Below are 72,089 nucleotides of genomic sequence, written 5' to 3'. Positions count from 1 at the left end.
GCAGCTGATGAATTGGCAAAACTCGGATCCACTCGGAGACCAGTCCCGAGTGACGTCTGCCTAGAGCACCTCCACCTTCCTACAGTTAAAGAAGATCCTTTCACCGAGGAACCAGTACAACCAAAGAGCTCGACAGATCTGACTGAAGTCGAAGTCCCTGCTGTGGTTGATTTGATTATGGAGATTCTTGCTATCATCCCCGATTGGACTGTGCCGTTTATTGCATACATCCTGAGGCAAGAATTACCAGAAGACGAAGTCCAAGCAAGACAGATCGTCCGCAGGTCAAAGTCGTTCACTGTCATTGATGGCCAGTTGTACAAAGAAAGCATTTCAGGCGTCCTTCAACGATGCATCTCCCCTGAGGAGGGACAGTTAATCCTAGAAGAAATTCACTCGGGAACCTGCGGTCATCACGCCTCCTCAAGGGCAATCGTCGCCAAAGCATTCAGAGCTGGCTTCTTCTGGCTGCAGGCGAATGAAATGGCGAAAGATATGGTCGACCGATGTGAAGGCTGTCAGTTTTACTCTAACAAGTCCCACAAACCAACATCTGCGTTGAAGACAATCCCTCTTGTTTGGCCGTTTGCAGTATGGGGATTAGATACAGTCGGTCCATTCAGGACAGGCCAAGGGGGATTCACACATCTGTTGGTGGTAGTCGACAAGTTCACAAACTGGATTGAAGCCAAGCCCATCAAAAAGCTCGACGGCCTTACGGCCATCAAGTTTGTTAGGGACATCATCTCCAGATTCGGGGTACCTCACAGCATAATCACCAACAATGGAACAAACTTTGACTCGGACAGATTCAAAGGTTTCTGTACAGGCCAAGGTATCCGAGTGGATTTTGCATCTGTGGCGCATCCCCAAACAAACGGGCAAGCAGAGCGGGCGAATGTACTTATTCTGCAAGGTTTGAAGCCTCGACTCTTGCGAGAAGTGGGACATGCCACCGGCGCATGGGTCACCGAGCTGCCTTCGGTGCTTTGGGGTCTCCGCACAACCCCAAATAGATCTACAGGGCGATCCCCGTTCTTCCTCGTTTATGGAGCAGAGGCAGTCCTTCCGACTGACTTGCTTCACAATGCTCCACGAGTTGAACTCTTCTTCGAAGCTGAAGCAGAGCAAGCAAGGCAAGACGGAGTGGATCTTCTAGAGGAGGAGCGCGAGATGGCACTCAATTGCTCAACCATTTATCAACAAGACCTGCGGAGCTTTCACGCGGGACACGTCAGGAGTCGTACATTCCAAGCAGGCGACCTGGTGCTCCGAGTGGATCAGCAGAGACCTCACAAGTTGGCTCCCGCCTAGGAAGGACCCTTCATCATCTCCAAGGTGTTGAACAACTGAGCATATCGACTCTACAACCTCGACAGGGAAACGGACGAGCCGCGAGCATGGAGCGGAGATCTCCTGAAGCGCTGCTACACGTGATCGTCGACTGAAGCAATGTAAAGAACAAGTATCGTTGAAGTAATACAAAGCAGATTGAGTTTTTGCAGATTCAAAATTCTTCCGCGTTCGCAGATTCCGGTCTCAAAAAAAAAAAAACTTAGCTGCGAACCAGAATCGCCTAAGTATAAACTTTCTCCGAGTGTGCACTAAACGTCGCACTCGGGGACTTAGCTGCGATCCAGAATCGCCTAAGTACTAACATCCTTCGAGTGTGCACTAAACGTCGCACTCGGGGACTTAGCTGTGATCCAGAATCGCCTAAGTAATAACTTTCTCCGAGTGTGCACTAAACGTCGCACTCGGAGACTTAGCTGCGATCAAGAATCGCCTAAGTACAAACTTTCTCCGAGTGTGCGCTAAACGTCGCACTCGGGGACTTAGCTGCGATCCAGAATTGCCTAAGTAATAACTTTCTCCGAGTGTGCACTAAACGTCGCACTCGGGGACTTAGCTGCGATCAAGAATCGCCTAAGTACAAACTTTCTCCGAGTGTGCGCTAAACGTCGCACTCGGGGACTTAGCTGCGATCTAGAATCGCCTAAGTAATAACTTTCTCCGAGTGTGCACTTAACGTCACACTCGGGGACTTAGCTGCGATCAAGAATCGCCTAAGTACAAACTTTCTCCGAGTGTGCGCTAAACGTCGCACTCGGGGACTTAGCTGCGATCCAGAATCGCCTAAGTATTAACTTTCTCCGAGTGTGCACTTAACGTCACACTCGGGGACTTAGCTGCGATCCAGAATCGCCTAAGTATTAACTTTCTCCGACTGTGCACTTAACGTCACACTCGGGGACTTAGCTGCGATCACGAATCGCCTAAGTATTAACTTTCTCCGACTGTGCACTTAACGTCACACTCGGGGACTTAGTTGCGATCAAAAATTGCCTAAGTATTAACTTTCTTCGAGTGTGCACTTAACGCCACACTCGGGGACTTAGATGCGATGCAGAATCGCCTAAGCACCCACACGCCTTCAACTGTATCCTACAGGTACACTCGGGAACTCAACAGACCCTCATTGAGGCTCATGTGGATGTCAAAACAACTGACAACTACATGAGTTACAGACCCTCATTGAGGCTCATGTGGATGTCAAAACAACTGACAACTACATGAGTTGCAGACCCTCATTGAGGCTCATGTGGATGTCAAAACAACTGACAACTACATGGGTTGCAGACCCTCATTGAGACTCATGTGGATGTCAAAACAACTGACAAGTACATCAGTACCAACTCGCCCCGAGTGCGACCTGATAGTCGCACTCGACAACCTAGCGGCGATCCTACCGATCCACTCGGTGACAATACAGATCCAATCGGAAATTCCACGGACCCTCAATGAGACTCATGCAGATGTCAAGACAACTGACATGTTCCGAATGTTTGCCTTTGGCTTCACCAAGAAATGCCAAACAAAAACTCGAGTCAAAATTGCAACAGAAGAGCAAAAGGTTCGATTCAAAGTTCAACCAAAGATAGTAGCTCGGTGTGGATCAAGCTTACCCACACCGAAACAAGAATGTGACGGCCAACAGCAGTGGCCAAAGTTTCTTACAAATCAACACTCGACATACCGAGGATAAAGAGGGCTCCACGAAGGTGTCCAGGTCGATTCCGTCGGCGATGCGGGTGGCACTTTCAAGGAAGGTTTCCATGAAGTCTTCGAATCGAAGTTTCTTCGTGTTGGCGACCTTCAACGCTTTCAGCTTCTCCTCGCGCACCTCCTTGCAATGCACTCGGACCAAGGACAGAGCAACATCTGCACCACAGCGAGCCGCAGATTTCTTCCATGACTGCACTCGGTTGGGGACCTCGTCCAGTCGACTCATCAAGTTGTCCATCTCCTGCCGCGACTCATCTTCCGGCCAAAGCTCCTTGTCGATCCGGCCGACGACTTCTCTCAGTCGACCGATGAAAGGACCAACTTTGCCCACGCGAATGTGCGCTGCGAGCAGATCTCGATTGGCATCCTCGCCGAGTGGAACGTTCTCATGAATCGACCGCTCCACATCAGCTGCTTCAGCTTCAGCGTCAACGCAAAAATCTGCAACAACAGGACAAGCAAACAATAAGCGCCGAGTGTGACGCACATACCACAAGCACTCGGAAAAAGCAGGACTTACCAGCCAGAGACGTCATCATCTGCCGAGCCCAGTCACTGACGTATTTCTCCTGCGCTCTGCACCGTTTGTTCAGCACGTCCATTTGTCCCATCAGAGCAGTCCTTTGTTTCCCCATCTTCTCAACTTCCTCAGTCGGCACTTTGTTCACGTCACGAGCCTGCTCCAACGACTTCTCTCGTTCTGCCAGAACCTCCTTCATACCAGCCATTGCAAGCAGTGCCACATCCCGCTCACCAGCAAACTGAATCTTCTCCGCCCTCAGAGTCTCATATGCTGTCCCCATTTCACAAGTTTTCTGCCAGCGAGCACCAAGAGACAATCAGACAATTCAACAATAAAAGTCTAAGTTCTTCAGACCCCTGCCGACGCAAGCAGTCGACAGCGGTCTCGGGGACTACACCCAGTGGAGAGTGACCCCACTGGCATGCAACTCAAGCAGGCCCGCCCTATTGAGATACATGTTACCACCTACGCCTACGAGGCTAATACTACCCGACCTGAGTAAAATTACTCTCGGGGACTCTTATAGTAAGTGCACCCCGACTGCCACAACTGTTTGCAGTCGACCATATTATTTCCAGATCTGACCAAGGCAAAGACAATATGTATAAAGCCAACTATCGGTGCAAGCACTCGACAGAAGTCTTGGGGACTACACCCACTGGGTTCACTCAGAGTGAACCCATTGCAAACATCATCCGATATCCGAGAACACCCAGTGGGTTACAAGAGAAAAGTAAATACTTACTAGCCCACTTACTCGGATATCTTCCCGCAACTCCAAACTCCGCTGGTACAGGGATGCGATGGAGTCGTATGCCTTCTTGGCTTCTCCCGCCATCAGCTCCGCCTGCACCATGGCCCCCTTGGCCGCTCCCACTTGCTCCTCCGGGAGACGCTGGATGTTGAACTCGACATTCGACGAGCCTGGCATCATTGGAAGTTCCTGAGGCATCCCAAGACCCGCTCCAGTAGGTTCATCAGCCACCAGCGCCATTTCAGTCGGCGGCATCGCCTCAGTCGGCAGCACGTTTGCGGCGAGAGCAGTGACTGGCGGGGCAGCCTCAAGAACAGGCTCCGCGGCTTGCTCAGGTCTCCCCTGGTCGCCGTCGTCCACGAAAATCGCCCCTGATAGACCGAACGAGATGAGATCTCAGAAAAAGAAAGAGGCAAGAGTTGAGATAGAATTCGCGACACGATAGTATAACACTCTCGGAGTCACTACAACGCACCTGGCTGGGACGAGACGACGTTGTCCGCGTCCATGGGATCATCCTCCTGGCGCGCCGGAGAGGTGGCAGAGGTGGCAGCCCTGTCGAGTGAAATTCATTCGACCTTCAAATAGGAGTTCAACCGAATATCATAAGAGGTTGGAGGAACAGAGCACTTACGTCGAGGTGACAGGAACGACGACCCTTATCCGCGGCAAAGCCTTCTGAGGTTTAGACCCACTCGGTTTGGCCACCTTGGAAGGCTGACCCACGGACTCGACAGCAGCGTCCCTGGCCCTCTTGGTGCTCCGAGCACTCGGAACCATGGGAGCAGCAGGTGGAGCACTCGAGGATGCTGGAGGGGCTGAGGGAACCGCGGGTTCGTGTCGGCGCTTGGTCCGGTGCTCTGGCAGCGGAGGCGACGAGTCCTGCTCTTCGTCATCCTCCTCTTCTTCACCAGACTCCTCCTCCGTCTCTCCACTGTCGAAGACATACTCGCCGCTCTCCACACTGCCCTCCTGGCTGCCTTCTTCCTCCTCCTCGTCCGGGTTCCCGTTCGAGACAGGAGAAAACCAGTTGGTCCACTTCTGCGTGAAATACAGTCGGCGACATCAAATGACAGGCAGAGATTCAAGAAAGCGATAGAACTAAAACAGATACGTGCACTCGACAAAGGGTACTCACCTGGTTCGGAGGAGGATTGTTCGCGCTGAAAGCCCTCACTCGCCGAGACCCTCTGGGGTTCTCACAGGCGCCTGTGATCTGGAGCACCCATGACGCCACCTTCTCCTCGGTCACGCTCAAGACGTTGGTCCGAGTGGAGTCTTCGGGCCCCGTGTAGTGCCACATGGCGTGGTCATGAGCCTGCAGTGGTTGTATGCGCCGACCAAGGAAAGTCTCCAGCAAATCCATGCCTGTGACTCCCCTTCTGACGACGTCTACGAGTGCGTCGACCAGAGGCTGGATGTCGATCTTCTCCGCCTTCGTGAGCGTGAGCCGCTTAGGTGGAGTGGGACGATCTAAGCTAAAAGAAGGCAACCCTGTCGAGGCATTCGGGCAGGCAATGTCTTGGCAGTAGAACCACGTCGACTGCGTGTTCCTAACCGACTCACTCAGCTGAAGAGAAGGATAACTACTCCGACTCTTTTTCTGGAAACCTAAGTCTCCGCAGAGTTGGAGAAGATGCGTTTTATCATCCGACTGACTGAGTCGTTTGATAGTTCGAGATCTAGCAGAGAATATATGTTTGAACAACCCCCAATGGGGAGGGCAGCCGATGAAGCACTCGCACATAACTATGAAAGCAGAGAGATGGGCAATAGCATTCGGAGGAAAGTGGTGAAGCTGGCCCCGAAGTGGTTCATAATGCCCTTGAAGAAAGGATGCGGGGGCAGAGAGAAACCTCGATAGACATGGCTGAGCAGCAGGATGCGCTCCCCCTCCCGGGGTGCCGGCTCGACCTCATTCTCCGTCGGCAGCCTCCAAGACTTGTGCACGATCATCCCGTGCTCCACCAGCTGCAGCAGATCCGGCAACGGCCGCTGGCGCCGCTGAGCAGGAGCCGCCGCCTTCCCCTTCTTCTTCCTCGCCTCCATCTTGCTGGTCTGACCCTTGGTCATGGCGGAAGCTGCGAATCCGCGGAAGGGAAGGAGGAGTTGAGAGGTTAGGTGCACTGGAGGCGGCGAGGAGGACGAAGCAAAGGCAAAAGATCTGGCGGGCTTAACGAAAAACCCTTGCCGCTGGGATTTAAGTAAGGTTCCGACTGGGTCGCTGGCAGGTGGCCCCGAAACCTTGTCCCCCGACCGACCGCGGCGATACCAGTGGAGAAGTTGAAAGTGCGAGAATCGAGGCGTCAGACGCTACTCGAGCGCGCTGGCGTCATCTCCGCTGAGCGCGCGGAAACCGAAATTTAAGGATCCCGGAAAATCTGCTACTGTCAGTTGACTAGTCGCGTCAAGAGATACCCTGGAAGCACTCGGTTTCCGACAGTTTGTTCCACAAAGATTTCCACCCGGATCGTTGGTCAGATAATTTACAATGGATCGAGGCAAGCAATGCCAAAGTCACATCCGTTCCAGTCGGATCCAAACTTCAAGCATCGCTTCGTCGTTCCAACCCCAATCCATTCAGGGACTAATGATGGGGTTATAGTCCTAGGGTAGGGTCATAGGCCTGCCCTGTAAGTCCTACCCAAGGACTACCCCTCATAAGGGACAAGGCCCTTAGTCAGTTCCGACTGAATTAAGGAGTCCCCATCGTCCAGTCGGTAACAGGTCCTCGACCATCCAGTCGGAGACTAGCATTCGGAGAGCATCCAACTAACCGACTGGATGCCACTCGGAACATCGTAACCCCCGTGGAGGGAAACGGTCGTACATTTCCCGGTGCATTTATTAGCATTTAGGACGTACGTTACCTGTAACGTACGCATTCAATCGCCACTACTCCACCCCTGTACCGGAACCGTTGTGGAGGGCAGCGCACTCTATATAAGCCACCCTCCCCCGCTGGTGCAGGGGTTAGCAAATCATTGTATTCCATATTCCACTCGACAACAAGCTCCCAGAGCACTGAGACATAGGGCTATTACCTCCACCGTAGAGGGGCCTGAACTCATACAACCTCGCCGTAGCTGGGACTCTGCCCATCCTTTTCGTACCCTACACATCTACTGTCAGGCTTATACCCACGACACTCGGTACACGTGACTGAGCAGCAGGACGCGCTCCCCCACCTGGGGCGCCAGCTCCGTCTCGCCCTCCGCCGGCAGCCTCCACGTCTTGTGCTCGATCATGCCTTGCTCCACCAGCTCCAGCATGTCCGCCACCGTCACCGTGGAGGGGAGGAAATCCCCCTGGATCCAACCCGCCGGCAATGCTCGCTGCCGCCGCTGAGCACGAGCCGCTGCTTTCTTCTTCTTCCGCGCCTCGAGCTTGCTCGTCTGCCCCTTCGTCATGGTGGAGGCTGCAGATCCGCGGGGGAGGAGGGGAAGGAAGGAGCTTGGGATGCACAGGGGGTCGCGAGAGAAGCGGGGCAAGTGCGAGTTATCAGGCGAGTGCAACGAAAAACCCTCGCTGAAGAGGTTTAAATAAGGTTCCGACTTGGTCACTAGAAGGTGGCCCCGAAATCTTATCCCCCGACCGGTCGTTGCGATATTAGTGGAGGAGATGAAGGCATGGAAATCGAGGCGATAGATACTACTCGATTACGATGTCATCATCCCCGTCGAGCGTGCGGCAACCGAAATTTGAGGATCCTAGAAAATCCGCCGTTGTCAGTTGACTGGTCACGTCAAAAGATTCCACGGAAACACTAACTCACTGACGGTTCGTTTCACAAATCCATCCACTCGGCTCACTGGTCAAGAGGATAAAATGGATCGAGGCAAACAACGCCAAAGTCGCATCCATACCAGTCGGATCCGTAGTCCACGCATCGCTTCGTCGTTCCAACCCCAATCCATTCGGGGACTAATGATGGGGTTATAGTCCTAGGGTAGGGTCATAGGCCTGCCCAATGGGTCCTATCCAAGGACTACCCTTCATAAGGGATAAAGCCCTTAGTCAGTTCCGACTGAATTAAAGACTTCCCATCATCTAGTCGGTGACGATTCTTACATCATCCAGTCGGAGATGAGCATTCGGAGCGTATCAAGCTTACCGACTGGATTCCAGTCTATACATCGTAACCCCCCTGGAGGGCAACAGTCATACGTTTCCATGTACCTTTATTAGCATTTAAGACATACGTTACCTGTAACGTATGCAGTTATTCGCCACTACTCCATCCCTGTGCACCGAACCGTTATGAAGGGTAGCACACTCTATATAAGTCTCCCTTCCCCATTGGTGGAGGGGTTAGCAATTCACTGTAATCCATATTCCACTCGACAACAAGCTCCCAAGAGCACTGAGACATAGGACTTTTACCTCCACCGTAGAGGGGCCTGAACTCATACAACCTCGCCGTAGCTAAGGCTCTGCCCATCCTTTTGTACCCTACACATCTACTGTCAGACTTATACCCACGACATCTCCTTACAGTGGACCCTGACGAGAGAAAGAGTCACATCAGCCCCACACCGAGCGGCTGATTTCTTCCACGCATGGACTCTCTCAGGAACACGACCCAGACGCTCTATCACAACATCCAGACCGACGAGGAACGTGTCTTCAGGCCATAGCTCTTTGTCGATTCTTCCCACAGCAGCTCGTAGTCCAGTGAAGTATCCTTGAACTTTAATGAGGCGGCAGTTGAGGCGATACATGTTCACGGCCAAGTCATCGGGAACAGGAAACTTGAAGGGATCCAAGTATGGCTCCACCTCAAAGGTCTCTTTTTCGAAATCAGGACAAAACTCTATAGAAGAAGAACAACGAAATATCAGATGCATATCAGTCGACGAAAAATGCTAAGACTCACTCGGTAAAGGGAACATACCAATGAGAGAATCAAGCATCTTTCCCAGGAAATCTTTTACAAAACTTTCTAAGGTATTTCCCCTTTTTGAAATGGAGTGAAGTTTCTTCGCCCATTCGTCTCTTTCGTTCTTCATCTGTTTATTTTGTGCCATCAACTTATTAAAGTACGCAAGCTTCAGTTCATCAGCTTCGGACTTGTTCTTCAGCTTGGCAAGGACTAGATCCTTGTCTTCCAGCAACTTTTTCATCGCATCACACTACAGCTTCAGCTTGTTCTTCTCAGATTCCACCTGGGTGTACTGCGACCCAATCTCGCAAGCCTTCTACAAAAAACATCTGAGTGGAAAAGTCAGTTTCATTCGGCACAAGTATTTTTCTACTTCCGAGTGGAGAAATACAAGTCATTCGACAAAATTATTTTCTACTTCCTAGTGGAGAAATACAAGTCATTCGACACAATTATTTTTCTACTCCCGAGCGGAAAATAAAAGTCATTCGACATTATACGTCTTAAACTTCAGACTCCTCATGATGCAAGCATTTAACAATAGTCTCGGTGACTACACCCAGTGGGTTCACTCGGCGTGACCCCACTGGTTTATCACTCGACAAGGTCCGTCCTGACGAGCCAAAAATATTATAAATTTAAGTGCTTAAGACTATTATCATTCACTAGCGATTAATAATAGTCTCGGGGACTACACCCAGTGGGTGCACTTAGCGTGCCCTCGCTGGATTCAACACTCAACCAGATCCGTTCTGGTTGACCTTCATCAACAAACAAAAATATCTCTAGTGATTAAGACCACTGCTAGTGCAAGCACTCGACAGCGGTCTCGGGGACTACACCAAGTGGGTTCACTCGGAGTGACCCCACTGGAACGCAAATAAAACAAAGACATTTCTACAAAAACACCCACTGGGTGTGAGTCAGAATTCAAACTTATGGTCGAATTTACTCGGACGTTTTCTTGGAGCACCACGTTGTTGTTGTACACCAAGACGATGGCGTCATAGACTCCTTTCGCTTGTTGCGTCATCAGCTCTGCCTGGATCATAGCCTCCTTGACGGAACCAGTCTGGTCTTCAGGGACACGACGTCTGGTGTACACGGTCGTGGGTGACATCAATCCAGAGGCTGCAGCAGAAACAACTTGAGCGCTCGACTGCAATCCAGTCGGAGTCGTGGTGACAACGACTGAACTAACCGACGGAGCACTCACTATAGCCATTTCCTCCACGGGCACCTCAGACACAACGGGTTCCACCGCAGCAGCTGGTTGCCTTTGATCATCGTCGTCCAGCTGGATGACCTCTCTTGCAGCAGGCGCGGCTGGCAGACAGAAACATCAGAAGTTACAGCCAGGAAACCATACACACGGAGGAATGTCTCGGAATGGGAAATCAGTTATACCTAGCTGCGAGGTGGCTGCGTTCGCGGTGTCAACCTCCATGGGATCTTCGTCCCCTCGCGGCGTCTCATTCGGACATCATCAATGAAAAAGTTCACTCGGATAAGAATAGAAGATCAAGTACTTACGCGGAGGCGACTGGAACGGCAATCCTCATCCTAGACAGAGCCTTCCGAGGTTTGGGTTCGCTGGGCTCGGGCACCTTTGTAGGCTGTTCCACTGGTTCTCCAGACGATCCCCTGACGTGCTTGGCACTCCTGCCACTTGACGCCAAAGGTTTGCTTGGAGTGCCCGCGGGGTCATGACGCTGCTTGGTCTGAGGCTCATGGCGAGAAGGAGATGAATCTTCCTCCTCGCTCTCCTCCGACTCCTCCTCCTCGGTCTCTTCGCTGTCATCGACATAGTCCTAACTCTCCACACTGTCCTCCATGCTCCCCTCATCAAGATCGAGTGTGTTGCCATTCGGGACCGGAGAATGCAAGTTCGTCCACTACTGCAAGATACGATCCACAAGCTCAGTCGACAAGGAAATTGCAAGCACTCGGTTCGAACGCAAAAATATTCAACAGAGCAGAACTAACCTTGTTTGTCGGCGGATTTTCAGCTGAGAAGGGCAGGACCCTTTTCGCCCCCATCAGATTATCACAAGGACTGGCTATTCCGCGGATCCACTTCGCTAGTGTGTCTTCATTCACTTCCTCGGGATGAGACCGAGTGGAGTCCTCAGGACCGGTGTAAAGCCACATAGTGTGGTCCCGAGCCTGGAAAGGTTGGATGCGTCTGCCAAGGAAGGTCTCTAACAGATCCATTCCTGTCACTCTGTTGCGGACCAGACCAATCAGCGCTTTGACCAAGGGATCCACCTGAGTTTTCTCCTCCTTCGTCAACACTAACGTCCTCGGAGCACTCGGTCGCTCTAGAGTAAAGGGAGGGAGTCCACTCAACATGTTCGGGCAAGCAACATCATTACAGTAGAACCAAGTGGCTTGCCAGTTGCGAACCAATTCAGGAAAGGTCATGGCAGGATAGCTACTTTTGGCTCTCTTCTGAAGACCTAAACCCCCACACAACTGGATGACATGAGTCTTGTCATCAGTCGGATTAACTTTCTTCACCGGCTGAGATCGCACGGTGAAGATGGATTTAAAGAGTCCCCAGTGAGGAGGACACCCCAAGAAACACTCACACAAGGTGATAAAGCAAGAAAGATGCGCAATGGCATTCGGAGGAAAATGATGCAACTGCGCCCCAAAGAAGTTCAAGAACCCCCGAATGAAAGGATGGGGCGACCGAGAGAAACCTCTTTCGATATGGGTCAGGAGGAGAACCCGCTCTCCCTCCCGCGGCTCGGGCTCGACCTCATCTCCAGGAAGCCTCCAAGACTTGTCCGTCAACATGCCATGCTCGACGAGGTCGAGGAGATCCTCCTTCCGCATAGTGGATCGGAGGAAATCCCCCTGGATCCAGCCCGGTGGCAGAGCTTGCTTCTTTGACTTGGCGACACCCTTCTTCTTCACCTTCTCCAACTTGTCGGTCTGCCCTTTCGTCATAGTGGCAGCGGTGAGATTGATTGCTTCGGTTTGCGTTGGTGGCTAAAGAGAAGGAAGAGCATAAGAGAGGAAGAAGACGATGTTGTTCCAAACCCTAGCACTGGAGGCTTTTATAACCAGCCAACTGGGTCACTAGCAAGTGGGCCCTCGACTTATCCCTTCGCAGGCCACCACGAGATATGTGGCGGAGATAGAGGCGCAGGAATCGAGGCGACGGGATCCACTTGATGGTGATGATGTCATCACCGTGTAACGCGTGGCAACCGAAATTTTCAAATCCAAGAAAATCCGGAACTGATGGGGTGACTGGTCACATCAAAAGATCCTGTCAGACGTGCCGTTTCGTTCTCTCACTCGGATCTTAAAATCCACTCAGATATTTTGTACCAAGCATAATTGATCAAGGCGAATGGCGAAGATTGCAATCGACATCCAATTCGACGAAACGTTGAAGAGCATTCAAATTCAGTCTGCTATATCAAGACTTACAGTTACACCTTCATCACTCGAACCTCTATCCATTCGGGGGCTAATAATGGGGTTATAGCCCCGGGGTATGGTCATAGGCCTGACCTATAAGTCCTACCCAAGGGCACATCATTATTAGCTTGAAGATCACAAGATACCAACCGACTGGATTAAGACAACCTCTGGTCCACTCGGTAGAGAACCACTCGGAGGATTATCTTATACTCGACGACTGGATTCCACTCGGTGAAGACTAGAAGCCACTCGACATAGAAGGCCATAAGCCACTCCAGTGAGGCTAACGGTCAGACGTTAGATTACTGTAGTTAATGTCATTTATGGCATACGTTACTTGTAACGTATGCATTCAATCTCACTTATTGCACGCTTGCAGGCTGGACACCTATGAGGGGCATCGCACTCCATATAAGCCACCCCTCTTCTCTGGCACAGGGGTTCGCATTTTGTAACACATGTATTCCACTCGACACAAAAGCTCCAGAGCATTGAGACGTAGGGCTGTTACCTCCACCGTAGAGGGGTCAGAACTCATACAACCTTGCCGTAGCTAGGACTCTGCCCTCTACTTTCGTACCCTACACATCTACTGTCAGACTTATACCCGCGACATCCTCCAGTACCTGTACGTCGCCCGACCGTCCGCTGGCGCCGTGGGGCTGACGCACATACGTTGGAACGGGGAAAAGACTATCCTGCCCTTTTTTATAAAAAGATATCATTTAATCTGAGCTGTCGTTGTAGCCGGGAGGGTTGTACTGAAGAAGAAGTATTTAGAAGTTTCTCCTGTGGGAATGTGTGCTCTGCCACTCTGACAAGGCAGTATTGGTGAAGTGTCGAGTATGCAAGCTATTGAATTTGAGTTCAGACAAACCTAGTCGGCCGGCCGGCCGGCCGGAGTTATCAAAGAGAGAGGAAGGCGCCAACAGCACTCGCATATCCCTACTGCATATTCCTGCCTCGACGGACATACCAAACACGCGCCAACACCAATGTTGGTGTTTGCTTCATCACTTAGGAGCGAGTATATGCTATATATACATGCACTATTACTATCAGATCATAGATGGCTAACGTCAACGACGGCGAGGGCAAGGCGGCGCCGGTGGTGCTCATCACGGGGTGCGCCAAGGGCGGCATCGGCTACGAGTACTGCCGTGCCTTTGCCGCCCTCGGTTGCCGTGTCATCGCCACCGACATCCCCGACCGCGTCCCGGACCTCGCGGGCCTAGATGACACCGTCGTCGTCGATCGCCTCCCTCTCGATGTCACGTCCGACGCCAGTGTTGTCGAGACCGTGTCACGCGTGCTGCGCGACCACGGCCGCATCGACGTGCTCGTCAACAACGCCGGGATCGGCTGCACGGGCCCGCTGGCGGAGCTGAGCGGCGAGGCCGTGCGCCGCACCATGGACGTGAACTTCCTCGGCCAGCTGCGGCTCGTGCATGCCGTGGCGCCCCACATGGCGTCGCGGCGGTCCGGGCGCGTGGTGAACGTGGGCAGCGTCGTCGGCACCGCCGCCACGCCATGGGCTGGGGTCTACTGTGCGTCCAAGGCGGCGGTGCACGCCGCCACTGATGCGCTGCGTCTGGAGCTCGCGCCGTTCGGGGTGCATGTCGTGAAGGTGGTGCCCGGGGCGGTGCGGTCCGGCCTGGGCCACGCCAATACCGCGCAGCTCGCCGGGGCGAAGCAGGGACAACAACAGTGGGGGATGTACCGTGAGTTCACGGCGGCGATCGAGGAGCGGGCCCGGGCGTCGCAGGGGACGGGGGCGACGGAGGCTTCGGTGTTTGCGAGGCACGTGGCGGCGCGGGTTATGCGGCCGAGGCCACCGCGGGAGATCGTGTACGGGAGCATGACGGGGTTGTTCGCCGTGCTTGCCATGTCGCCGGCCTGGGCCCGTGACGCCTTCTTCGCGAGGCGGTTCGGGCTCAATAAGCTTTAACAAACTCTAGCCATGCTTTGAGCATGGTCCTTCTTCTTGTTTCCATTCCCAAGAATATCTGATATCTGATACCAGCCTTCTTCAGTATATCTGATACATATTTTTCTTGACTAAGAAGTATACCATTGGTTACCTTCTTTACCTCCATTCCCAAGAAGAAATGCAAGTCACCAAGATCTTTTAGGGCAAAGTCCTTTACATATTTTTTAATTTGTTATAACCATCTTCTTTTCTTTTAAAATGTATGCTACTCCTTCCGTCTCGGTTTATAGGGCGTGCCCGTAGTTCTAGATCATCATTTTGACTAGCTAAATATAAGTTAAACTGTGAACCAAGAACGACGCAGACTGGGGAAGTGCATGAGACCCACACAGCCGCCTCTCGCACCCCCCCACCCCCTTAAGCCTAAGGTTCCTCTACCTCCCGTCGGCATCACCTCTTTGCAGCCACCATATTTCTTGAGCAGGGGATTAGCCGTGTCCACAGGGGGGTAATGATGGTGGAGCGCCTCTGACTGGACAGTAGGCTGAATGATGGAGGTCGGGGAAGAGCGGGACTGCGGGAGTCGAAAGAAAGTCATTTTTTAGGAAAAAAAGTGAGGAATCTGATCGGGTGGGTACTTCCGTTATTTTAGTCCGATGAGTCCCACGTGTAGTGGATGAAAATTGAGTGCACTCACAGACTCAAATCTTTAAAAGTACTCCTTTCGTCACATACATTAAAGTCAAAAACATCTTACATTTTTTGACACTTAAAAACATCTTGCATTATACTGTAGGGAAGGAGTAGAAAAAGATAAAATAGGGATGCTGCACTATTAGGAATATCAAGAGGGTCGATGGGGTTTGCAAGAGACGAGCTAAAACTCATGCTTTCTTTCACATATATTTCCTCTGAAACTAGACAACTTGCACCTTAACTACTGAAACTGTTATGAACCAACCGGCAGTTGGATGGTAGAGAGATTGTGGTATCCCAGACCATCAGGGTTCAAGTCCTATCTACGGTGACTTTATAATTCAAAAAAACTACTGAAACCGTTTGACCATTTTTGGTATTGACTCGCCGCGGTTTTGACCCATGCTAACTCAAAATCACATACTTTTTCTTATATCCATGATTTTTTTTCGAAATTTACATACTTTTTTCAAATCCATTAACTTTTTTAAAATCCCGTTTTGGCCAGGGTGTTCTATCTTTAGACAGGCGCACATCCAACAAGTTTGGTAGAAATCTGTTACAGATGAAAAGAAATAAACTCAACCTCCGTCTATCAATCAAATTTTCAGCTGATCTCATAATGACAGACAACAATGAAGACAAATCTTCAGCTGATCACATAATGGCAGACAACAATGAAGGTTCGGACTAGATGGAATACATATAATACAGAAGTATTCTAACAAAATACAGATACAGAAGTATCATAACAGGCTTGATCTTAATACATAGTAGTATTTCTACATCAGGCTTAATACGGTTCAAGACCTAATACTAGTTCCTCCCACTATTGAAATTAATACTCATCGCCCTCCTGCAACAACTCCTTTTGACGCTCACAATACTTCCTCATGTCGTCTGCAAACTGTGCGTCACTCCTAAAATCGAAGAATAAATCTGCGTACAGTATTCCGTCCGTGTTCGCCGTTCCACGGCGGGTAATATCCTGATTACTCGCAATAAAGTCTACTGAATCTGGATACACAATCTTCCTCGCGACTCCTTTTCCATAGTAGCAACGGCCTGTCATCAAACCAAAATTGATTTATTATGTATCAATCACAATAAGACAGCTCAACGATTCTTTAAAGTGTCCAATGTCTATCCGGGTTGGTTTCGGTCACCAGACCACTGGTGTGCAAATAGAAAACAATGACAGTATTGAACTACAGTTCTTGACAAGAATAAAAGAAGTTTACACTTTGGATCAGAGAAAGTGTATCCCAAAATAATCTCAAGATGTTGATTTTTTTTTTTACACACAATCAGCAGCAAGAGCACATAAATATTTAATTTATTTCCGAATTGCGACATTATAATATGAGAAAATTCCTTATATAACACTATCTTAAATTTGGTTCCCCTATTTAACACTGAAAACTTTTTTCTTCCCTATCTAACACGGCCTTTAAATTTTATGCCCTTTATAACACTTCCATCCATTTTAAACCTTGTTGGTGTTAAATGACACCTGAAAATACCTTGTTGGTGACCAAAATTTTACGTGGTAATTTAGCTTCAGGTCAGCAGGGTATCCGGTGTACTCCCTCCGTTCCTAAATATAAGTCTTTTAAGATATTTCACTAGAAGTCTACATACGAAGCAAAATGAGTGAATCTATACTCTAAAGTATGTCTATATACATCCGTATGTAGTCCATTAATAAAACCTCTTTAAAGACTTATATTTAGGAACGGAGGGAGTACATCAATAGTACATGGTATATTACATGATTGATAGTATACAACAAGTCAGTACCTTAAAATGCGTGTATGTTTTTTTTGTGTGAAAAGTCAGTGCTTGTAGACGCACATACACAGCTATATACAATCCTTCTGTAACAGCCATGAGTTGAGATTGAAAAAAGAATATAAATAAGAGTACAGGACTGACATGGTTCCGTGACAATCAATGGCCTCGTTGTTCGTGTAATATGGCTAGCTTGGTTAGCTAGCCAGCGAACTTAGAATCGGCCAAGCGAGAGATCGGCTGCTAGCTAACTTCATCTAGTGTAGAATCAATCCACCTGCCTGCCTCCTTGTTTCTTGGTGTGTACGTGCCGTCTACGTCTCGACTAAACCCTCGGAAAGTATTCAAGCTAGCCTCGTATGGCGTACGCCAGAAAACACTCAGCTACAACGTCATCAATGTCGAGGACGGGACCAAGGCCAACACAAATTGAGTCGGCCGGATACACACATACATATAACATTTTGGTCACGTATCACATGAGGAGCAAATAGGTCTTTTGATGTGTCATTTAACACTATTATGGCTTAAAATGAACGAAAGTGTTATAAAAGGCATAAAATTTAGACTTAGTGTTAAATAAGGAAGAAAAAAAGTTGTCCAGTGTTAAATAGGGCAATAAATTTTAAGACAGTGTTAAATAAGGAATTCTCTCTTATAATATACTTCATCTGTTCCTAAATATAAATCTTTCTAGAGATTGCACTACGGACTACATACGGATGTATATAGACAAACTTTAGAGTGTAGATTCATTCATTTTGCTCCGTATATAGATTGTAGTGGAATCTCTAGAAAGACTTATACTGTATTTAGGAACAGATGGAGTATACTGTACAATATAAATGATATGTACCAGGATTCAGAAGTGTATATAAATGTTGTAATTTGTACATGTGTATGATCACATGGCTGTTTCAACAGAGATTCGTGCTGAACTGCAGATAGGTCCTTACGTTTGTTTTCCGTTCCATATTTTTGTGGCTTCTATTAATTGCAGGAAGGAGTGTAGATTAGAGATTCAACTCATACATCACCATTCAAGAAGATGGTGTGAAGTGGAATGTGAAGAACTGTAAACTGGCTTCTATTTTAAATGGGGCAGCTATCAAAGGGTTCCTAAAAGGGAATAATATGCATTGCAAATTGGCCTCGGATACTCAGCCTCTTGACCTTCTGCTAAGGTCATCTGATGTGGTGAAAGATAGTAGGCAGAGAGTGAGGGGTAGGAGATTCCTGCTGTGATCAAGGGAGAGGTATGCTACAGCAAATGTAGTGGGCAAGGAGATGTCTGCTGCGGGAAGAGGAGATGTCCGCTGATATTGATAGGGGGTCAAACAATTGCAGGGCCATCGTGTTTGCCAAAATTAAAAACCACTCAATGGACTCTTCAGTTTACTTAAATTAATTACTGACGGGATGATGCATTTTCATGCTTGGAAAAATCATAATGTTGACTGCAAAGTCTGAATGGACATAAACTAATTATTACAAATAAACAGTGATTTCAACCTATTGCCCAGGTGGATGTTCACAAGTTTGTCGATAGCGGGTGCATGCATAGCCACTAAGTTGTTGTATCATCTTATATGGAAAATGGTGTACTAATTAATTTAAATGCGAGGAGCAGAATGCTGAAAAGAGAAAAGGCAGTGAATGTGCATGCAGTGCCCTATATAAGGTCTTCTGTATGGAAAATGTAGATTACTTGCTAGTCTGGTGCCCACAAAACATAACTGAAGTGTGATCACAGAAGGACTCTAGGGACAGTGATTAAAGTAGGTGAAATACTAGAGCCTAATGCACAAGTCTAGACAAAGTGTGTGAAGTGGAATGTGAAGCAACATCCCGGGTGTATGCAAAATATGATAAGCAAAGTGACCAGAGCTGGTGGATGAGCACTTGGCACTGATGGATGACCTGTTGGTCGCATTGCAGAAGGGCATAATGAAGATCTTTGCTTTCACTAATACAGAGAATCTATACTACTTTCAGCCAAGAATTTCTGATTTTTGCAGTAGATGATTTTAACATATTGCCCTCATGGCCGATTCACAAGTTTGGTGTACACATAGCCATTAAGTTGATCGATGTATCATCTTATATATGGAAAAATGGTGTACCAATTAAATTGCGAGGAACCTAATGCTGAATAATGAAACAGCATCGAATGTGGATTCAGTGCCCCTATATAAGTTATTCTTTATGGGAGCTGTCTCTATAATTGGATGAAACAAAGATTGAAAGACGAAAATTCATTAATGGAAATCAAAAGGATCTTAAATGAAACAGGGGAAAAAGTTATCTCTAATGTTTTAAACCTGGATGGCTGCTCGTGTTACTTGGAAGGAATGTGGACTTACCAGTATATGTCAGGGGTAGAGGGCAGCAGAAATCTGGTTTTGGCTGCTCACCAGGATACGACCAATTGAGTCCGGCGAAGAAGAGTTGGTTACCAGCAGTCGCTGAGTTGGAAGCAGCCAGAAAATTAACGTGGTAGTAATCCCTGTCTAAGGATTCGGAATCACGCACCACACCGCATATAACACTTAGCGCATATTTTGGATCCTAAAACAAGCAACAGCAATGTCAAATGAAGTAGCTGATAGTGAGATGTAATGAATATGTTCCAAGTAAACAAGGATGAATAAAAGCAAATTAAGCCACATACCAGAGGATGCTCGGAGGCATATTTCTGCAGCAATCGTTCAAGCTTAGAGCAAAGGTATAACTTCATTGTGCCATAATATGACTTCATTCTTCGCAGAGTCCCCTTAGCCTCCTCACACAAATTGGCCACCTTGGGAGGTTCGGTATCCATCGTCAACGCTTTTTGTCGGAGGAAGTGCTCTATTTGGCCAAGAGATTCATGGGGTATCACACCATTTGGGCCAATGTTCATCAACCTCTGTAGGTCATTCAGCACATCAGGCGTCAGGGACGCGAGGAATGGCCCTAGTGCAGCATATTGTGGGTGTCGAGCGGCTGCGGCAGCGGCAGCAAACTGCTGCAAGGTGTGCGTCTCCTCGGAAAGGTCACAGCATTGGGAGGAGAGGTGCTCCATGGCCCGCTGCATTGAGCAGCCAGACTGCGAGTTTGCTCGGACGAGGGCGATGAGGCCTTCCAAGGAACGGGTCTCCAGTCGAAGCATAGATAGGGTGTCGATGATGTGATACTCTTTGATTTCGGGCAAGGGTAGCGGGTACACTATGCTGTGCCAAATGGAGTTGACGATGATGTTGGAGACAGGGTCCATGGGGCCATAGCAGTGGCCAGCGAACAAGATGTCGCGGATGAGCCCCTGTCCCGTGGAGGGCGGCAGCATGGTGAACGCTTTTAGATAGATGGCGTGGATTGTGCCATGAAGCCGCATCCTGAGAGACTCGGTGTACTCGCAGGCATCGCCACAACAAGTCTTTGCCAGACCGCGCTTTTGATAGGCTTTCTCGGCATCTTCCAAACAGGAAGATATCATGGATCTGTTGCTGCGACTGTGAAGCTGCGGGGATAGGGATGCCAAGCTTTCTCCATTTCGCGTGACCTTGAAGGTGACCAGGGAGAAGTCACCTCCATGATGATTCACCGAGCTTGTGTGCCGGGTTGCTACTTGTCCTTGACCTTGATTGAAATTGCGAGAGTAGACGGCGAGTTCACCGGTGTCTGGCAGCAACTTGACCTGGAGATCAAGGGGGGCACCGTCCTGGTGGCGCAGCATCCGCACGATGATTTCGACGTCATCGAGGGTGAGCTTGCGCCCTCGCTGCTTGAGGAACGGGGCGGCGGCATCAAGCCACTCCTGGGGAATGGGCGACGCCTGGAGCCGCACCAGCACATCGGGCGCAGGGTGCGACCCACAGATTGCACCGCACTTGAGGGCGGCCTGCGTCCTTTGGGTGACAGGGTTGGCGATTGGGGTCTCGGAATCGTACAGATCGTGCGCGACCAGCAGGACGGCCCGGGCGAGATCACCACGCGCCCAGTGGAGGTAGCGCATGGCCTGTTCTTCACAGATGCATCCGAAGTATCTCACCATGAATCTGCGGAGAGACAGGACGGATGCCGCAGAAACTCCAGACCAGGTCTCCCTGTGACGCCTCTTGGACCTCCTCCTCGTCGTGCCCGGCCTCATCCTCAAGTCCAAGTCGCGCGGGAGGAGGGCGATGGTGTTGAGGATGATGTTGGAGGCGGGGTCGAGGAGGCCGAGGGAGAGGCCGTAGCGGCCCATGGATGTCATCAGCTGGTCGGCGGCGTCGGGTGGCATGTCATGGATGGGCAGCCGGTCCAACGCCTCCTCGTAATAGTCGGGGATGAGCTTCAGGAGATCCAAATTCAGGCTGAAATCATGTGGGTTGTCGCACTTGCCGCTGTACAAGCACGAGAAGAGCCCCCTCCGATCTCCTGGCTGCGATTTCTGTGCTTCGGAAGCCGAAGAGAGCCGCGGACTCCGCCGTACGGCGGCCGGAGAGATCTCGCTGCGCCGCGGCATCAGCTCCGATTCTTGGGTTCGGCGGCCGGAGAGAGGGGCGATATGATCTTGCTGTATCTAGGGTTCGGTGGCGTCTCGACGGATAACACCAGGAGACGAGTGCCTGCGTATATATATATGGGACATACGCGCGTATGATGCTTTTGTTGGTTGGTTTATTTTCCTCTTTTATTTTATTTACCTGATGAGATGAGATGAGATGATACGTGATGCTTTTTTTTTTTTCTTTGTAAGAATTCCTTATTTGACATGGTTTTAAAATTTCACAGAAATTATTAGTTTAATTATACCGAGAGCAACACTCGCAACAAGGTGAACCCTAGATTTAGGGTTTTATCTTCCCCCGCGTGGCCTCCCCGAGCGAGGCGGCCGGGGGCTCCTTCCCCCTCCTCCTCCCAACGTCTGGGTTTGGGCGGGCCGGCCGGTTGCTCGGCGCTCGGCGGTTCTGCTCCCTTGAGGGGTGAGGTGGCGCGACGGTGTTCACCGCGTTGGTCGGCAAGCTGCAGCACGGGGACAAAGACTGTCCGGGCCTGGTCGGGCCGTTGGGCTTGGCAAGTCCTCGTTGCCGCGTCCGGTCGGCTCCGCGTTGGTGGTGGAGGTTGTCCCCTCCCTTCGATCGAGTGGTGGCCGCTTCCGTGGCTGTTGTTTCCTTCTCTCCTCCAGGCCTCGTGTTGGCAGCTCTAGTGAGACGACGAGGGTGGTCCGGTAATCATGCTGGCACAGACTGGTTGGCGGTTGAGTGGGTGGTGCACGACGAAGTCTCTGGGATGGTAGTGGTGGTTGTGGAACGGGAGAAATCCCTACCGGCTTGTCCGGCACCGATGCGATGACGCCTGCGGGCGCCGCCGGCCTTCCTCAAGGGCTTCGGTGATACCCCCTCCTCCACTACCCTCCGTGTACCGGGGGAAACTCTAGGACTTGTCTGGGCAACAGCGCTGACGTCGTCGCATTCCTTCTTGGAGGTGTTGTTTGGTGCGCGATGCTTCGGACTGCTGGGATGCGGTGGTACTTCTCCGGCGGGTGCAACGGTTGTCGGTCTTCTTCTCCTAGTCAATATGCCGGTGTCAGCATTTGTTTCTCTTTTCTTTCTTTTATTTTTTGTTTGTGCTTTCTTATGTTGTGGCCCGAGCAAGCTGGATGTATCGGTTGGTTGTTTTGTAATACAAAGCGGGGGGAAACCCTTTTTCGTCAATGTACGATTCGTTTAAGTATCATTGCTCACAACTACGGTGCAGCGCGAAGTGCGGTGATGGAGTAAGCAAGGGTGTATATCAGAGTTGGTTAGGTGGCATGAAGAATCTGATAATCTTCGTCGAATTCGTCGTTATTTTGGTGTTAATGATATCTTGTGCATGGTTAGTATACATTGTGGTAAATGTTATTTCTTTTCTATTATTGTCTCACTTTGATATTCTTTTTATATAACTGATGAAATATGTTTCGTGATTATTTTGCAGATGCTTTAATAAAATGTGAACGATGGAGCTCATGGATGCGAACTTGATGCACTTACATGCCATGTTCATACTGGTGGAGCTCATGGAGCTTATGTTTACATATTTGCACTCGTAAACTTGCTTTTGGCTCTGAATTTATTGGATATATATGTATGTACTTGGTGGAGATATATATATATTGTTGGATATATATGTATGCATTTGATGGATATATGTATATATTGTTGGATATGTATTCAAATTGATGGAGATATCTATGCGTGCATGTTTGACCTAGCTAGATGGAAAAATAGAAGAAAAAGATCAGGGGCTCTTAACTTTACCGAGAGCGACTCTCGGTAAACATGCATGAGCTGGGGTAGTAAAGTGCTCAGCTGACTCGTTTTCTGAGAGCCACACTCGGAAAAGGAGTGGCACAACCCCTTTTCCGAGAACCACTCTCGGTAGCATGTACTTTTTGTTGGAAATACGCCCTAGAGGCAATAATAAATTGATGGAGATCATGGTGTGGCGCCGGTGACAAAAAGATCATGCCGGTGCTTTGGTGATGGAGATCAAGGAGCACTTGATGATGGCCATATCATGTCACTTATGAATTACATGTGATGTTAATCCTTTTATGCACCTTATTTTGCTTAGAAACGACGGTAGCATTATGAGGTGATCTCTCACTAAAATTTCAAGCTGAAATTGTGTTCTCCCCGACCGTGCACCGTTGCGACAGTTCGTCGTTTCGAGACACCACGTGATGATCGGGTGTGATAGACTCAACGTTCACATACAACGGGTGCAAAACAGTTGCACACGCGGAACACTCGGGTTAAACTTGACGAGCCTAGCATGTACAGACATGGCATCGGAACACATGAGACCGAAAGGTCGAGCATGAATCGTATAGTTGGTATGATTAGCATAGAGATGCTTACCACTGAAACTATTCTCAACTCACGTGATGATTGGACTTGAGATAGTGGATTTGGATCATGTACCACTCAAATGACTAGAGAGATGTACTTTTTGAGTGGGAGTTCTTAAGTAATATGATTAATTGAACTAGTTATCATGAACATAGTCTAAGTCCACTTTACAATGTTTGTGTTGTAGATCTTCTGCAAACTGCACATCTCTCCTACAAGGCACGAGATTGACACCAACATAGTGATCGGTAAACACCCTAGAGTTTGAAAACGTCGCAAAAAAGGGCCTAGATTTTGACAAGTCACTAAATTTTTGCTAGAAATTTCGGCAACATAACACGTGGAATGGAATTTCCCATCCCGTCCACCGCGTACACGGTCGACGGGAGAGCATGCCTCCGAAACCCCGCCTTGCTACAGCTGCCGCCGGTGACTCCGTCCCGTCCACCGCGTACACGGTCGACAGAAGAGCATGCCTCCGAAACCTCGCCTTGCTGCAGCTGCCGCTGGTAACTCTGTCCCGTCCACCGCGTACACGGTCGACGGGAGAGCAATGCCTCTGAAACCCCGTCTTGCTGCAGCCGCCGCCGGTGACTCCGTCCCATCCACCACGTACACGGTCGACGGGAGAGCATGCCTCTGAAACCCCGCCTCTCCGAATCATGTACGGGGGAGGGGCGATTAGGTTTTAGATTTTTATCCATGAGAATCTGATTTTTTTTTTGTTATAATGTATATTGGTGTAAAATCTTATTTGCAAGAGCGGCAACTTGCTGAATGAACTGAGGCAAATTTGTCATGCTCGTCTACGGAACTTGACATCCCCCAAGAACATAATTTTCCGTGAAAAATATTTCATTTGCCATGATCAAAAATGGGAAGCTCGATTGTAACGGAGTTATTTTCTTATATCTATCCCTAATAACAAAGCAGATAAAGCTTCTGCCGTACGTTGTGCATATTTACAGAAAACCCCTTATAGTTTCTTGAAATCAACCCGCACTACAGGATTTAGTAATAGTAAGTCAAAAAAACGTTTCAAATTTACAAAAAGGACCTTGTGTTTTCATCTATTCAACCTGCGATTTGTAGAACGGTGGCGACGGCTGGAGCTTGCAGCGCGGCGCGACAGGGGATGGGGAGGATTCGGAGGTGGGCAGCGAGGTCGGCGGTCAAGCTCGCTCCTCCTCCTCCCCACCGCGCCGGCCTATGCGCTCAATCTCGCTCGCCAAAGCGCAGTTGCCCACCCGTGCTCCCGCCCTCGCCACGCCCGGTCGGCCCCACCTCGCCCTGGAGCTGCCGCCGCCCCCGGCCTTTCCCTGCAACAACAGGTCACCGCGCCCCCACCTTGCCCTACGGCAGCAGCTCTCCGTGCCTGGGGTGACCGCCGGCGTGCGTGAAGGACCGGCACTGCCCACCCGCATGCCAGGCTGCAACGTCGCGCCACTGCGCTCACCCCCCCGAGGCTGCCCCGTTCAGTGCATGCTCGTGCTCATGGCTAAGAGAAAAAGAAAAAAAAATGATATGTAAGAGAGGAAGGAGGAGAAAGGTGGGCCTGCTGGAGAGGCAATCTCGCTCGATGGTGGCCTCAATCTGATCTGGATCGAGATGGGGCTCATGGCCAAGAGAAAAAGAAAAAACGATGAGGATGGATGAAGACCCGCTGAGAAGATAAGGCTGAAGTGATAGTGAGCGGTCACGAGGGGATAAAAGTTGTCTTGCAACGAACGCACGAGTGAGCTAGAAGCAACCACCGAATATGATTAGATTAGATTAAAGATTAAAGATAAAGAAAAAAAGGATACGAGTGAGGGCTCCTTTACCCATCATATCGATTGACGTAGTCTCCCCGTGCATGTCATTTTATTCTTTTTCTTAAAGTTGGATTTACATTTGTTTGGGTTTTTGACGTATTCATACCGACTATAAAATTCAGGACACACACGATAAAAACATTCTCTCTCCGTCTCAAAATAAGTGACTCAAAAATGACTCAATTTTACACTACTTTAGTGCAAAATTGAGTCACTTTTGAGTCGCTTATTTAAAACAGAGGGAGTATATGCTTGGATGCTAGGAAAAGTATACGACATTTTTACTGCGTGATATCAATAACTCAACATAAATATCACGTGTATGATTTTCTTCTCATTAGTACGATGGTTAATTTATTGATTAGGCATGTGTTATCACTATATATCGATGATCTAATCTACAATGTCAAAAAAACATCATGTATACTCTTACTTTAAAACCACCCATTCTCCAACCATTGCCCCTCCGCGCCGTAGCAATCGCACGGGCATGTTTGCTAGTCTTAAATCATGGAAACAAGAAGAAGGACCATGCTCAAAGCACGGCTAGAGTTTGTTAGAGCTTATTAAGCCCGAACCGCCTCGCGAAGAAGGCGTCACGGGCCCAGGCCGGCGACATGGCAAGCACGGCGAACAACCCCGTCATGCTCCCGTACACGATCTCCCGCGGTGGCCTCGGCCGCATAACCCGCGCCGCCACGTGCCTCGCAAACACCGACGCCTCCGTCGCCCCCGTCCCCTGCGACGCCCGTGCCCGCTCCTCGATCGCCGCCGTGAACTCACGGTACATACCCCACTGTTGTTGTCCCTGCTTCGCCCCGGCGAGCTGCGCGGTATTGGCGTGGCCCAGGCCGGACCGCACCGCCCCGGGCACCACCTTCACGACATGCACCCCGAACGGCGCGAGCTCCAGACGCAGCGCATCAGTGGCGGCGTGCACCGCTGCCTTGGACGCACAGTAGACCCCAGCCCATGGCGTGGCGGCGGTGCCGACGACGCTGCCCACGTTCACCACGCGCCCGGACCGCCGCAACGCCATGTGGGGCGCCACGGCATGCACGAGCCGCAGCTGGCCGAGGAAGTTCACGTCCATGGTGCGGCGCACGGCCTCGCCGCTCAGCTCCGCCAGCGGGCCCGTGCAGCCGATCCCGGCGTTGTTGACGAGCACATCGATGCGGCCGTGGTCGCGCAGCACGCGTGACACGGCGTCGACAACACTGGCGTCGGACGTGACATCGAGCGGAAGGCGATCGACGACGACGGTGTCATCTAGGCCCGCGAGGTCCGGGACGCGGTCGGGGATGTCGGTGGCGATGACACGGCAACCGAGGGCGGCAAAGGCACGACAGTACTCGTAGCCGATGCCGCCCTTGGCGCACCCCGTGATGAGCACCACCGGCGCCGCCTTGCCCTCGCCGTCGTTGACGTTAGCCATCTATGATCTGATAGTAATTGTGCATGTATGTATATATAGCATATACTCGCTCCTAAGTGATGAAGCAAACACCAACATTGGTGTTGGCGCGTGTTTGGTATGTCCGTCGAGGCAGGAATATGCAGTAGGGATATGCGACTGCTGTTGGCGCCTTCCTCTCTCTTTGATAACTCCGGCCGGCCGGCCGGCCGACTAGGTTTGTCTGAACTCAAATTCAATAGCTTGCATACTCGACACTTCACCAATACTGCCTTGTCAGTGTCAGGACTGATGTGTGGCAAAGCACACATTCCCACAGGAGAAACTTCTAAATTGTTCAGATTAACGCAACTTAGTTTCATCACATCATTACACAAGACATAAAAATCAAACTAAGGCAAGAGAGGTTCAATGCGCGACACATTTTCTTTCCACTAGTGGAAAACGGGCCTTTGGCCGGGACCCTTTAGTCCCGGCCTGCCTCTGGGCCGGGACTAAACGTCCGGCCACGTCGCCCCATTTCTCAATGCCTCCCTCGAGTCTTTAGTCCCGACCCGTAAGGAGCCTTTAGTCCCGGTTCGTGTCCCAAACCGGGACTAAAGGGCTACGCGGTGGGCAGTGGTGATGGCAACCGTTCGTATCCTCCTTTAGTCCCGGTTGGTGGCTCAACCCGGGACTAAAGGCCTAACACGTGGCCTGCCGTAGTGGTGGCAACCGTTGGTATACCTCTTTAGTCCCGGTTGGTGGCTCAACCCGGGACTAAGGCCCTAAACGGTTTGCATCCCGCGTCGTTTCGGGCGATGAAAAGCACGAACCGAAGCAGAGTCGTCATTTCTCTGTTTCTTCTTCTCTCTCGCTCTCGCTCTCTGTTATTCTCGTCTCTTCTTCCCTTCTCTTCTTCCACCATGCCAACTCGCTTTGGAGAGGTGCTCGCACATGGCACGACCATGCTCGATGTCGTGTACACGAACGAGAGCAGGGAGATGCCGTATTTTCTTGAACAGTTGAAGGAACGATGTCTTGACGCCGCAATGGATCATGAGAAGTTCTCGGGGCTTGATCTGGAGTACACGGCCGATCAACGCGGTGTTGCCGTCATCCAACTATGCTTCGCACACCATGTCTTGATCTTCCAATGGGCGAGGTAAGTTTTGAGGCTTTCTTTGATCCAAGGTAATGACATTGTAAGTTTATTTGTTTCAATCATAGTTGGTTCGCTTCAAATAGTTGTAGTGAAACAATTTTGATTAGTTGAAGGGGAACACAATCTGATTGGAATAGTGTTCCATAATCTGAAAAATCGTATTAGAATCAAATAGTGTTTAATATGTTCCATTGGAATCATAGTTGGTTCGCTTCAAATAGTTGTAGTGAAACAATTTTGATTAGTTGAAGGGGAACACAATCTGATTGGAATAGTGTTCCATAATCTGAAAAATCGTATTAGAATCAAATAGTGTTTAATATGTTCCATTGGAATCATAGTTGGTTCGCTTCAAATAGTTGTATTGAAACAATTTTGATTAGTTGAAGGGAACACAATCTGATTGGAATAGTGTTCCACAATCTGAAAAATCTGATTGGTTCAATATGTTCCATTGAAATCATAGTTGTAGTGATACAATTTTATGCGGTGTTCTTTGATCCAAGGTTATGAAAATTGCATATAGCTAGTGATCTCTCTAGGTTCCATTGGATAGCAATATGATATGTCATAGTCATGAAAATTGCATATAGCTAGTGATCTCTCTAGGTTCCATTAGATAGCTATAGTGATCTCTCTAGGTTCCATTGCATATGTTCTATTTGAATCCTAAAGATAATTTTCTCTTTAGTTGTAGTGAAACATGTTTCCTTATTGCAGCAGTATGTAACATTTGTTCCATTTTAATTTGTTTCTGTTGCAGTAGTGACAAGCATTGTCCAGAACTCATGGACTTCCTTCGCAGCGGCATCACTTTTGCTACCGTTGACATAACGAACGACAAGCTGAAGATGAGGTACAGCTTCAGTATTGAGATACCAACTGGTTGCCTCATTGATCTCCAAACGGTATTCAGACTTCGACATGTCAGGACTTCGATGGCTCATATGGCAGTTGCCTTGATCGACGAGGAATATGGTGATATGAAGACCAATTTCCCAAAGTCTCAGCACAAACTTTGGGAGAAGGCCCCACTTGATCGTATCAACATTGAGTATGCAGCAAAAGATGCATACGTTTCATACGAGTTGTACCGCAAGATTCGAGTCGTCAACTATGGCCAGCGTCACCTCGAATAAGGTGGACATTCTGATTCGAGTCGTCAACTATGGCCAGCGTCACCTCGAATATATATATCTATGATAGCTATTATTATATATTGTTTGGACTAGTATCATGTACTGCTTGGACCAATTTATATATGTCTAGTTTCTGTTTGTGCCATTATAGTTTCCAAATTTGAATGGTTTAGCCCTTTCTAACTTCATTTGCTACTTTTGAATGGTTTAGCCCTTTCTAACTTCATGGTATCATGTATTTTGACCACATATATATACAAAAAGTCTTTAGTTCAAATAAGTTCAAAAAATGAAATCCCTTTTGTAACAGATCTGTTTTTGACTAACACAGTCATTTAAAAATGAAAGACCATTAGTCCCACGTGGCGTGCAGCGGAACCACGTGGCGTGCCGCGGAACCACTTTTGTTGTGGGGGTCGCTTTTCCTTCTTCTCCTTGTGCTAGATATTTTTTATGCATTATGGAAAGAAGGAATAGCAACCATCATTGACGGTCAAAAAATCAGGTGAGGAAGTGTGCACCATACATGAGAGAAGAAGAATGCCGACTGTTGTTGTGGGGGTTGCTTCTCCTTCTTCTCTTTGTGCTAGATATTTGTTATGCACTAGGGGAAGAACGAGTAGCGACCATCATCGACGGTCGAAAAATCAGGTGAGGGAGTGTCCACCATACAAATTTTGTGATGTGCCTTTGAATGGTGCATTTTGAACACACAAAAAGTATGGAGTTCAAATAAGTTCAAAAAAATGAAATCCCTTTGTAAGGGATGAGTTCTCGTTCGAAACGCTTATACTTCGAGAGAGATTGTCCGTTTTGTACACGAAGTGCATCCAGTTTTTGTCGTAGCACACTCAACTTTTTAACACATGCTATGTGGGTGAAATGATGATAGCATGCCAAATTTCAACATTTTCAGAGTTCATTTGTAGTGCTTTTCAATTTCAGGGTCAACTAGCTCAAAAAAAATAAGTAAATGCACGAAGAATACCAAATGAAGTCAGCAATTGTTGAAATTTTGTGATGTGCCTTTGAATGGTGCATTTTGAACACACAAAAAGTATGGAGTTCAAATAAGTTCAAAAAAATGAAATCCTTTTGTAAGAGATGAGTTCTCGTTCGAAACGTTGATACCTCGAGAGAGATTGTCCGTTTTGTACACGAAGTGCATCCAGTTTTTGTCGTAGCCCTCTCAACTTTTTAACACATGCTATGTGGGTGAAATGATGATAGCATGCCAAATTTCAACATTTTCAGAGTTCATTTGTAGTGCTTTTCAATTTCAGGGTCAACTAGCTCAAAAAAAAAATAAGTTAATAGTTTGGATAGTCAAAATAATTACTTTTGAAAATAGAAAATAGTTTTGCATTATTTATTCAATTTCAAACACTTTTCATTATCGCAGTTTTGTCAAATTCTCAAATATGCAAAAATAATTTTAATAAACATAGTTTTTAATTGAAAATAACAAAATAGATAATAGTTTGGATAGTCAAAATAATTACTTTTGAAAATAGAAAATAGTTTTGCATTATTTATTCAATTTCAAACACTTTTCATTATCATAGTTTTGTCAAATTCTCAAATATGCAAAAAGAATTTTAATAAACATAGTTTTTAATTGAAAATAACAAAATAGATAATAGTTTGGATAGTCAACATAATTACTTTTGAAAATAGAAAATAGTTTTGCATTATTTATTCAATTTCAAACACTTTTCATTATCATAGTTTTGTCAAATTCTCAAATATGCAAAAAGAATTTTTAATAAACATAGTTTTTAATTGAAAATAACAAAGTAGATAATAGTTTGGATAGTCAAAATTATTAATTATGAAAATAGAAAAAAATTGAAACTATATGAGAATTTATAGAGAAAATTCAATCTAAATTCAAAGTGAGCTCACTTTGAATTCAGGTTGAATTTTCTCCATAATTTCGAATATAGTTTCAATTTTCGGTGAGTTTAGGACCGTAAGCCTGCTTTAGAGAGGAGCTCGATGGAGAAGCTGCGACGGGGCTTATAAACAAGTGTTAGCCCCCCTCGCTGGGCGAGGTGGGACTAAACTTATCGTGCAGCCGAGGAGGGGCTTTAGTCTCGGGTGGAGCCACGCCCCGGGACTAAAGACCCCCTTTAGTACCGGTTGGAGCGTCGCGCCGGGACTACAGGCCCCTGCTTCCCGCCTTCTGGTCTGCCAAAAAAGGGCCTTTAGTCCCGGGTCGTGGCTACACCGGGACTAAAGGGGGTCTTTAGTCCCGGATCGAGCCCCGAACCGGGACTAAAGATCCACCTATATAAGCGGGAGTTAGAAAATTTCAACCCAAATCGCATTTCCTTCTCTCCTTCTTCCTCGTTCTCCTGCCCGGCGCGGCACAGCGATGAACTCGACGACGCCGTCAGGCTGCCCGCCGTCCTGCTCGCCGTCGCTTGCCGTCCTCCTCACCGTCGTCGTCGTCCTCCTCGCCGCGCGCCGCCCTCCTCGCCGCGCGCCGCCGTCCTCCTCGCAGAGCGCCGTCAACACCTCCGGCCGGTAAGCCCCCCGCCCCCTCCTCCCCAACACTCCGGCGAGTAGAAGAAAAGAAGAAAAAGGAGAAGAAAGGAAGAAAAAGGAGAAGAAAGGAAGAAAAATGGAAGAAAAGAAGAAAAAGATTTTTTTTATCATTTAATTCCTATTGTTATTAGGTTTGTGCTAGATTATTAGGGTTAGTAATATTTAGAATTAGGAAAAAGGAAAATAAGAAGAGGAGGAGAAGAAAAGAAGAAAAAGGAGAATAAGAAGAGGAGGAGAGGAGAAGAAGAGGAAAAATAGAAGAAGAGAAGAAGTAGAAGAAGAGAAAAAATTAGAAGAGGAGGAGAGGAGAAGTAGAAGAAGAGAAGAGGAGAAGTAGTAGAAGAAGAGGAGAAGTAGAAGTATAAGAAGAAGTAGAAGAAGAGGAGAAATAGAAGAAGAGGAAAAATTAGTTTAGGGTTACAAGAAGAAGAAATATTGTATAGTGTATATGCTTAAGTGTTAATAGTGTTTCTTAGATTATTGCTTAATTTTGCTATTGTACATGCTTAAGCGTTAATAGTGTTTCTTAGATTATTGCTTAATTTTGCTATTGTATATGCTTAAGCGTTAATAGTTTAATTTTGCTATTGTATATGCTTAAGTGTTAATAGTTTATTTTTAGCAAGAAAATTAATAGAACTAGTTTATTTTTTTAGTTCATTTTACGATGCCTATCCCGCATCCTCGTCGTCGACTCGGCGGAGGACACCTGCTTGACCAGAGGGGCCCTGTCCGGGACTGGGCTCCGCCCGGCTGGTATTGGGAGGTGCTACCTTCCGGGGGGCGTAGGTTGGTGAGGAGCCAGCCCGTCGTTGACCCGATCCTTGTTTGGTGGCGGTCGCGTGGGCCAGTGAGGGTGCCGAGGCTTCCGGACACCGCGGAGGTGGTACGTCACCGTGTCAGCGAGGAGGATGAGCACGTCCGTTGCTACATGGTTGCGTTTGAGGGCAGGTTCGAGCATACCTGGCAGGTTCTTCGGGGATCTCACTGGAGCTATGATCCTGTGATGGTTCCTTCTCTTTGGGTGTCCACCGCCCGCGCCGATACCCGTCGGGCGCTACGGTTCTAGATGTATCAGTGATGCTATATGTATGATGGTATTCGAGGAGTATTAGTGATAATATTCGACGATGTACGGACAAAAGAGATGATGTATTTGCTTATAATTGAATGCATGCTAATTTGAATACTACTTTATTTTACGATTTGGTTTTGCTTATTGAATGCTCAAATTGGAAAAGTACTCCTACTTTGAATACTATGCAGAAATCTAGGAGTCCCGGGTGGAGCCACGACCCTGGGACTAAAGTTGTTTTGGAACGGAGTTCCTGATAGAATAATTATTTTTTGGTACAAAGGTTAAGAGAATCCGTTTTTTGCAGAACTATGGATCCACATATCAGGAACCTCGAAGAGGAAGAACTTCTCGAAGATATAATCAAAGACGGCCCCGACGTTGAACCAGCTGAATCTCCGTCGTCATATCTAAACCCCTCCGGATATGGAATGGAGGTCGAGCGACACGAAGATGAAGCCGATGGGGCAGGAGATAGGTCCAATGATGGAGAAGGTGATAGCTCCACTAATGGAGAAGCCGGTGGAGAAGCCGGTGAAGAAATAATAAAGTCCGGCGAGGTATACATATTAAGTTCGACAATCACTTGTAATATGTGAAAAATATTGGAGATAGCTCTATATTGTATACATATACATTCATTTGACGAATGTTTCTCCCTCTTAGGCCTCCACATCGAGCAAAGCTACGAAACGAGGCCCGACTAGAAAGTTGGATGCACGAACGCATTACACCTTTGAGGTGATATTGCCTACGGGCGAACCCAAGCTTCCTAAGAATGTTGCTGACACATTCAAGAAGCAATGCGGAGTTATCGTTAGGGATCACGTCCTGATCAGCGTTCGGGAGTGGAACAAGCGCAAAGGGGCAGTCGATAGTGACTATGTCGCCGAAAGATACAAAGATAATCTTTGGAATGATCTCATGTCACATTTCAACCTGCCAGAATTTGAGAATGAAGACGCCGCAGACAAACTGAGGGCCAAAGTCAAGCAGTGGACTCTAAAGAAGATGGCCGAACTGTTCCGTAGCTGGAAGAAGAAGCTACGGAAAAACTATCTGAAAACAAAGAAAGTGCCAGTATTCGAGGGGTATCTAGCCAAGCAGGCGAATCACTGGAAGGCATTTCAAGAGTACAAGGAGTCAGAAGATGCCCAGGCATTATCAGAAAAGAACAAGATAAATGCCGACAAGAAGAAATATCACCACAAGCTGGGGCCAGGGGGCTATGAGACTGCCATCCCAAAGTGGGATAAGAAAGAGCAAGATCTGCTAGATAAAGGCATCGTACCTGAACCACTCCGTGATGAGTGGGAATTGAGAGCAAGAAATTGGTTCCTTGCGCATGGTGGGTCGTACGACGAAAAAACAGGGGACCTCATCTGCAGTGACGGTCTTAGGATACCCAGGGAGAATTGGAAAAGGATAGTGAAAGAAATTAAGGAGGGAAAAAGAAAGTTCACTGCAGATAGAGAGAAAGATTTGCTCACACTGGTCCTCGGCAATGACGAACATGGAGGACGAACGCGAGGCTTCGGTCCTTCTTACCCGTGGTGGCTTGGGTTTGCCAAAGACCAAGACACTTACAGAAGCCGAGAGAGAGCAAAGAAGCGGCAGCAGGATGAGGAGAATGACAAGTTCAACCAGTTGCTTGCCAGGATTAACGAGCAACAGAAGCAGATTGATGAGCTTAGAGGAGTAGCGCGCCAGGAAGATCCTGCACTTGATATTACCGGCGCCCCATCTAAGCGGAAAAGCAACGTGGCTGAATCTGAGGCCCCGCCCGAGGATGCACGAAGAATGATAGAGGGCGGTCCCGGCTACCCCGTGGATGGAATCAAGGAGTCAACATCATGTGAACTCCATCAAAAATTCAAGAACATATCCATGAAGGTGGCCGTCGGACAAGCTTTACCTTCTGGCCCTGATGCACGCTGGCATGGCCGTGAGATTCCAGCTGGCTTTGCTAAAGTCGGGGTGGATGAAATCATGGCGGGGTTTCATGATATGGAGCTCGACATAGCTGGACCCGAAGATGAGAGGACACTCGGAGAAGTACTGGGTGGAGTCATCCTATGGGACAAGAACTACATCAAGCTTCCAGGCTCGGCCCCAAGGACAACACCGCCTCCGAGTCGTTGCAGGTCACCTACACCTCCATTACCTCGAAGCCCTCCACATGACGTCGGCCAGCACAACACGAGTCCATCTCGATCATCGCCGCCGGACTTGGGTCGTCCCTCTTCGCCGCCGCCCGCACAGGATACTAAGCGGAAGCGTGCCACCAAGAACGCTCCGCCGACGATTCCTAAGCGACGGAGCCCCCCAAAGCGCAAACGGTTGCCCCTCCCAAAGGTACCTCATGCTAATCTTCCTATCAGACGATATGATCGTACCCCCGAGGAAAACGCCAGGATAGCAAAGGAACATCATGATGCGCAGATGAAAAAGAAGGAACCCGAGCCCCGCTGGGAATACACCGAGAAGCAAATAGCATGGGAAAAATACTTCACGACCCTTCCATCACAGTATGACTTACACCATAAGCCTGATGACTATACACGCACATTGCAGAAGGAAGTGAAAAAGAGCAGATCACGTGCAAGTGCAAGTGGGAGCAAATCAAGTTCAACTACAAGCAAGAAAAAATCAGACGTTCCTCAGCTTGGACAACAGGCCAAATAGTCGATCCCACCCCTCAAGGTGTTAACCGAGAATGTTCCCCCTCCGGTGCAGGGGCAAGCTTTTGAAATAGCAAAGGAGTGGGCGGCTCAATGGGGTGTCTCGGTTGAAGATGTTCTGGCTTCCCAAGACGACAGGTTACCTAAGGCTGTGGTAGCCCCTAAGCCAAAGTTTGTCATGGGAGAGCCTTTGGTCAGCAAAGATGATCTCCCAACAAATATGCGTTACTTGCATACATGGTACTTAAGTGAATCAAAGAATGGGAGAATGATGATCGTGCTGAGTGTCCCACGGGAGTACTACGGCCGCCCCGAAGAAATCCATATCGACTTGGTGAACTCTTCCAGATGTACAATGGCGACGCCCTCGACAAATCGCTTATGAGTTGCTATTGTCTGTAAGTTTTTCAATTCGTTGTCTACATATAACTTGTTTAGTTATTTCAATTCACTGTCTATATATAACTTGTACTCTATTATGTAGAATGAAGATTCTGGATTATAAAAGTAAGAACATCCTAAATATTGGGTTTATTGACCCAGATAAAATACATATAGCGACGCTAACTGATAAACCCAAGGAGATGGAGGAAAACCTTCTAAGGTTTCTAATAGATCAAAATTTCTGTGACCACATACTGTTTCCATACAACTTCAGGTGAGGGTCTTTACTCTGTTGTGTCCATTCACTTATAAGTGTAATTGATAAGTTACTGACACACACACATATATATATATATACATGTGCAGCTTTCATTGGATTCTGTTGGACATTCAAATTGATAAGGGAAGAGTTGATGCCTTCAACCCATTATCGAGACCCTTGGAACAGTTCCAAAGCCTGCAGGACATGCTCCAAGGGTAATTTCAATCATTCTTGCGCTCTATCGGTCTCTTTCGATGATTTTCTGATATATCAATTAATGAAAAACTTAGCAAATCATTATCCTTGTAGGGCAGGGTTTGGAAGCGGTTCAAGTGCGTGACTCCCGGTAACTTTCCTGAGAAGCTGACCTTTAGAGCGGCTCAGGTAAGTAGTAGTATGATATACTTCTATTTTCAATACATTTATGATGCTAGATTATTATTTTGATTATATATATTCTATTCTCGTAAAGTGCGACCAGCAGCCACGGGGTACGCATCTATGTGGATACTATGTTTGCGAGACCATTCGCGCGTTTACCTCTGAGCACAAGGATCACAGTTTCGACGTAAGCAATGAACATTCACACCTCTATTTTTACCCGTCATTCTTTGTTATCATGATTGATATTCATATTCATCTCCTCTTCTTATATAGTACACGGCCATGAGGACGAAGTTCCTACCAGAGCAACACGCGATTGCTGTTGCAGAGGAGCTTGCGACCTTTCTGAGGACGAAAGCTATAGATGACAAAGGACGATTTAGTGTAGCTAGGGGTCATTACTGATGTTCGTCCATGTAATCGAATAGACGGGCTCTAGTCCCGATAATTCAGATCTCCATATAATTGTATATATATGCTCGCTTCTAAGATAAGTTAATCTTATATATATATGCATAATTATTTCTATTTAAATTATATGAAAACTAATTCCCGAGCACCAAACGAGGCATCACGTTAATCTCCCGAACACCTAAACCCTAAAACCCTAAAACCCAAAAATAATTTCATTCAAAAAAACCCAAAAATAAGCAAAATCTGAAACTCTTTAGTCCCGGTCCGTGTAACGATCCGGGACTAAAGGTCCTGCCCCTGGGACGCTACGAGGCGCCCACGTGGAGCATCTTTAGTCCCGGCTTGTAACAGGGCCGGGACTAAAGGCTAGGCCTTTAGTCCCACCCCTTTAGTCCCGGTTGGTGAACCGGGACTAAAGCCCCTTACCGGCCGGGGCTAAAGGCCCCGTCCCCACTAGTGTTCCACTTCGCTCTGCAACATCGTTAGTGTGAACACACAACAATGCATTGTATGGAACAGATTGCACCGCAAGGTGGATCGTATTGCAAATTATCAAACATAAAAGATAACAAGTCACAGTAAGCAATTTATGTTTGGGAACCAAAAAGCTCCATTTGGGTTAATAAAATTTAGACTGATGACTATGGAGCTTATTGAATAATTTGACAATCTAATAGGAAGAACCTTTCCACAAACAATCTTTCCATACAGCAACCATATAGTTTTTCAAAGAAAAAGAACACGTGTAATTAGTGGATTAATCAAATTTTCCTTATAAACTGAACCAATATATAACTACACTGATAGACTGCAGTCGGCCGTCCATAAACAAAAGTGTATAGTACGTAATACCTCAAGATTTGAGTGAGGAATCAATACCATGATCAACAAATTCGAATGCAATATGTCAGGTATCGAATTAACAGAGGCCAGGGCAGCGGCGCCCATGCCTAGCACGGCTCCATCACGGTGTTGTAATTTTCCGGCGTTTGGCGACTAGCAGCGAAGAGATCGCCGAGCGAAGAACAACGACATGAACAACGACATGAACAACGAAGAGACTGTCTAGCCCTGCTTGCCCCCTGTCTCCGCCCTGGTCTGAGACTTGAACTCTCGTGACCAGGAGATATAAACTCTCATGATCAGGAAATATTATTGTCTTTGTTGTAACCATTTAACCACAGATTGATTCGTAAAAGCATTATTTTTAGAAATGTAATTTTCATAGAATTTTTTGTTTCTAAAAGAGGGAAAATCTAAAGGATTACCGAGAACAATGAAAATATGCAGTCCTAAAGCAACACAATTAGTACTCCGGCAGGTGTTTTTTTCCCTCCTGAGCCACCGGTAGGCGGTTGGCAAGCTGCTACAAACATAAGTACGTTGGTAATTAGCCAGTGAGAATCAGATACTTGGGTAGCCTGGTTGGTTTAGGGGAGGTTTAGCTACTCAATTTGATCGATTGAGGGTTGTACTTGTACATAAGATGCACGCTTATTTATCCTGTCTAGAACGTCTATCAACAACGACATTTATAGTAGTGGACCAAAACACAATCATTTGCGTGTTCCTAATCGCCAATTAGGTGAACCAAGTGCCAAGATAAATACTTCTCCAAGTCATGACCAAATCAGACATATGTAGGAAATTATAAGATAGGGTACCTAGAACGTTTGGTTATATGCCAGTACTTGTCGGTGACAATTTTGAATACTCCTATATGTTTTAACTTTCTTGGACAAGGAAAGTCAAGAATTCCGGATCAACCATCCTCAGACAACGTAATCTCAGCTCGTAGGCTGGTATGAGGAACCATTCATCGTGTACTAATATTCAACGCGGGCAATCTTAATCACACCGTTAGCATTGTGCATTGATTTACGAAGACTAATATACTCTAAATCAAAACTGACCACATATGCAATGATCAAACAGTTGAGGGTTTTAGCGTTTCAAGTAGTACTAATGGTTGCTTTCAAGCAAACAAAAAAGTACTAATAGTTACTAACGCAAATTTTATTTGCCTTCGTTTTTGTTAGAGTTGTGTCGAATATTGTGTACACGGTAGGTTACAGTTGGACTCTGAGTAGTATTGTGTTTAGACAGGATATGGAGTTGTGTCCTCATAGGACACTTGTATCCTAGGCCTCTCATATATAGCGGGGGTAGACACACGATGTAACCCAAGCCAACATAATAGCACAGGCACACGGGGGAGCCGGCGGCGTGTGCCGGCGCCCGGACGGCCGGCGTGCGGTATTGTGACGGTGTCATGGGGAGGAGCGCCCGTAGTCAGGCCCCGGGGATGTAGCCATATCGGTGAACCTCGTTAACAAATCTCGTCATCATGCTGTGATTGCTTGGTCCTCGGTAGATCGATGGATTGCCTCGGATTTATTCTAACAAGTGGTATCATGAGCAAGGTTCGAAGAGGCTATGGAAGTTGATTTAGAGGTGGGGCAGAATTCGTCGAATCGATTGGTGGTCGAACCTGCGACCGAAAAAATTGATGGAAGCGATGGGAGTTCTGTTTGCGTCGGGAGCAATCGAGAAGTAGCAGATCGGTTTGAGCGGGCAGCGGCGCACGTGTGCGGCAGGAGTCCCGATCGGATTTGATGGTGGAAGTGCAACATGAAGCGATTGAAGTCCAGACGTTGTCAAGCCTACGTACAATCGGCGGCATCGGCGGCAGTGTCAGCAAGCATGTGCGGTCAACACTAGCAGGTGGAGCGGCGTGGTATGGTGGAGACCGGGCAGGCGAGGCGGGCATCGAGCGCTGCCTAAAGCGGCTAAGCTGGTTCACGTGGCAAGGGAGTAGTATGCACAGGGAGACTTGTCGTGGTGAGTGGCATTCCAGAAGCTGAGCAGATCGATGTGTTGCCTGAGATTTGTTAAAGCAAAAAAAGGACGTCAGGTACCGTATGTGTAGTTGTCCATTGGGAGCAAGGAAAAGAAACAAGATGGAGAAGGTTCGGGGCGCACGTGAGCAAGATAAACAAACTTGATCTTGTTTACCGGAAGGCTACTAGAGTTCTTGGGTTGGCTTTCTTTGCTTGGTACATGTACATGTATGTACAGGATGGCATCGGTACACGTTACGAAAAAGGCGCGGTCGCAAGTCCATGAAATAAAGATGGACGTGTGCGGCAAGGGCAGCGTGCGTATAAGGTTCGGGTGGAGTCTGGAGCGCGCCGTGTCACGATCATGCATACACAGGGCGTCAAGCAATACATGGAGGTATGCGGGGTTGAAACGACGCAGGGTGAAGCATGGTTGCAGTCGGATAATTTCGGCTGGGTCGGACTGGACAGTCTGACGGATCGACGAGGATGTCGGTCAAAACAGAAGACGGCGGTGATTTCAGCAATGACGACATAGGAGCGTGATGCTGATGGTGGCCAACTTCTGGGGCGTGGAAACACGTGGTGCAGGCCTGAGGGCTTGTGCGGCTTCAACAAGACTATGGCGCAGGGTTGATTCAAGGCAGTGTACACATGAGAGCTTGAAGTCAACGAGCCGTGGGGTAGCACGGCCAGCTACATGGAGTCATGTTGAAGGTGGAGCTGGAGTCTAGTAGAAGATTTCACTCTGTGTTGATGGAGGGGCTACGGCGTAAATGCATGGAGAGTCGAAGCCTATTTCAACGGATAGCAAGAGACACGTGGATCGGACTGGGTACCAGTGGTCTGATGGAGACGTGATACTCGGCACCGGTCGGTGATGACCGGTGGTACTCTGCAGTGGCGGTTGAGTGGTGTGGGTTCGCGGCCCTTGAGACTCGACCGGGACAGCGGAGGCTCGACGCGGTAATAACGGCGATGCGTGCGGTACGCACGTGACATGGAGACGGGCCAGGACTCTCGTGGTCATACATGTGGTGAGACAAACTGCGAATTTGACTCGAGGTGACTACAAGCAATGGTGAAATTCCTTCAACTTTCAGACAGGCGGTCAAGGAAGAGCGGTGATGTTGAGTTCAGGTAACCCTTATGTGTGACACCCAATATGAGTTGTTCACTTTCACGCAGGTCAGTGATCAGTGTGTGATGGTGTTGGATACTCTGGAAGTTGGGAGCTCAACTAGAGTAATGTGGAGCTTAATTTCGTTCGAGCGTTGACCATGGTCTAGAAAAGAAGGAACTACAAGTTGAAGGTGGAGTCACATGGAGTCTTTGGAGTAGCAACGATGCTCATGGATAAGCTCAAGTCCAATGTACATGGAAGTTTGACGCACAGATGAATTCAAGGTGGTGGAGAATATTCGCCAAGGTGGAGTTTGTTAGAGTTGTGTCGAATATTGTGTACACGGTAGGTTACAGTTGGACTCTGAGTAGTATTGTGTTTAGACAGGATATGGAGTTGTGTCCTCATAGGACACTTGTATCCTAGGCCTCTCATATATAGCGGGGGTAGACACACGATGTAACCCAAGCCAACATAATAGCACAGGCACACGGGGGAGCCGGCGGCGTGTGCCGGCGCCCGGACGGCCGGCGTGCGGTATTGTGACGGTGTCATGGGGAGGAGCGCCCGTAGTCAGGCCCCGGGGATGTAGCCATATCGGTGAACCTCGTTAACAAATCTCGTCATCATGCTGTGATTGCTTGGTCCTCGGTAGATCGATGGATTGCCTCGGATTTATTCTAACAGTTTTTCTTTTGCAGGCTTAGTCTCCTAAGTAATCTGAATAGCCTGCTCCAAATAATTAAGAGTGTTAATTTTCTAGCTAATCGTTTGCTAGTATTTTGTGGATTTGATTCCTGGGCTCCTGGCCATTAGGTGTATGCTCATCCTTTTAGAAGAATGCCATTAGCAGTCAACGTTGCCATTTTGGCATTTTGCATGTACATGATAAGGAATTCTTCTTTCCTTTTTGGCGTGAAGTACATGACAAGGATTTAGCAACCACCTGATAGCTACAAACCGTATGCGTACTCCTTTTCTGTCTGGCGGCGGAACATTAGTGCTTGTTTTCTTCATTGCTTCCATTAGTAATAATTGATTAATTATATGTCTGAAAAAGTGAAAAGTGACAAAAATGTATATAATAGGGGGAAAGCTACGCATCCACCGACGGATGTCTAATAAATATCCACCACACCGATAACCGTCGGATCTCCTCATGTGCAGCCGTCCGCAGCCATTCGATCTAAATCCTGACACGTGACTCGGTCGTCTTCCTCAACACATTAATTTCTGAAACAACAAATCAGTTACGGAAACAATCGCTTTGTTTTGGGCCCCGATAGAGCTGCAAACGGCTATATAATTTTTTCTGCTACAAAGATTTAATACGGGATGGCCAACAGATTGAGCTGACAATTTTTGCAACAAACATAATGTTGCGTTCGGATGTTTGCAACAGGGACCGTGTTGCGGAACTTTTGCAACACAAATATTGTTGCTGGAATTTTTCTGCAACAAAACTACTGTTGCAGTTTTTTTTTTCTACTTTATATTGGTGTTACGGAAAGTGTTCTGCAACATAACTAATGTTGCAGAATTTTTTCTTGCAACAAGGAGGATGTTGCAGAAAAAAAATCCAAATCCAGCCGCTCGCTCTCACAGCAAGACGAGCCCCGAAACGCCTCTACTTATATCTAGTATCAAAAATATTTGTCCTGAAATAATACGTGAGTTGCAGGAAAACGAAAGCGACTTCGACGGACGTACGAACACACGATCGAACGGCCACGGAGCCGGTGGACGACGGCGTGCGATCGGTCGGTAGAAGAGAATATATTCCCATATAATAGGAGGTGCGGTTTAATTCATTGACCAACATATAGGAAAACCACACCAACCGAGCAGTTTCCATAAACAAGAACAAAATCGACCCCCCACGAAGCAAAACAAAAATTGCCAAATTTTCTTTCGCGCCAATTCGCCAACTCGTTTGTAAATGGTTTGTAAAAAATTGTGGAAGCAATTTAAAAATTCGGAGTTAACCAAGAAAGCAACAGATAGTTGATTTATTTTATTTCCAATCAAGGTAGTACTAGTTCGCTCTATTGTTTTCTAGGCATCTCTAGCTGATTCCTTTATATTTGAGGCCAAAATAGTTTTGGTTACGGATATGACCCCTCTCTAGCCGATTCCCTATAGTTAAAATCAAATTTTCCCTCCTAAAATCCTTCCCTACTTTAGTCCATCAAAGATACATCCTTGGATAAGTCAGGCCAGTGATGCGCCTTGCCACCTTACCAGAGCTCGCTCCACGGGCCATCCAGCTGGCCGTGATGCCTGCCCTAAGCCCCGCCACAACATCGACATCGTCTCCTCCACCTTCTCCTCCATCACCAGGTCAAATTCGTCATCGATGTCGATGTTGTTGCAAAGCCTACTCTGTCGTGAGCGAGTTCCTATGTGATCGAAAATGGAGTTGCACGAGGGTGGGGAAGCGGATAGTGCCCTCCATGCGCACAACAAAATCGAGAGAAAAAAAATATTATCCTTTGGGCAAACAAAACTGGAAGGCAGGAAAACTGTTTTTTTATTTTTACTTAAGTACTCTTTGAATTTTTCTATGTGGGACGTTTTACTGCCCCCCTTGATCAAGAATTCGCTCTATTAACTAGTTAACTTGCCGATTAGTCCCTACGCATAGGGTCATCGAGTAGACGATTAACTTATAAATCACTCGATTAATTGATTAAATGGTCAATTAACTTGACAATTAGACTATTAATCCCCTACCTGTTGGGGAAGTCGCATGAGAAATAAAAAAATTCCTACGCACATGCAAGATTTCTCCATGGTGATGATCATCTACGAGAGGAGATATTGCATCTACATATCCTTCTAGATCGCTAGGTGGAAGCGTATATAACGCGGTTAATGTAGTCGAACATCTTTGCGATCCAAATCGCAACCCATCCCACGATCTCATCACGATTCGTCCCGTGATCCCATAACGATTCATTCAGATCTAGTGCCGAATGGACAACACCTCCGCGCTCAGCACACGAATAGCTCGATGACGATCTCCGCCTTCTTGATCCAGCAAGAGCTATGAAGAGGTAGCTAAATTCTCCGGCATCACGACGGCGTGGCAGCGATGGTGGTGGAGCTACTCCGGCAGGGCTTCGTCGTACCGTACCAAACTAGCTACGGTGTATCACGAAGTGGTGGAGGGAGAGAGGGTTGCGCCTTGGCTTGAGGTGCCAAAAGCCTCTCTCACCTCCACTATATATAGGAGGGAGGGGAGGGGTGGTGCCCTAGGGAAAGGCCCTAGGGTTCGGCTGAACCAATAGGAGGAAGAGGAGTCCTCCTCGAGTACAACTTGTAAGGAGGAGTCGTCCTTCCCCAATTCGGTTTTGGCCCACTCTCCTTTCCTTTTATCCCTTGGCCGTAATAGGCCTCCTTTGGGCTGTCCGCCAGCCCACTAAGAGCTGGTGTGCCACCCTCGGGCCTCTTTGGTTCTCTCTCGGGTGGGTGGCTTCTTCCGGTGGAACCCCGGAACCCAATTCGTCACTTCCGGTACTTTACCCGTAATGCTTGAAAATCTTCCATAAGCCAAATGGATACTTCCTATATATCATTCTTCGTCTCCGGACCATTCTGTAAACCCTTGTGATGTCCGAGATCTCATCCCGGACTCCGAACAACTTTCGGTTACCAACATCAATAATTCAACTATACTGAAACGTCACCGAACCTTAAGTGTGCAGACCCTGCGGATTTCGAGAACTATGTAGACATGACCTGAGACACTCTCCGGTCCATAACCAATAGCGGGACCTGGATGTCCATATTGGCTCCTACATATTTTACGAAGATCTTTATCAGTAGAACCTCTATGTCAAGGATTCAGTTAATCCCGTATGTTGTTCCCTTTGTCCATCGGTATGTTACTTGCCCGAGATTCGATTGTTGGTATCTCTATACCTACTTCAATATCGTTACTCACAAGTCTCTTTACTCGTTCCGTAATACAAGATCCCGTGATTAACTCCTTAGTCACATTGCTTGCAAGGCTTACTGTGATGTTGTATTACCGAGTAGGCCTCGAGATACCTCTCCGTCATACGGAGTGACAAATCCCAGTCTCGATTCACGTCAACCAAACAGACACCTTCAGAGGTACCTGTAGAGCACCTTTATAGTCACTCAGTTACGTTGTGATGTTTGATACACACAAGGTATTCCTTCGGTATCCGGGAGTTGCATGATCTCATGGTCATAGGAATAGATACATTGACATGCAGAAAACAGTAGCAATAAACTGACACGATCATATGCTACGTTCATAGTTTGGGTCTTGTCCATCACATCATTCTCCTAATGATGTGATCCCATTATCAAGTGACAACACTTGTCTATGGTCAGGAAACCTTGATCATCTTTGATCAACGAGCTAGTCAACTAGAGGCTCACTAAGGACAGTGTGTTGTCTATATATCCACACATGTATTTGAGTTTCCAACCCATACAATTCTAGCATGGATAATAAATGATTATCATGGACAAGGAAATATAATAATAATCAATCTATTATTGTCTCTAGGGCATATTTCCAACACTACCCACCAGCCAACCGAACAGCTACGAGTTGACAATGTCCTCATCAATGCCGCCTTAGCCAAGCTCGTCGTTTATTCTGTCAGCTCTGGCTTGAGTTCGTGTAAAAAAAGTCCTGTACAAGTTTTGAAGGGATTTCCTAGATGAGCAAAAGTCATTTCCCAAAAGAATAACTAAAAAATGGGATAGGTAGAATATTTTGCACTTGTAGAATAGGGAATCTGCTAGAGAAGCTTTTACAATTTATTTATTTTCGAAAAAGGGTGCATTATTACGGATTTAAGCATTAAGAGAGGCTTTTACATATGCATAAAAGAAATACTAATAACTTGGACAAGCATATGGTTAAGTCATGGACCGTGCTTTGACTCTTGCGTTCTAAGTTAGCATGGTTACTAGTACTTAATTACTAGTGGAGTTACAATTCCAACGATGTCTTCGTGGTCTACATGGAAGAATGGGGTAAAGGAGCTAAATATAAACATCTGATTCTACATCTATTAATAAATAAATAAATAAATGATACTAAGCTCCCTAGATTTGCAGCCTCCTAGTGTGTCAGGGGTTATAGGGCCGCTAGGGCCCTCCTGTAAGGGTGTGTGTTGTTGGTTGAGGGTTTCCATTAAAAATATTATATTTTAAATTTCTATTTTTCATATTTTAATACATCAACATATATTAAAATTTAGGAAAAATTATAAATACTCCCTAGGTTTCGAGCCTCCTAGTACCTCGAGGGTTGTGGGGTCGCTAGGGTCTGCAGTAAGGTTGTGTGTCGTTGTTGTCATTATAATTATATATATTTTTATCTTTCCTTCTCACATGCTCATTCTTCAACATTTATAAGAAATTGTGAATATTTTATAAAACTGTGGTCATTTTTTCTAAAATCTCCAAATATTTTTTAAAGATGAAAACAAATTCATTAATATTTTAAAGTTCATGAACAATTTTAAAGTTTCTGTACTGTAATTCAAATTTGTGACTATTTTTTGAAATCCATGAATATTTTTCAAATTCATGAAATGATTTTTAGATTTGATGTTGTTTTTATTTGCAACAGTTTAAATCCACAAGATTTTTTAAAGCCATGAATCTTTCATGGAACAAACTTTTCAATATAAAACAATATCCAACTTTTATAAGATAGCAATAGAGCGAGCGGAAAAAAAATGCTAAGCAAGCAAGTGGAGCACGGAGCCAGCTGGGCTACAAGAATTAAGTAAAAATTTATACATGCATACAAGAATAAGGATACAGTTACAAAATACAAACCATTTGCCTCCATCCATAATAAGCTCTTCCAAACCAATCAACAATATATACAACCTGATCCATTTAGTTGTCCCTGCTTAATGGCATGATGCCCAAGGTTTTGAATTTCGAATGCAACAAAATTCCGTGTGGCATCACAATTTTTGGTTACCACGGTAACCTTAAAAATACCGGACGGTTACCAGATGATTTTTTTAACGAAATTTGAATCCGAACAAATCATCCAAAATTCAACCAAATTTTAAAAATTCTTTTTTTTACTTGGTGAGAGATTTCCGGTGGGGTACCAGGAAATGAGGTCACCGTGCGGTAGCCAAAATTCTTGCATGGTAATCAAATCAATGATCGTGCCCCACTACTAATCAAACCCATAAAACAAATTCATAATTATGCATAGGGTTAAGTCATACGGAATGTGCTTTGACTCTTGCGTTGGTAACTTAGCACGGTTACTAGTACTTAATTACTAGAGGAGTTCTGATTGCAATGATGTCTTCGTGGTCTTGATGGAAGATTGGAATCAAGCAGCCAAATACAAACATCTGACTCTACACATCCTTTTTCTAATATGGCCACCAATACAAGCAGCCAATCTTCAAGTTCTAGATACAATGATTTGCCCATTTTTCTTATGCTACATAAAATATTGTCACTGTGTTGTACACTTGCACCCTACACAATTATTCATCTGTTTTTGGTTGGGAAAAAGCCTTACTACTAAAAGACAAGGTAGGGACTGGGTAAATACACACGCATGCTTTGGTCAAGCCATCGGTGTTGAAGTCCCTCTGCCCCAACCACGCCCTCTATTGCCAGTGTTTTCTTACCCTCCCCTATTTTCTATGTAATTTTCTTCATGGACTCTCAAGACCACAGTTAATTAATAGAATACAGTTGCAAAGTGGTACACAAATAACCCGTCGTCTACCACGCCATTCATCGAAATTATTAATTAAGTAATACACCTTTCAAAGATCATTTTCACATCACCAGATTGCGACAATTGACGTGCTGCATGCCTGCCGTTATTCCTATGCATATGTACAACTCGATCCCTCTAGCCGCCCCTCCACTACTAGTAATCAAAAGCATAATAGCCCAGGAGAAAAATCCGAGTGATACCATGGATTTGGCCTGTACAACACGAAGACTATCTCATCCTCGCCAAAAATATGACATCTCTCCGCACTTCTGTACGCTAAGGCTCCTTCCGGCTAACCTAGTCGCACCGACGAGCACAAAGTGAGTGGCGATGACGCCAAACCCACCCCTCCCCAGCGTCGCTGATCGACACCATGGCAATGTTTGCGGCCTCCTTCCGTGCAATAACTGGGAAACACGATTATCGGGCGGTAACCAGATTTTTCTCATGTGGGTAAGTTGATTTCTCATGGGTTACTGGGTAAGTTAATTTCTCGCAGGTACCGTGAAACGTGGTTTCCAGGCAGTAACCAGACTTTTTGCCCATGATCATGCCCGCTACTAAACAAAACCATAAACCCTAAAAAACGGATCAAAACCAAAAAAGAAAGAAAAAGCAAGTACCTAATTATGCATGTGTTTAAGTCATATGGAATGTGCTTTGACTCTTGCCTTGTAACTTAGCACGGTTACTAGTAGTTAATAACCAGAGGAGTACCAATTGCAATGCTGTCTTCGTAGTCTTGATGGACGATTGGAATTAAGCAGCCAAATAAACATCGGACTCTACACATCCTTTTCTGATATAGCCACCAATCCAATCAGCCAATCTTCTCGTTCTAGATTAGTACAAGATCTTGCACTCTCAACGTAACTATTTTCATATGTTTTTGGTTGGGGAAAAAACATACAAAAAGACAAGCCAGGGACCGGGTAAATATACAGGCATGCCTGCTCAAGCCATCGGTGTTGAAGTCCATCTGCCATACTACCAAACATGCAATTCCCGTTTTTTATTAAAAGAAAAACATGCGATTCCCTGTAGTTAACTCCAACCACACCCTCTATTGCCAGTGTTTTCTTACCCTCTCCTATTTTCTTAGTAATTTTCCTCATGGACTCTTAAGACCACAGTTAACTAATAGCGTAATGTTGCTATGTTGTACACAAAAAACCTTCTTTGCGAACCAACCTGTGATTGGATGGTTACGAGAACAGTAGTATCCTCTGTCCATCAGATAGGAGACGTCTCCGTCGACTACGAAGGCGTCTGTGACGACTTTGTCAATATCAAAATGATATGCCGGCTCAGTCTCTCGAAGGTGCTCATAGGGATAGAATGTGCATACACATGTTGAATGAGTGTATGCGTGTTCAAAAAACACCTTCGTCTCCACCACTAGTAATCAAAGGCATAACCGCCCATGGAGCATAAAATCCATTTGGTTTGGCCATGCACACGTTTGGCATGCACGCACGCACGCACGCATGATGCATTCATGATCCATACGCCCTCTCCTCTCCCCCTCCCCTCCCTCGCCCACCACCACTTCTTCAAAAACCCAACCACCTTCGTCTTCTTCCTCGTCTTGCTCACGCCAAGAGGCACGGCAAGAAACCGTTGGTCCATACGATACCAGCACGACAGGCCGGCCGGCCGGTGGTGGTGATTAGTTAGCTGGTGTCTCTTTGCTCTTGTGTGCGTACTGCGTACATGGGGCGGGAAGAGGAAGCCCTCACCGTGGCCTTCTCGTGGGAGCAGCAGGAGGAGCTGGGCATGCCGGAGAGCCCGAGGAAGGCGCCGGTCGTCCTGTCGTGGGAGCACGACCCGGCCGTGAAGAAGCCGGCGGTGGAAGCACGTGGTGGTGGCGTGCGGGAGGGCCAGAGGAAGGTGCCGGCGCTGGCGAGGCGGCTGTCGGTGCCGCCGCCGCCCGGCAGGCCGGCGGCGCGGGGCTTCTCGAGGGCCGTCCGGCCGGAGGACGACCCGTTCCTGGCGGCGTACCTGGCCTGCACCAAGAGCGGCGGCGACGGCGCGAAGGAGAAGGCCGGCGGCGCCGCGAGGGAGCCCCACAAGGTTCAGAGGCGGTGGGGCGTGCTCGGGCGCGGGCTCGGCGTGCTGTCCTGCAAGCGGACCAACGGCGTCGTCGAGCAGAGCATGGTGAGGCTGGCCAAGCTGCCCGAGCTCCATCCCAGGGATGCTTAATATACAGTAGTAATTATCTCCCAATCCATCATCATCATCTTGTTCTTACTCTCTCTCTTTGGTATACTTTGCAATAGTTTCTTTCTGGTCAAGGACTCAAGGGTTAGTTAGTTAGCAGCGGTGTGACAAAATCTGGTGTTTAATAGAAGTAGAAACTTTGATTCAACAACAGAGAAAAGTTTCACACTTAATTTGCATGTGTGGTGAAGTTCAGAGATTTTGGCAGCAATCTTCATCTTAATTCCTAGAGTCCCATATGCATTTCGTTCCTTCTTCTCCTCTGTGATGATGGATTGATTGATTGATTGATTGATTGATCTCATGACACTGACTCTCTGCCCTGCACCTTGCAACTTTCTTCCTGTCATTGTCAATCCACCAAACAGTGACATGCATATACAGGTTGACCGAGACTTGGAACATTCCACTGCTAAATTTCTTGTGCGTGTGTCCATTCCATTGTGTAGATAGGAATATGAGGCACAGATTATCCGTAGCAACAGAAAAGTCAGTTACAGATTAGGTTAGGTATGGTGTCTAGTCAAAACTCGCGAGCACAACTGCATGCTGCAGTATATGTGCAGGTTGGAGATGGTGTCTGAATCTCACACAAGTGCAGTGCAACAGAGGCAAGAATATCCCAGGAAAACATTTCATCCTGCCCGCATCCATTTCCTCTGACCATTTCCATGCCGTGAGATGAGAGTTGAGACCATCTCCTTGGAAGGAATTGCAGGACACGTCCGGGGAGCTAGCGAAGGAGATGGCCCGGACAGGGACCTTCCCTCCCTTGATTTTTCCTTGGCTGACAGAGAAATTTCTGTTATGGACTTGGCTTAACGCACTCTGAAATATCATATCTTGCAGCAATCTTCAACATTCTATCACAATTAGAGCTGAACATTCCTTCGTTAGCTCGTGTTTGCTTTTCATTCTCCCTCTCCACTCCCCACTCCCTCCCCCTCCCAACCCTAGCCGCCCCCCTCCCTCTCCCTCCCTTCCTCGCCGTCGCGTGAGGCAGCCGCCGGGCAAGCCCGGGGCGCCAAGGATCGTGGCGGCGGGGCCTTGGCTGCCTTGCCTCTGCGTGAGGAATTCTGGATCTGGAGTGGCGGCGGGGCCTTGGCTGCCTTGCCTGTGCGTGAGGAATTCTGGATCTGGAGTGGCGGCTCCATGAACGAGGCACGACAAGCTAGCAGTCGTGCGGGCGGTGGATCTGGCGTCCGGGCCACGCAGGCGGCGAGATCCAGTGATCGTTGGCAACCGGCGGCGGCTTCTGCGGTGGTCGATGCGCGCGATCTAGCGCGTCCCCCCCCCTTTCATGTTCGGCGCGCGGGCTAGCCTGGTCGGGCCGCGCTTCCTTGGGTCGCCGGTTCTGTATAGGAGGCGTTGTTGGTGACGGGGATCTAGTTCGGGCGAAATACTTTGTCGGTCATGGCCGGCCGCGTCGACGGCGACGCCTGAGGGCGCCGTTCCTCTCCTTGGAGGCGTCGGTATGGACTGATCCCCTCACTTCTCCTTCCCCTAGGTCTCCTGGGCGAAAGCCCTAACTTTGTTCGGCGGCGGCGACGCTCACAGCGTCGTTTCCTTCTTGAAGGCGCCGCTTTGGAAACCTTGGGGATGGGTGGCGCTTGTAGGAGGTGGGCGACGGCGGTGGTGCGGCCCTATCCTAGCATGGATCTACGTCCGCTGCCTGGAGATGGACTCGCGTAGGTGGAGGTCGTCGTTTGGCGTCATGGTGGCGTCGATGGCGGAGGCACCTGTCAAGGCTGGTACCTCAATCTACTCTGAAGATGAACCAGTGAAAGATGGTGATGGCGATACATGTGAGTGCATCAGACCGGTTTGTGCCCCTGACCCGGTATGTGGCTCGGCCTGGGCCTCCGGTTTTAGATGTTAGGCTTAGGTGAGAGGTCTGGGTATTTGGCTCAGCTTGCACCCCTTCATCATATGGATAGGAGTAGCGGCAAATGTTGCCAAGATGACGGATTCAGGCATATTGTTGTACTATTTCGTAAGGTCCTCGGGAATAATCAATAAAATGGTCGCATGCATCTTCGAGATACAGAGACCGGGGTCATCCTCCTTTTCTAAAAAAAACTGCTTTTCATTCTCGTGTGTATGTGAAGCAAGCGCCAAACGATCTTGTCACAAGTTGAACTGCTGCGAGTCGGAGGTTAGTATATTACTGTCTGAACCACAAGTGCAGCTGACAAACGGGACACTAGTTGTTGGTTAGAGACCAAGAAAATAATATATCATTCAGTGATGGCACATTCCTTTTCTCTGACCATTTATTTTTCATGGATAAGGACACGTTTAATTTTATTAAATACTTGACGATTTTGGATTGAAAGCCACGACAACTCAAGGTTTGCTTATCCTTGGAAGAAACCAAAGACGTCAGAGATCGGAGAGAGCATCAGACGCTACTAGCTGCTAGTGCAAGAGATGGTCCAGACAAGGACCTTCTTTCCTTGATTATGTTTTTCCATGGCTGACAGAGAGGTTTCAGGTTCGGATAGATACAAAGCTACAACAAACAAAGAGGCATGTGTCGTGACCCGGTGCCCACCGATCCCTACTGAAATTTGGAAACAGTCGGCGACATTTTAAAAAAAAAAGAAGGATGACAGGCAGCCTCTACATGTGGAGCATGCATGAAGACACTTTATTAATTATTCATAAAGTTCTTATAAAGTAATATATTAATAAGTCTCAAGCCATCATTTCGAAAATAGTTGTCGCTATTTCTATTCATTTGATGAAGGGGTGTCGAAAGTCCGAATCGAATATTAAACAGACATCGCATCTAAACCTAACATCTAAGCTCGGAGGACCCAACCAAAACACAATGCCGTTTCTGGGGCACGCACTGGTCCTGCACACTCTCAGAGACGACCGCCGTCATCTTCCACCTATTCATCTTCAGAACATGAATTGACACATCAACCTTGTTAGGCCTGTCGTCGACGTCACCACGACGAGAGACAACGCCATCCTCTTGCGTGAGTGCGTCAAGCCGCATCAAACGCCAAGACTCGAGTGCGCCACACCGTCGAGATCCACCGTCATCAATGCAGAAGATGAAGCCCCGCTCTGCCTTTGGGCCCTTCTAGTCAGCACCTACTCCAAAACGATGACCTCAGAAGAAGGAACGGCATCAAAGATATCGTCATCGTCCGATCTGGAAAGACCCAGATCAGGATTTCCCTCGGAGCAGCCCGAGGGAGATGACGTTGCCTACAGCGACAACTCTTCAATGAGGAAACAACGTCCATGACGCCGCCATCGTACGTCAGTACATAACTCGACGCAATTTTCATCGGTAGTCGCGCCTTCCCGACCTAGTAGCTGATTGGAAATGCGCGATGCCTCGTCGAGTAGACGCACGCAACTGCCGAAACACAAGGGCTCGGAAATAAAAGCGCTTGTCCCTCGTCGACTACTATATGATTTCACCGTTTGTTTCATTACAAACAATATGGAACGGAAGGATTCGAACCTCCGAGTAACGGGACCAAAACCCGCTACCTTACCACTTGGCCACGTCCCATTTCGGGTATTAGGCGACACAAATAAACACTATTATGTTTATTTATTATTCGCCATACAAGTTCAGTTACATAAAAAGGAGAGATATTCTCTTGCTAGTATTCTACACATGCAGATAATATAGAATCAAAATTTTGTATTGATCATTACATAAAATTCCATTAAGATATTATATGAAAGTCGTCAACTTACATAATTTTTTTATTTTGAGACAACTTCTAACTACTTACTTGCGGTCGAGGCTGCAGTGGGCTGGCCCATCTGATGGACGGTGTGGGGCAGCCCTTTAGCATGACTCTCAAACGCATCATACTCACATACCCGACGTCATGAGCACGTCTATATTGGATGTCCTATCTACCGCGCTTTGCGGTAAAATGCTGGTCAAATGCACAGGGTGATATCCTACTGGGCCGGCCAAAGTAAGCGAATATGAACATTTTCCTGCTAATTTTTCTTTTTTCCTTATTTATTTTCAGTTTCATTTTTATTCATTTTTAATTTATTTTCTATTTTTTCATTTATTTATTTTTCAACAAGTTCATGTTTCAAAATTATTTGGAATTTTTGTAAAACGTTTGTAATTTTAGGAAATGTTCAATTTCTGAGAAAATGGAAGTGTTTTAAAAAATTGTTCCCATTTTAATAACTTTATCACAAAAAAATCAGGTATTAAACAATTTAACGTGTTGAAATTTGGTTCCCCAAATTGAAAACATGTTCTTCATTTTGAAAATGGTTCCTGTTTTCAAATTTTGTTCACAAATTCAGAAAAAAATGGATTTTTTCAAAAAAAAAGTTCAAACTTTTAGAAAATATTTACTTTCTCAGAAAATGGAAGTGTTTAAAAATGTTGTTCATAAATTCAGGAAACATTCCTTTTTAATAAATTGATCGCAAATATTCAAAACATGTCCTTATTTTTTATATTTTGTTCAGGTATTAAAACATTGTTCACATTTTCAACTTTGGTTACGAAAATTGAAAATATGTTCATCATTTAAAATTCGTTCCAATTTTCAAATTTTATTCACAAACGCAAAAAAAGTTCATGTCTTGAAAATTTCTTCGTAAATTCAAAAACAGTTTGCGTTTTACTTTTGTTCTCCAATTCAAGTTCCTCAAGTTTTCAAGATTTTTAAAACATGAATCAAATTTTCCCATTTTAAAAGTTTGTTCACAAACTCAAAAAATGTTCAGGTTTTTAAAATTTCTTCGCAAATTCAAAAACTGTTTGCATTTTACTTTTGTTCACAAATTCAAGTTCCTCAAATTTTCAAGATTTTTAAAAAAATGAAGATATCCAAGTTGTGATAATAAAAAACCAAACAGACAAATGAAAAAAGAAAAAACAATAAGAAACAAAATTACGAAAAAAACATAAAAATAACAATCAATCAAAACAAACCGAAAAACCCGCAGAAAGAGAGAAAACCCCGATTTAGCAACATTCTAGAATGTTCCCCAAATCGGTCAGGAAGCTTCCAGGAGTTCATCAAAACCGCATGCTGAGATGGGCCGGCCCATTCATTTTTGTATATTTGTTTTCTGAATGTATGTTTATTTCAACATATTATATATAAAACATATCTTTTTAAGAATGGTGATTGAGTATTATAAATATATTAACCATGTATTGCATAAATGTTCATCATGAGTTAAAAATGACCAACATATATTTTACAAATTGATCATCCAGTATTAAAAAATTCATCATGTATTTAGAAATGGTCTGAATTACTAAAAATGTCCAATTGAAATGGGTGGTGTTGAATGTATATAGAGTTTAGAAATCAGTGTTGCAATATTGAGAATATCATTTACTGTTAGTGTTTTGGTCGACTAAGGATAAGCGATTAATTAAAAAATGGTTGATTAACTAATTTTATGGGTGGACTATTAATAGTTTCAGGTTCCAAGCACTAAAAGGTACAAATGGAAGCAACCATTATTGTGCTCTAAATAATGCAAAATTATATTAATATAACCAACATCAAATATTACATGTCAAACATTGAGTCAATGACAAATAAAATGGGACACATGCCCTATGGAACAGGGGATGAAGTGTGATGTGCGGGAGGGTATTGAAGGGGAAGCCATGTTTTGGGCCTGGTCTGATTAATTGCTAGAGTTGAGATAAAATAGATCCATATAATAAATACTTCCTCAATCTCAAAATAAGTGTCTTAAGCTTTGTACAACTTTGCACAGTTATTTTGAGACAGAGGGAGTAGCAAAGATAACCTAGAATTTTAATGGTCGTCCACTGATAAGCGGTAAATCGACAGATAAGTGAATCAGCTGATATCTTGAACATTGGTTGTAAGAGCATGTCCATCAACATGTTTTACAATAGGCGGATAAGAGGAAAGGGGTCGTCCCCTTGCGTCGCTCCCAGGCGACGCCAGGGGAACCCTTAGCATCGCCGCCACTCCAGCGCCTCTCGATGCTCCCGTTCGCCGCGATGGCGGCGGGCCCTGTTGTCGAAGGTGGAGGGGCGCTCTCTCCCTCTCCCAGGGGCGGCGTTGGAGGTCGGCCCCGTTGACTGGGACGGTGGCGGCTGGCAGACCAGCGCGAGGAGGCCGGGGTGGCGACCCCGGGACAAGTTGGCCGGCGCATGGCAGCTCGGGTGGCCCGTGCTCGAGGATGGCGACGGCTTCGGCCACTAGGATGGTGCGGCCTCGTCGGATCTGGGCTCGGGCATCTGGATCCGTGCGCGGGGGCGATGGTGCTGCGCGGCGGAGGCCGGGGCGGCGGCCCCGGGACGAGCCAGCCGACGCGTGGCGGCTCGGGTGTTCCGTACTCGAGGGCGACGATGGCTTCGGCCACTAGGATGGTGCGGCCTCGCCAGATCTGGGCTCGGGCGTGTTGATCCGTGCGCGGCGGCCGCCGCGAGCAGTTAGTGGTGCGCTGGTGTGTTGGTGAGGTGCGGAGGCCGTGGTTTCTCGTGGGGCGCGGGTGCAGGCTCGGGGCGACTCGGGCGTGAAGCGTCGCCGGAGGTGTTTCACGCGACGGGGATCAGCAAGTTTACAGGAGAATCCAAGCCAGAAACGTGGCTGGACGACTACCGAGTGGCAGTCCAGATCGGTGGTGGGGACAACCAGGTGGCCATGAAACTGTTGGAATTATGCCCTAGAGGCAATAATAGATGTAGTTATTATTATAATTCCTGTATCAAGATAATAGTTTATTATCCATGCTATAATTGTATTGAATGAAGACTCATTTACATGTGTGGATACATAGATAAAACACCGTCCCTAGCATGCCTCTAGTTGGCTAGCCAGTTGATCGATGATAGTCAGTGTCTTCTGATTATGAACAAGGTGTTGTTGCTTGATAACTGGATCACGTCATTGGGAGAATCACGTGATGGACTAGACCCAAACTAATAGACGTAGCATGTTGATCGTGTCATTTTGTTGCTACTGTTTTCTGCGTGTCAAGTATTTATTCCTATGACCATGAGATCATATAACTCACTGACACCGGAGGAATGCCTTGTGTGCATCAAACGTCGCAACGTAACCGGGTGACTATAAAGATGCTCTACAGGTATCTCCGAAGGTGTTAGTTGAGTTAGTATGGATCAAGACTGGGATTTTTCACTCCGTATGACGGAGAGGTATCTCGGGGCCCACTCGGTAATACAACATCACACACAAGCCTTGCAAGCAATGTGACTTAGTGTAAGTTGCGGGATCTTGTATTACGGAACGAGTAAAGAGACTTGCCGGTAAACGAGATTGAAATAGGTATGCGGATACCGACGATCGAATCTCGGGCAAGTAACATACCGAAGGACAAAGGGAATGACATACGGGATTATACGAATCCTTGGCACTGAGGTTCAAACGATAAGATCTTCATAGAATATGTAGGATCCAATATGGGCATCCAGGTCCCGCTATTGGATATTGACCGAGGAGTCTCTCGGGTCATGTCTACATAGTTCTCGAACCCGCAGGGTCTGCACACTTAAGGTTCGACGTTGTTTTATGCGTATTTGAGTTATATGGTTGGTTACCGAATGTTGTTCGGAGTCCCGGATGAGATCACGGACGTCACGAGGGTTTCCGGAATGGTTCGGAAACGAAGATTGATATATAGGATGACCTCATTTGATTACCGGAAGGTTTTCGGAGTTACCGGGAATGTACCGGGAATGACGAATGGGTTCCGGGAGTTCACCGGGGGGGGGGGGGCAACCCACCCCGGGGAAGCCCATAGGCTTTGGGGAGACACACCAGCCCTTAGTGGGCTGGTGGGACAGCCCCAAAGGGGCCTTTGCGCCAAGAGAAGAAAAATCAAAGGAAAGAAAAAAAAAAGGAGGGAAGAAGTGGGAAGGGAGGGGGACTCCTCCCACCAAACCAAGTCCAACTCGGTTTGGGGGGGGGGGGAGTCCTCCCCCCCTTGGCTCGGCCGACCCCTTGGGAGTACCTTGGACCCCAAGGCAAGGTCCCCCTCCCTCCTCCTATATATATGGGGCTTTTAGGGCAGATTTGAGACGACTTTCTCACGGCTGCCCGACCACATACCTCCATAGTTTTTCCTCTAGATCGCGTTTCTGCGGAGCTCGGGCGGAGCCCTGCTGAGACGAGATCATCACCAACCTCTGGAGCGCCGTCACGCTGCCGGAGAACTCTTCTACCTCTCCGTCTCTCTTGCTGGATCAAGAAGGCCGAAATCATCGTCGAGCTGTACGTGTGCTGAACGCGGAGGTGCCGTCCGTTCGGTACTAGATCGTGGGACTGATCGCGGGATTGTTCGCGGGGCGGATCGAGGGACGTGAGGACGTTCCACTACATCAACCGCGTTCTCTAACGCTTCTGCTGTTCGATCTACAAGGGTACGTAGATCACTCATCCCCTCTCGTAGATGGACATCACCATGATAGGTCTTCGTGCGCGTAGGAAAATTTTTGTTTCCCATGCGACGTTCCCCAACACAGGGACCCCACAAGCCCTCATGGCGCGGCCGGGGGGGCCCGCGGCCCCCTGGTTTGTGGGCTCCCTGAGGCCCCTTAGCCCTAGGTTTTGCGCCTATATATCCCCAAAAATTCCACAAAAAATCAGGACATCATCGAAAGAACTTTTCCGCCGCCGCAAGCTTCTGTCTCCGCAAGATCCCATCTGGGGCACGTTTTGGTGCCCTGCCGGAGGGGGATTCGGATATGTAGGGCTTCTTCATCAACACCATGACCTCTCCGATGATGCGTGAGTAGTTCACCTTAGACCTACGGGTCCATAGCTAGTAACTAGATGGCTTCTTCTCTCTCTTGGATCTTCAATACAAAGTTCTCCATGATCTTCATGGAGATCTATCCGATGTAATATTCTTTTGCGATGTGTTTGTCGAGATCCGATGAATTGTGGATTTATGATCAGATTATCTATGAATCTTATTTGAGTCTCTTCTGATCTCTCTTATGCATGATTTCATATCGTTGTAATTCTCTTCGAGTTGTGGGTTTTGTTTGGCCAACTAGATCTATGATTCTTGCAATGGGAGAAGTGCTTGGTTTTGGGTTCATACCGTGCGGTGACCTCACCTAGTGACAGAAGGGGTAGCGAGGCACGCATCATGTTGTTGCCATCAAGGGTAAAAAGATGGGGCTTTCATCATTGGTTTGAGATTTGCCCTCTACATCATGTCATCTTGCTTAAGACGTTACTTTGTTCGTCATGAACTCAATACACTAGATGCATGCTGGATAGCGGTCGACGTGTGGAGTAATAGTAGTAGATGCAGAAAGTATCGGTCTACTTGTTTCGGACGTGATGCCTATATGTATGATCATTGCCTTAGATATCGTCATGACTTTGCGCGGTTCTATCAATTTTTCGACAGTAATTTGTTCACCCACCGTGATATTTGCTATTTTGAGAGAAGCCTCTAGTGAACACTATGGCCCCCGGGTCTACTCCACATCATATTTTCAGCCTTACACTTTTTACTTTGTTGCACTTTCCGCCTTCAAATCTCACTTTGCAAACAATCTTGAAGGGATTGACAGCCCCTTTGAAGCGTTGGGTGCAAGCTCATTTGTGTTTGCGCAGGTACTCTAGACTTGACGAGACCCTCCTACTGGATCGATACCTTGGTTCTCAAACTGAGGGAAATACTTACTGCTCCTTTGCTGCATCACCCTTTCCTCTTCAAGGGAAAAACCAACGCAAGCAAGTCTTCGTCAACGTGTCAATTCCTGGCGTTGTTGTTTGAGAAGTAGCACTCAACCTGAGGTGGGTGTCGGCTGGGCGGAGGCGGGTGGCAGCTCGGATCTGGCCAGGTTGGTCTTATGTGGAGATGTGGAGGATGGCAGTGCGGCGGCGCTGCAAGTGGTGGCTGGAGCGGGACGGCTACGACGGCGTGAGGTCCCGGTGTGGTTTTTGCCGCCCGTGTGTGACTGGTGGTTGGTGGCAGCAGGCTCTCTGGTGCATCATGATTCTCGCGAGGGATCTCATCGTGTGGAGCCCCTTCACCTCCCTTATCGCCCCAGTCAAGTTCCGGGTGAAAACCTTAGCTCCGGCCTTGGCCATAGCGGGCATCGACTCGTTCGGTCGCTTCCTCCTTGGGGGCGATGCCTTTGGAGGTCCGGTCCCTTGTCACCTCTGGTGACTTTGGAGTTGTGTCATCGGCCAGGTGTCTGCGCAGCCTCGGGGCTGGTGGGGAAGTCGGAGCGGCGGCTCCAGAGATTTCCTTTGCGTCTGGTGTTGCCTTTGGTCGCTTGAGCGGCAAAGCCATCGACTCGGCTGGAACGTGGCCTTGGGACCAGTGTGGATGCCGGAGCAGCGGCTTCGGAGGTGGTTGTTGGGTGTCGGCTTCGGTTGCTCGGGTGACGAAGCGGGCGGCTCGCCCGGAGCGGGACCTTGGGGTCGGCGCGTGTTCTTGTTGGTTGTAAGTCGGAGCGGTGGCTCCGGAATAGGGTTGTAGGGTGTCGATTTCGGTTGTTCGGTCAACGGAGTTGGCGGCTCGTCGGATGCGCGGCCTCGGGGTCGGTGTGTGGGTCGCTGTTGTATTGGTTTTCGGTCAATTTTCCTTGTTAACTGACCAATTCTTCTTCTTCTATAGAGCTCTTGCTGGTTACTAAAAAAAAGCATCTTCATCAACATGTCTAAACTCTACTCTAGTCGAAAATGTAAAGTACTGAAGGTTTTTTTTACTTCTCGTGTCATGCATTTTTGCATCGGATACGACTGCCCTGCACTACAACTGCAACTGCAACCAGAGTCTGCTCCTACATATACTTACTACATGTATTATACTGCTACGTAGACTACTCTCTGTACCAACTGAACCCAGAAATGGTGGAAATCTCGTTGATCAAGTCAGTCGCCAGTGCCGTCACTCAGGCAGCAGCAGAAATTGTAGCACTCCGATTTACCACAGCTCCATCATGTCGCGCACGGCCTCGGCGCTCATGTCCTCGAAGATCATGGCCTCCACGCTCGCGCCCACCCGCTCTGCCTCGTGCCGCGACATGGAGATGGAGGCCGACACGTCCAGCTCCGCCAGCGCCGGGACCCTCGCGATGTCCCCCGCGATCCTCTCCCACGACGAAACCACCTTCCTCCACTCCTCCTTCTCGTCGGTGAGCGGGTCGGGTGGCGGCGAGCTCCCTGCCGTCCACGATGGCTTCTCGTCCTCCTCCGCCCCTGTATTTATCAAGAAGCAGAGGATGAGACCAAGGTGAATTATTTATGGGCATGACTGTGCTGACAGAGGAGAGAATTCTCCTTGGAATGGCGACGACAGAAGCAGAGGAGTAGTGCTTACAGTCGCTGAGCGTTGGCGACGACGACGCTTCCTCCTCCTCGTCGGAGCAGCGCAGCACGTCCAGGACGGACACCGGGCTGAGCCGCCTGAACCTGTCGTCGTCGCCGTCGGATTTCGTACCGACAGCGTCGTCGTCGCAGCGCGCGCGGCCGGCGGCGCGCGGCAGAGGGCGGAGGCTCTCGCTCTTGCGGCGGGCGGCGCAGGGGAAGCATCCGGCGGCGGCGAGGCCGTCCCACCGCCACCGCGGCAACGCGCTCCTCACGGCCCGGCCCCACGACCACGAAGCCCCGGCGCCTTTGGCTTCGACGGAGGAGCAGCACGGCGCTGCCTCGCTGGCGCCGTGGCCGCCCCGAACGAGGGGGAGGAGGAGGCACGGCTCCTGCTGCTCCCGGAGCAGCTCCGAGAGCCTCCTGCCGCCGACCATGGAAGCAGGCAGAAACAAACAGAGGCAACTGCAAGTGTCAGGCTACTGAACTCGGCTCAGCTCGGTCAGGTCAGGTGTGCTTCTCAAATTCTAGTAGCTAGCTCTCATGGTCATGCATGGAGGACAATGGAATGGATCGACATGGCGGGGCTGTGGATGGCGACTGATCCTGATGCAAAGCTCGACATGTCTCCCCCTCCTTCGTGAAAAGCAAAGCAGTGGTAGGGCACTGCTGCTACAATCAACACTGTGGTAGGGGGCTCACTGACAAAAAGTGTGTGTTCTAGACAGTAGAGAAGGTCCACTCTCTTGTCTTGGTAACGGTGGGTGGTCGCCGAAGAGTAGAGTGCCGGAAAGGTGGAGGGGTCACTCATGCGTGGCTGGCGTGGTGCAATCTGCTGAAATGGCGGGAAGAAGAAGATGGGTAGAAAATACTGCTAGGGAACAAATGGAGGTAGCAGGGTGACACTTTTAAAATGATTCATGTGTGGAGGGACGCAAGCAAGGGCGGCCATGGATTCAGGCATGTGTTTGTCACTTACTTTGACTTTCGGGCTCAGGTTCAGGTTCAGGAGATGCATGGCATGGGCCAGTTTGGACTGCACAGATACCCAGACGGGGACAACAAGAAGGCTCCAACAACGGTGAGGTGAATGGAATGAAACAAGATGAAAATGCACAGACACAGGAGCAGAGAAGCTGCAGATTCGGGGTGTATCAAGGACATGTATGTATACTACGGATTGAGATGAGGTGACTTGCCCACAGGCAGTCACACTGTAACATGCGGGCATCTATCAGCCATCCATACCACATCCAATGACCAGCAGTGATGCAAAGAGAAAAAGCTCCACACTAAAAGAAAACAGGGCATTTATAATTGAAATTAGAAGCTCTTGTACAGTTTCAACTAAGAATGCATCAGATCAGCCAAGTATGTTTCAACAAACTACATGCTGCCACTAGCAGTACTCAACATGTAAATTCCCCAGCAATAAGGCTTGCTACTGAGAAAATCATCAGAGTACACAAAATAGGCCGTTCTACTTGTACACTTAGGCCACAAAAGACTATAGTTAGCCCCAACTATAGTTAACTCTGTCCAAAATACTATCTAGAAGACTTGCATATGCTAAAACGAATCCTGAACATCATAAGTTGGAGCTGTCAAAAGTTGGGTGAAACTGAAGATTCCATTGCACTCTTGAAACTCCAAGTTTGCCCCTTTGTTCTTGTCATCCTTCTCCACTTCCACTTGAGGCTTTATACCATCTTTTTTCTTTTGCAGCTTTACTCGACTTGCGCCTCCCCTTGAGTAACTTGTCAAGCCAAGTTTTCTTTGTCCTTAAATTTCTTGATGGAACCTCTTTTTTTTTAGTTGTGCGTTACAAAGAAACTCAGTTGTTTGCTGCACATTTGGTTCAATATTTTCCTTGTCTTTACATGGTCCATTCATAGCACTAGTAGTTGCATTGAGTTTATCCTCTATTTGTGGAGCAACGGAATCAAGTGCATTCTCCAATAACACACAACATTCTAAATACTTGGCTGCTTTATGTGCCAAATTGTGGAACTTATGAGACAAATCCTTGTACCGAAGTTGAGCTTCTAGTTGGGGATTTTCTACAACGTTCCTTCCTGGTCTATCTTGTATACTTCCATTGCGTGCTTCTCTAGTCCATCTCTTTAAGACATAATGTGTTGGCAATGACTTTATATTCAGCAAATCAAGAACTTTGAGATCATGTCCACACAATACTCCTGTCCTATTGAACATTCCACAGCTACACGAAATGGTTTGGGTCAAAGGATCACCTATCACTATGCGCTCCTCCTTGAACTGTAAATCACCATGCAAACTCCCAATAGCAACCCTCATTGGAACAAACAAATCTGCATGAAGTCACCTTTCCATCAAATTTGCTTTTGTTGGTGCATCTTTTCCTCACGTCAAAGCCTATATGGCCCCCATATTCTACCCAAAACAACCATGCCTCATCTGAATCTTTGAATCTTAAACCAACTTGAGGTATCCTCTTGTCAATTTGTGCCATTGCACAAGAATTTCACAATTGCATCATATTCACATTCTGCCAAAATTCAAAATGACATGTATATTAGAGAAAAAACTAGCTCGTATGTGAAACAATGGTTAATAAGATTATATTCTGGCCTAAATATCCTTAGACAAAAATTAATACAAAACAAAGGAAGGTTGTGACTTCGTACCTCTGAACCTCTCTGTAGATTATGTTCAGGTGGAGAAGAGCAAATGTTTAGGTGGAGAAGCAGCAAATGGCTCAGCCCCGGCATCCCCTGGAGCACCTCCGCAGCTGCTCGACTCCGACGCCCCCTCGACCACCTCCGCGGTAGCCCCGGCCCTGCTCGAGCACCTCCTCGGCGGCTCAGCCCCGGCCCTGCTTGAGCACCTCCCCGGCGGCTCAGCCCCGGCGCCCCTCGAGCACCTCCGCGGCGGCTCAGCCCCGGCCCTGCTCGAGCACCTCCCCGACGGCTCAGCCCCGGCCGCCTCGAGCACCTCCGCGGCAGGTCAGCCCCGGCCCCCTCACTCACCTCGCCCGCGGCGATGCGCCGAACCCGTCGCCATCTGTGCGGTGCACCTCCACCCAACCCCTCATCCACTCCCTTGCGGCGGCCTGGTGGTGGATCTCCACGGCCCGGTGGTGGACGCCGCCGGCGATGTAGTCGATTTCCTCAACGGCGGTGCGCCGCTGATGCAGCGTGCGCGGGAAAGAACAGAGGAGCCCGCCTGTTCCTCTTTCTCACGGAAGTCCCTTTCTCACCTGCTTTGTCTCATCTCGTCAAAACTGCTAAGTGTTGGTTCACTTGGGGCAATCAATGACGTTGGATGGAAAAGCAACGGTGGATGGGAGGGCGCATGTTACGCCGTGACTGCCAAGAGGCATGTCACCTGATCCCAGTCCTTATACTACGTATGTAAAATCCCTGCCAGATTGCGAGGGAATTCCATTCGTGCATGCAGGCAGGCAGACTTATTTCAGCTTGGTACTACCTTGGTTCAAAATAACTGAAGTTCTGGGTTTGTTCCAAGCCAAACTAGTTTAAGTTCGGCCATGTGTATAGAAAAATGTATTATCATGTGCAATACCCCGTCAAATAAGTCTGTTGAGAATCCTCTGTGAAATACTTGTGCTATGTGTATTTGATGATGCTGTTGTTGTTGTTGTTGCTCTTTGCGCATGTTTCTTTAGACCTGGTAATAGAAAAATCAAGAAAAATAAAATTAGGAGGGACCCAAAACTTGAGTTATTTGAACAAGGCATTAATGCGCAGTGCAACGCGATCGCATCGCAGGGTTACGACGATCCGTTACCCCCTCCCGTCAGGTGCCTTCTGTTAATATCGACAGAGATTCAGATTCAAAATCAAAACCTTACTAATGTTATGGTTCCAAAACAGCAGCTATCTTGTCAAAATCTGAGATCGTCTTGCATATTCACACACACTCATTCACGTATGGCCGAGTCTGGAGCAGATGGGATGAGCCCCATGGCACCTGCACTGCATTGCAGACTCAAGCATTCATTCATGCATGCATGCATGCATGCACCTTTCCCAGCGCCGAGATTAGAGACCGTTCAGCGGCAGTACGTACGTACGCATGCATGCATGCATCGTCCAGAAAATCAGCCTCGAGCCATGTTTTAATCAAGCTTATTATGCGTGGAGCTCGAGCCGTGTGGCAGTGGGTAACAGAGGTTTGTGATGCCACTGACCAAGCTTTCTTCCAAGGACAGACACAGAGACACACACCGACACACGGCCAGCCATCGGTCGCGACCAAGGAAAAGAGGCGATGGTGGCCAGGGGTTTTAGTTCCAGGTCATAAACCGAGACAACGAAATTGGAACTAAAAGTCTTTACCTTATAATTTCAGTTGGCTACAACCTGCAATTAAAGTCCCTTTACATGACTATTTTTTATACCCAAAACTGATATACTTTGGACGATATACCCAAGAAATGATACACTATTTTTTATACACGCATATTCTTTTGAGACATACATGTGAATTATACTGGAGATATACCCAAAAATGTATAATTTACATATACCTAATATATGAGGTATGTACATATACCTAATATATTATACGTACAAACTCATTTCTTAGTACCTGTATATTCCTTGAAGACATATCCAAAAATAATATATTTTTAATGAGGACATACCTAATAATGATATACTCTTTTTGGGGGGTATATATATAAGGATTGACTATTCATCATCCTGAGTGAAGAATAGTTATTCTTCACCCTCCTCTATTTTTACATCAATGCACCGTAATTTTATGTTTCAAATTTTTTTCCTTATTTCATACGTAAAAAGAGACCGTAAGAAAATATATAGTTACGATAAAAAATATTTTATGTCACGTAAAATTACAAACATAAAAACATAATGTAAAATGTACATGAAATGCGACTTTTTTGATCTTATGACCTATATTTTTAATTTTTGTACATCAAATGTTATGTAATGAATCAATATTAATGTAACTATTGTTATTCCAAATGTAATTTATTTATAAAATTGTCGTAAGATTATCTAGGTGAATAACAACTTATTATGGACCTTGGGTGACGAATAGACTTTTTTTCTCTCTCTCTCTCTCTATATATATATATATACATACATCCTATCATCAGGGGGTAACTACCTTCACCATTCCTACCCTCCCAAGATCTCATCCTACCCTACAATTTGGTATAAGCCAATGTCATAGATTCTCGCCGCCGGTGGGAAAAAACACGGCGAAGCGGCTCGCGCGGGGGGGGGGGGGGGGGGGGGCATCAAAAGTTGGCTACGGGGGGCCAAATTTGGTGTGGCTAGTTGCATTCGAATGGGCGCTCGACGACGAGCTGATCTTCGGTGGACGTAGGGCGCATGGGGCAGATAGCATTGGCGGCGACCACCAGAGCTGAGGCCGTCATTCGTGCGTTCGCAGGGACAATGATGCAGCACGACAGGTGATAACCCACAAGTATAAAGGATCGTGATAGTCTTCACGCATAGTATTTCACCATAATTTATTGATTTGACACAAAGGGAGCCGAAGAATATTTTAAAACCGGCAACTAATAACGGACGAAGTTTTAAAAAATGACTACAATAGAGTGCCGATGCAATGCGGATGAGGCGCATGATGCGATGATGAATACGACAACCAATTAAATCACACATAGATAAAGAAATAAAAGCGAATCTTTTGGACCGTCGGTCTCGGGCTGTTACAGTATCGAGATACCGACGAACAATCTCGGGCAAGTAACATACCGCTGGACAAAGGGAACTAATACGAGATTGATTGAATCCTTGGCATCGTGGTTCGACTGATAAAGATCTTGTTGGAATATGTAGGAATCAGTATGGGCATCTAGGTCCAGCTATTGATTATTAACCATAGATGTGTCTCGGTCATGTCTGCATAGTTCTTGAACACACATGGTCCGCACGCTTAACGTTCGATGACGAGATAGTATTGTTGAGTTATGTATGTTGGTGATCGAATGTTGTTCGGAGTCCCGGATGAGATCCCGAGCGTCACGAGGAGCTCTGGAATGGTACGGAGGTAAAGATTTATATATGGAAAGTTGTAACAAAAGTCACGAGGAGCCATGTGTATGCAACTTTTTTAGTGAACGGTTGCAGCAAAAAATAATGCCGGTTGTAGCAAAAATTAACACGGTTGTAACAAAAGTCAAACGCCGGTTGTAGCAAAAATTCAATGAACTCGAGTTGCAACCAACCGTGGATGCAGCTTTTTAAATGGACAAAATGTAGCAAAATGTCAAACGTTTGAAGCTAAATTAAACGTGGTTGCAACAAATCGGATAATTTTTTTTTGCATGACTGCAAGCGAGGCGCGCGGCCTGTGTCCGACCGGCCGAACGATTCGGTCGGCGCGCCGGATGGAAGCATTTTCCATTCGTTATGGGGCACACCATAGCTATTTCAAATAGTAATAACGTTAGTGAACAGTACTATGCCACCAGTATGTAAAATACTGATGGTGTGGGATCCGCACACCATCGGTATTTTGTTAATTGTGGCACGATAATGGTGACGTCGACCCCCTACGCCAGCAATATGGGTTTTAGCACGCCGACAATAGCGTTTTCTGCACTAGTGTAAGCCTATCTTAATGACTATGAAAAAAAAAGCTTATTGAGAGACAACCAAAGAGTTATCATTTATTTCTGCTTTCATGTGATGAAATGATTATTGCCTCTGTAATAATTTTGTTTTTATGTTTAAATTAGTATTTCTGCCAAGTAAAACCTTTGGGATGACTTGTATGATAAGTATAATTGATACGATGCAAAAACAGAAATTGGACGTGTAGTGCAGAATTTGTCTGATTTTAATGGTGCGTCTTTTTAAGATGAAGTTTTACGGAGTGTTGTTGTACAAATTCCTCATGCCATCCTAATTTTTCAGAATTTTTGAAGTTACATAAGTATAGGTTCTTTACATGTTAGTACGGATTGTTCTGTTTTAGACATATTTTACTTTTGCTTGCATAGTTTGCTTGTTTTGATGATGATCTGCATTGTATCGGGGATATAAGAGATGGAGAAGTTAGAATATATTACCTATTATGCAATAATGAAATATGAATGAATTTATAATAGTATCTAAGTATTTGATATGTTGCTTATACTAACAAATTCCATGATGTTTTGTTGAGTTTTGTGTGATTGAAGTTTTTAAATTTTGGATGTTATGGCGATGGACAATCAAATAAGGAGCGCCAAGAGCCTAAGCTTAAGGATGTCCAAGGCACCCCAAGGTGATATTATATATAGAAAGACTCGAGCGTCTAAATTTGGAGATGCCCTGGAAGGCATCCTCTCTTTTGTCTTAATCCATCAGTATGCCACTTAAAAATACATTTTTATTCATCACATGGTACAAGTTTTGCTTGAAGCGTTGTTTGCTTTTAATTTTTAGTTTTCTACAATCATATTTTGCTGGACACACTAACCTGAGAGAGACACACATTTATCACGATTTGTTAGAATATTCTTTGTGCTTTACTTATATCTTTTGAGCTAAACAGTTTCTCTAGTACTTCAAAGTTTTAAAAATGTTTGACTCTGCTCGATTCAGAATTTTGCACACAAATTTCAAAGAATGTTCATGTTTTCAAATTTTGTTAAGGAGTTTTAAATTTTTGATTGTGAATTTCAAAAAATGTTCCCGTTTCATAATGGTACCATGCCATGTATACCATGAGGTCCTTGTTATGAGTCCCCGTGAAAGCATTTGTTTTGTAGCTACAGCGTGCTGTCTTTTGCTAGGCAAATGTTGGAGACTGCCTATGTGAATCTATGACTTTTTGCGGCAAAGAGCGGCGTATTGCAGTGCACGGGCAGCTCCTAATTGACGCTGCAAGCGTCAGTTGCATAACTGGCGCCCGCGCACCATCATCTCGTCGGCCGGCCCATATAGAATCGCTTGATCGATTGCTGGTGGGTTCACTCCATCGATTGCTGGTGGGTTCCTTTCGGTTCGATCGTTGTTGGGTTCATTCCAGTCAAACCATGTTTAAGTATGAGTTTTTTGAAACAAATTGTAAAAAGTAAATGTTTGTGAATTAATTTATTTTACAGATTTTGAAGAAAAGTTCACCAAATTTTTAAAAAAGTTCATCGAATTTCATCAAATTTGAAAAAAAGTTCATCGGATATGGAAAAAGTTCATCAATCTTGAAAAAGGTTCATTGGATTAGAAAAAAGGTTGATCGATTTTCAAAATAGTTCATCCATTTTTAAATAGTTCACTTAATTCAAAATGCTTCATCAAATTTGCAAAAAAGTTCACTAGTTTAAAATAAAAGTTGTTTGGTTTTTAAAAAATAATGAAGCTTAAAATGGAAAAAACAAAAGTTCACATTAAATACGCGCATTAAAGAAAACTGACGTACACATTAAATGGGAGAACTAAAGTATCTTCACAGACTAGAGTCTAGAGTTCGCAACGATTGGTTCAGGGTTCGAACGAATAGATTGGAACGGCCCGTCTAGTCGTAACCGGCACCTATAATAGGCGCCGCTTTGCAAAATCCAGTAGTAACCGGTGCCTGCAGCGCCGAATAGGATTTGTCTGGTGCACGTAGCTCCCGCCTTCATGTGGTCGATCGCGGGCTGTTGCCCAGCTAGCGATTTTTTTGGTTTTGTTCAACAGAAAATGTTGGGGTTGCAAAGCCACATCAAATGGTTTACCAGGCTTCGAGGAAAGGGTACACGCAGGGACGATTCTAGGGGGGGACGAGGGGGGGGGGGCTAAACCCCCCCTAACAAATTGAATTTTTACTATAATAGTGATTGTTGTAGCTGAAAAATTTCATTTCATATGAACTGTGCCCCCTTCATATACAAACTTGCCCCCCCTATGCTTGCATATTGGCTCCGTCCCTGGGTACACGACATGAAAAAAATATCACACGCTACTATATCACTTGAGATTTCATCCGTGGTTGGTTGTAGCAATCGAGGACAAGGTACAACAAAGAAACCGACCTCGATTGGTCTCTAGAAATTCTAAAATTAATTGAGGTTATATATAGAGTTATAGACACAACACGTGTCTAGAGTGTTAGTACAAAATTTTAAATGAGGATTGGAAGCACGGCATGGGAAATGAATAAAACAACTGCGTGTTGAACCATGAACATTGTGTCAATGCCAATTTGGCTGAGACAGTGTATTGAACCATGATTTGTTTCTTTGATTCCACTGTCTGTTTTCATTGCTATGCTCCACCTCGTCGTCTTCCTTTGGATGGACTGCCTGCATCTGCGACATTGGCTACAAAACAGCCATCGTGAGCTCCTCTCCTTCCTCCTCTCTTAAGTCTGAAAAAGAACATGTCAATGATCAAAACTAGTCTTAAAATGCATCAAAGCCACCACTCAAACCTATAAACTTAATAATATGGAGTGCTCTCACTCCTATTATCTAAAACCCGTCTCGTCGTCAATCGATTCACATAACGTATCGGAATCAATAGCCGATGCGACGTACCTAAAGCATACATCACATGCACACGTTTCAGAAGCCGCCTTATTCATCGGAACATTGACCCATCTTCAGACATCCGTCGACTAGATTTGTCATAAAAAACTTTTCTATGGTTTAAAATCTGACGTTAGACTTGTAGCAAAGTCCATTTTGAAAATTGTGTCAACTAGCTATCTAAATTATTTGTTTAGGCCCACGTGAAAATAATAATCCATGGTACTCCCGCCGTCCACGCGCATTAACTCCATAAGGAAGGGCGTTGCGACCTAATAAGAAAAATAGCAAATTACACTATGCAGCCTCTCCACCATTTAATGGAATCATAGGTGTAGCAATTGTATACTACTATCATGTAGCCTTTATCTAGTTCTAAAAAAATGTAAAGCCTTTATATAAGATACTGGTTGTGTTGCTAGAAAATGTTATATCTCAATCTAAAAGCATGGTTAATAGTATAGCCAACTGCTGGCTATAAGCAATCTTATAGCCCATCTTATAGCTAGCTTGTACAATAGTTAGCTACAAAAGAGTACTACTTTTATCATATATGACCCACCTTTCATTCTCACAAAACACCTAGGAGCACGTGCTAGAGCTGGCTCTCCACGAAGAGCCCGCTTCCCTTCTCTCTCCTCTTCTCTCTCATCCAACTCAGCAAAAATATAGTATTTTAATCCTTACAGCCTGCTGACTGTACCTTATTGTACTTGCTCTAATAAAACTATATCTAGCTAGAGCACTGCATTAATAACTTTATTTATTAACTTTTCTTTATTCCCAACCGTCCATGAAGCAAACAACTTTTGCATTAGAGTGGGGTGGAAATTATATAAACTGTACCAAGAAAAGAGAGTGGTCAGGTCACCAACAACACTCACACAGGAACACACAACACTTGATAAAAACACCACGCCAGTTGACCCGGTAAATTAACCCTTACTCTTGAGTAATGCCAAATTAAAATATTTTATCCACTGTCTTGACCTTGATTCACTAGTGGGCTTCAGGCAATGCTTAACCTTGGGATATCATCAGAGCCGAAGAGTTACTTGGTTGTCACCGAGAGCTTCAACGATCATGGATTTCAGCTCCTTCTCCTTCTTGACATTTGTAAGCAAAGTGTCCAAGATCTTGGCAACGGAAGGGCTT

General features: G+C 46.8%; 2 protein-coding genes across 2 annotated transcripts; both read left to right on the top strand.

The window, feature by feature from the left end:
• The first annotated feature begins 13,732 nt into the window (after window positions 1-13,732).
• On the top strand, window positions 13,733-14,611 carry LOC123452903 (short-chain dehydrogenase ptmH-like). The gene has a single exon (XM_045129638.1). The coding sequence runs from the start codon at window positions 13,733-13,735 to the stop codon at window positions 14,609-14,611; it is 879 nt and encodes a 292-aa protein (XP_044985573.1).
• A 34,747-nt stretch (window positions 14,612-49,358) lies between these two features.
• Window positions 49,359-50,349, top strand: LOC123396070. The gene has a single exon (XM_045091100.1). The coding sequence runs from the start codon at window positions 49,632-49,634 to the stop codon at window positions 50,118-50,120; it is 489 nt and encodes a 162-aa protein (XP_044947035.1). The 5' UTR covers window positions 49,359-49,631; the 3' UTR covers window positions 50,121-50,349.
• Window positions 50,350-72,089: the final 21,740 nt, after the last annotated feature.

Source organism: Hordeum vulgare, chromosome 5H (genome assembly GCF_904849725.1).
Source record: "Hordeum vulgare subsp. vulgare chromosome 5H, MorexV3_pseudomolecules_assembly, whole genome shotgun sequence".
Taxonomy (NCBI): Eukaryota; Viridiplantae; Streptophyta; class Magnoliopsida; order Poales; family Poaceae; genus Hordeum; species Hordeum vulgare.
The sequence above is the reverse complement of the archived record's forward strand: the minus strand, read 5'-3'. Positions and strand labels throughout refer to the sequence as shown.

Coding starts and splice junctions, on each gene's coding strand:
- LOC123452903 (XM_045129638.1), top strand. CDS start 13,733: ATGGCTAACGTCAACGACGGCGAGGGCAAGGCGGCGCCGGTGGTGCTC.
- LOC123396070 (XM_045091100.1), top strand. CDS start 49,632: ATGGGGCGGGAAGAGGAAGCCCTCACCGTGGCCTTCTCGTGGGAGCAG.